At 42.8% G+C, this 63,272-nt stretch overlaps 19 protein-coding genes across 19 annotated transcripts, besides 2 other annotated features; 10 read left to right on the top strand and 9 right to left on the bottom strand.

Annotated features, from left to right (window-relative positions):
* Nucleotides 1–14,129: 14,129 nt before the first annotated feature.
* Nucleotides 14,130–15,073, top strand: CTAM01_03644 (uncharacterized protein; the record flags this gene model as incomplete). The annotated part of the gene is made up of 3 exons (XM_060519676.1): nucleotides 14,130–14,135; nucleotides 14,229–14,924; nucleotides 15,029–15,073. 3 exons carry the CDS (start codon nucleotides 14,130–14,132, stop codon nucleotides 15,071–15,073), a joined length of 747 nt encoding a protein of 248 aa, XP_060385882.1.
* A 718-nt stretch (nucleotides 15,074–15,791) lies between these two features.
* Nucleotides 15,792–17,026, bottom strand: CTAM01_03643 (uncharacterized protein; the record flags this gene model as incomplete). Its single annotated transcript, XM_060519675.1, has 2 exons — nucleotides 15,792–16,192; nucleotides 16,249–17,026. The coding sequence occupies 2 exons, from the start codon at nucleotides 17,024–17,026 to the stop codon at nucleotides 15,792–15,794; spliced, it is 1,179 nt and encodes a 392-aa protein (XP_060385881.1).
* Nucleotides 17,027–19,961: 2,935 nt separating this feature from the next.
* Nucleotides 19,962–21,452, bottom strand: CTAM01_03642 (uncharacterized protein; the record flags this gene model as incomplete). Its single annotated transcript, XM_060519674.1, has 1 exon — nucleotides 19,962–21,452. One exon carries the CDS (start codon nucleotides 21,450–21,452, stop codon nucleotides 19,962–19,964), a length of 1,491 nt encoding a protein of 496 aa, XP_060385880.1.
* Nucleotides 21,453–24,978: 3,526 nt separating this feature from the next.
* CTAM01_03641 (uncharacterized protein) lies at nucleotides 24,979–25,699 on the bottom strand (the record flags this gene model as incomplete). Its single annotated transcript, XM_060519673.1, has 3 exons — nucleotides 24,979–25,192; nucleotides 25,252–25,355; nucleotides 25,418–25,699. The coding sequence occupies 3 exons, from the start codon at nucleotides 25,697–25,699 to the stop codon at nucleotides 24,979–24,981; spliced, it is 600 nt and encodes a 199-aa protein (XP_060385879.1).
* A 3,023-nt stretch (nucleotides 25,700–28,722) lies between these two features.
* CTAM01_03640 (uncharacterized protein) lies at nucleotides 28,723–29,775 on the bottom strand (the record flags this gene model as incomplete). The annotated part of the gene is made up of 1 exon (XM_060519672.1): nucleotides 28,723–29,775. The coding sequence occupies one exon, from the start codon at nucleotides 29,773–29,775 to the stop codon at nucleotides 28,723–28,725; it is 1,053 nt and encodes a 350-aa protein (XP_060385878.1).
* A 723-nt stretch (nucleotides 29,776–30,498) lies between these two features.
* Nucleotides 30,499–30,663, top strand: CTAM01_03639 (uncharacterized protein; the record flags this gene model as incomplete). Its single annotated transcript, XM_060519671.1, has 1 exon — nucleotides 30,499–30,663. The coding sequence occupies one exon, from the start codon at nucleotides 30,499–30,501 to the stop codon at nucleotides 30,661–30,663; it is 165 nt and encodes a 54-aa protein (XP_060385877.1).
* A 101-nt stretch (nucleotides 30,664–30,764) lies between these two features.
* CTAM01_03638 (uncharacterized protein) lies at nucleotides 30,765–33,152 on the top strand (the record flags this gene model as incomplete). The annotated part of the gene is made up of 1 exon (XM_060519670.1): nucleotides 30,765–33,152. The coding sequence occupies one exon, from the start codon at nucleotides 30,765–30,767 to the stop codon at nucleotides 33,150–33,152; it is 2,388 nt and encodes a 795-aa protein (XP_060385876.1).
* Nucleotides 33,153–33,947: 795 nt separating this feature from the next.
* On the bottom strand, nucleotides 33,948–36,072 carry CTAM01_03637 (uncharacterized protein; the record flags this gene model as incomplete). Its single annotated transcript, XM_060519669.1, has 13 exons — nucleotides 33,948–33,983; nucleotides 34,056–34,226; nucleotides 34,292–34,443; nucleotides 34,507–34,631; nucleotides 34,684–34,790; nucleotides 34,855–35,115; nucleotides 35,171–35,276; nucleotides 35,331–35,391; nucleotides 35,450–35,468; nucleotides 35,523–35,621; nucleotides 35,680–35,754; nucleotides 35,809–35,857; nucleotides 35,930–36,072. 13 exons carry the CDS (start codon nucleotides 36,070–36,072, stop codon nucleotides 33,948–33,950), a joined length of 1,404 nt encoding a protein of 467 aa, XP_060385875.1.
* A 695-nt stretch (nucleotides 36,073–36,767) lies between these two features.
* On the top strand, nucleotides 36,768–37,184 carry CTAM01_03636 (uncharacterized protein; the record flags this gene model as incomplete). The annotated part of the gene is made up of 1 exon (XM_060519668.1): nucleotides 36,768–37,184. The coding sequence occupies one exon, from the start codon at nucleotides 36,768–36,770 to the stop codon at nucleotides 37,182–37,184; it is 417 nt and encodes a 138-aa protein (XP_060385874.1).
* Nucleotides 37,185–38,605: 1,421 nt separating this feature from the next.
* Nucleotides 38,606–39,081, top strand: CTAM01_03635 (uncharacterized protein; the record flags this gene model as incomplete). The annotated part of the gene is made up of 3 exons (XM_060519667.1): nucleotides 38,606–38,661; nucleotides 38,718–38,871; nucleotides 38,932–39,081. The coding sequence occupies 3 exons, from the start codon at nucleotides 38,606–38,608 to the stop codon at nucleotides 39,079–39,081; spliced, it is 360 nt and encodes a 119-aa protein (XP_060385873.1).
* A 1,949-nt stretch (nucleotides 39,082–41,030) lies between these two features.
* On the top strand, nucleotides 41,031–42,188 carry CTAM01_03634 (DnaJ domain-containing protein; the record flags this gene model as incomplete). The annotated part of the gene is made up of 2 exons (XM_060519666.1): nucleotides 41,031–41,075; nucleotides 41,145–42,188. 2 exons carry the CDS (start codon nucleotides 41,031–41,033, stop codon nucleotides 42,186–42,188), a joined length of 1,089 nt encoding a protein of 362 aa, XP_060385872.1.
* A 488-nt stretch (nucleotides 42,189–42,676) lies between these two features.
* CTAM01_03633 (uncharacterized protein) lies at nucleotides 42,677–43,609 on the top strand (the record flags this gene model as incomplete). The annotated part of the gene is made up of 1 exon (XM_060519665.1): nucleotides 42,677–43,609. One exon carries the CDS (start codon nucleotides 42,677–42,679, stop codon nucleotides 43,607–43,609), a length of 933 nt encoding a protein of 310 aa, XP_060385871.1.
* A 130-nt stretch (nucleotides 43,610–43,739) lies between these two features.
* CTAM01_03632 (major facilitator superfamily transporter) lies at nucleotides 43,740–45,725 on the bottom strand (the record flags this gene model as incomplete). Its single annotated transcript, XM_060519664.1, has 4 exons — nucleotides 43,740–45,119; nucleotides 45,190–45,202; nucleotides 45,254–45,353; nucleotides 45,431–45,725. 4 exons carry the CDS (start codon nucleotides 45,723–45,725, stop codon nucleotides 43,740–43,742), a joined length of 1,788 nt encoding a protein of 595 aa, XP_060385870.1.
* A 1,140-nt stretch (nucleotides 45,726–46,865) lies between these two features.
* CTAM01_03631 (ubiquitin-like modifier-activating enzyme atg-7) lies at nucleotides 46,866–49,138 on the bottom strand (the record flags this gene model as incomplete). The annotated part of the gene is made up of 4 exons (XM_060519663.1): nucleotides 46,866–47,324; nucleotides 47,374–48,705; nucleotides 48,765–48,873; nucleotides 48,942–49,138. The coding sequence occupies 4 exons, from the start codon at nucleotides 49,136–49,138 to the stop codon at nucleotides 46,866–46,868; spliced, it is 2,097 nt and encodes a 698-aa protein (XP_060385869.1).
* An 899-nt stretch (nucleotides 49,139–50,037) lies between these two features.
* CTAM01_03630 (cytidine and deoxycytidylate deaminase zinc-binding region) lies at nucleotides 50,038–51,523 on the top strand (the record flags this gene model as incomplete). The annotated part of the gene is made up of 3 exons (XM_060519662.1): nucleotides 50,038–50,059; nucleotides 50,133–51,412; nucleotides 51,470–51,523. The coding sequence occupies 3 exons, from the start codon at nucleotides 50,038–50,040 to the stop codon at nucleotides 51,521–51,523; spliced, it is 1,356 nt and encodes a 451-aa protein (XP_060385868.1).
* Nucleotides 51,524–52,782: 1,259 nt separating this feature from the next.
* Nucleotides 52,783–53,210, top strand: CTAM01_03629 (uncharacterized protein; the record flags this gene model as incomplete). Its single annotated transcript, XM_060519661.1, has 2 exons — nucleotides 52,783–52,869; nucleotides 52,974–53,210. 2 exons carry the CDS (start codon nucleotides 52,783–52,785, stop codon nucleotides 53,208–53,210), a joined length of 324 nt encoding a protein of 107 aa, XP_060385867.1.
* Nucleotides 53,211–53,514: 304 nt separating this feature from the next.
* On the bottom strand, nucleotides 53,515–53,808 carry CTAM01_03628 (uncharacterized protein; the record flags this gene model as incomplete). The annotated part of the gene is made up of 1 exon (XM_060519660.1): nucleotides 53,515–53,808. One exon carries the CDS (start codon nucleotides 53,806–53,808, stop codon nucleotides 53,515–53,517), a length of 294 nt encoding a protein of 97 aa, XP_060385866.1.
* A 1,309-nt stretch (nucleotides 53,809–55,117) lies between these two features.
* On the top strand, nucleotides 55,118–55,587 carry CTAM01_03627 (FAD binding domain-containing protein; the record flags this gene model as incomplete). Its single annotated transcript, XM_060519659.1, has 2 exons — nucleotides 55,118–55,349; nucleotides 55,469–55,587. 2 exons carry the CDS (start codon nucleotides 55,118–55,120, stop codon nucleotides 55,585–55,587), a joined length of 351 nt encoding a protein of 116 aa, XP_060385865.1.
* A 445-nt stretch (nucleotides 55,588–56,032) lies between these two features.
* Nucleotides 56,033–56,344, bottom strand: CTAM01_03626 (uncharacterized protein; the record flags this gene model as incomplete). The annotated part of the gene is made up of 1 exon (XM_060519658.1): nucleotides 56,033–56,344. The coding sequence occupies one exon, from the start codon at nucleotides 56,342–56,344 to the stop codon at nucleotides 56,033–56,035; it is 312 nt and encodes a 103-aa protein (XP_060385864.1).
* Nucleotides 56,345–59,917: 3,573 nt separating this feature from the next.
* Nucleotides 59,918–59,998: a sequence feature (Short protein (CTAM01_03625, KAK1506290.1) was converted to a misc_feature.).
* Nucleotides 59,999–60,022: 24 nt separating this feature from the next.
* Nucleotides 60,023–60,094: a sequence feature (Short protein (CTAM01_03624, KAK1506289.1) was converted to a misc_feature.).
* Between the last annotated feature and the right edge of the window lie 3,178 nt (nucleotides 60,095–63,272).

Raw genomic sequence — 63,272 nt, 5'->3', positions numbered from 1 at the left:
AAATTATAACCCGTATTCTTTATAACTTAATTTTAAAATACTATAGTACTTTTATTAATAATATTATAATTAAAAGCCTATAATCCTACTATAATAATAAATACTTAACTAACTATCCTAGGATTTAGTAATTTATTTATAAGTATTTTTAAAATATTAATTAAGTCTTAGTTAATATTAAGCTAGTTAGCTATATTATTTTTAGAGCGAAGTTATAATAGTACTAGCTATTCGTAGTTATTATAAACTACTTTTATAAAACGGAAAAGAGACGGCCTAATTAAGTTAAAGTCCTTAAAATCCTTAAATAAATAAAATACTTAAACGTTTTAGAAATTAAATTATTTCTTAGTATTATTACTTTTTATTATTATTAAATTGAGTAATTTTTTTTATAATAGCCCCGTTATACTCCTTACTTAGTAAGAACTAATTTTTTAAATAGGGAGTATTATAAATCGAGGCTATAAAAACGCTTAAAAAGGTAATTATTATAACCCCTATTTTAATTTTACTAAACTATAATACTAAAGCCGGACGGATTATCCTTATAATAAATATTAATATTAAAAAATAGAGTAGTATACTTAGTTAGATTGTTAATAATAAGTATATTATTACTTAATATAAGAATAAAATATAGCGTAAACTAAAGCTTAATTATAATTTTAATAAGCTTAAAATACGAGGCGTTTTAATAAACTTAAAACGTCTTTATGTAGTGGTTTTTCTTTTCTGGCTTTATAGGTATAAAAAATCGACCTTAACGGGATTACGCTTTTAAGGGAAATTATATAATATAATATACTTTTTAACTATATAATACGTATAATATATCCTAAGTACGCGCTTAACGTAATATAATAATTTTAATATAAAAACTACTATTTAATTTAGGATAGGTAAGCTACCCTTTACGTAGCGGCGCTAGCTAGAAAGGTCGATAGTAGAGGTCGGCCGTAATAGTTAGCCGTAATAGTTAGCCGTAATAGTCGGCTATAATAGTTAGAGGCGGCCCTTAATTATAAAGGTTCTAAATTTTGATAGTAACGTAGAGGTTTTTAGAGAAAGGGCTAAATAGGCTAATATTTACTACTTTTTAGAGCTCGTAAAGATTTTTTCTATTTTTATCGCTTCTAATATTACCTAAAGCTACTCTCTATTTAAACTAAATAAATTTACTAAATAAATTTACTAAATAAATTTACTAAATAAATTTACTAAATAAATCTACTAAATAAATTTATTAAATAAATCTATTAAATAAACTTATTAATATATAAACTATTACTTAGATAGCTAGTTAGATAACTAGTTAAGAGGTTGGCTAGTTAAAATACTACTTCGACGAGAACTTACTCTACTCTTAGTATATAGTTAGTAATTAGTAGGTTAGAACTTTTTAAAAATACCCGTCGATAAGTTTACCCCTTTCGGGCTAGGTGCCCTCGGCTAGCTCGACGCTATAGCTATCGTAGCTAACGTAAGTATGCTTAAAAAGTAGTAAAGTACTTTTTAGGGGTACGGAATTCGGCTAGGTAGTATTATAAGTACTATAAATAGCCGGGCCGGTACGGATATTAAGATCTAGTATATTAATACCGGCCTAGTTATAATAGTTATAATAGATAGGTTAGAAGTATATAAGGTTAGGGTAATAAGCTAGCGCTTTAAATAGCTCTTACGGGACCCCCCGGGTAATAATAATACTTATATAAAAGAATAGATTATGCTAGACCTAGCTATTTATACGGGCTAATACTAAGAGGTTTTATGCGCGTTAAAGTAAGTAAAGCTTACCCTATAAGCAGTTAGAACTTAAGAAGACTGCGGTAGAAAGTTAGGAATTAATAAAAGGGAGATAATAATTAAGTCGGTTAACTATTTTGATTAGTAATTAGGTATAGAGCGCAATATACCTAGTTTTCCTTAATATGTAATATACGGTATAGCCCCGGCGGATTGCTCTATCGGGGGGTAAAACGTCTTTATAATTATCTATTTAGGATTAACTTCTTATTAAAAACTAATACTTAAGTCCTAATTACTTAGATTAATAGTATTATAAATAACTTACTATTAATAATAATAACGCGCTAGCTCTCTTAAATTAAACTTTTTAATTTTAAAATTAAGTATATTAATAAAAAAAAAATACTATAGTAAATAGCTTTTTAAAAAAACCCCCTAGTTAATTTAACTTAATTAAAGTAAAGCTTAATAGGGATATTAAGGACTTTATTAATATACGAGTCCTATAAATACGAGTTATAAAGAACTTTTTTATTATAATATATAACTATAATAATACTACCGTTAATTAAATATAAAAAATAAATATTCTAGCTAATTTACTAATACTAAATAAATAATAATTAAATTTCTTAAAATAAATTACTTATTTCCTCCTTATTTTAAAAAGGCTAGTTAGTATACCCTTTAATTAGTTTAGATATTTTAAGTAAACGGTAATATAATTTATTATATAAAATAAACTTCTATTTTAATAGAGGACGAAAACCCGTCCCTAACTTACTTAAATAATTAATAATAAGCGCTACTAAGTAGACTTAATTAATAAAATATATAATAAATCCGAGTATAGGGAACGAAAAGCTATTTATTTTTATTTTATAAAATAATATTACTAACTAAGAATATACGCTTAGGCCTAGGAGCTAATTACGACTTATAAAGCTTATTAAAAAGCTAAATTATAATACTTTAATAACCCCTATATATTTATAGTCCCGATTTACGAACTTTTCTCTTAAATCTATTTAAATATTTAGTATATAAATAAATAAAAAGTCGTTAAGGTGCGTTATAAGTTTACGGAGTACTTAAAAATATAGATTATAACGAACGCTATATTAAAAAATATTATAAAGTTTATTTAAAAAGATATTATTTATTACTATAAGATTTATAATACTCTAATTATTAATAGGGGATGAGAAAATATAAGTATTATTACTTAGCTTAATTAATAATATAGTACTTAATAAAAGGTTATATTAACTTATAACCCTCGTACTAACGGGCTTTTTAAAAAGGGTTACTAACTTATTATATATATACTTCGTATTTAATTAAATTAAAAAAAAAAAAATACTAAGCCTATATTTACTACGGCCCTTTTTATAAATAAAATAACTATTAAAATATCATTAAGTTATATACCGTTCTATCTTATTTATAGTTATTATATAACGACCCTAATTAAAAAAAAATAGTAATTTAAAAAGTACTTAATTAAGAAAATATATATATAACGGATTAAAAAGTCTAAACTTAATTACGAGCTTTTACTTTTTTAATAAACGACTAAGAAGCTATAATTAATAAAATTATTTAATACTAAGCTTAAACTTATAACTAATTTAACTCCTTATACTCCTTTTAATTAATAAAATTATAGCTTAGTAATTTAATTTTTATTTTTAATATTTAATAAAAGATTAATATATTAATTTTTAAAAAACTCGATTATTATTAATAAGGACCTTTTTATATTTACTTAGCCGCTCTAAATAAATCATTATATTAATTAAAAACGCTTATTAATAACTTAATTACGGGGGCTATTTATATTAATAATTAACTTAAAAAGTTCTTAAAATCTCTAAAAAGCCTCTACTTATTACTTAACGAGGCTAATTTTTATAATAACTTTACCTTTAACTTAACTAACTTTCTATCCTTATAAAATAATATAATTAATACTACGATCCTATTTTTTAATTATAATAATAATATAATAAACTCTAAGGATAAGAATACTTAGCTACTTATAAAATAAACCTAATTATAAGTAAAAGCTTTTTAAGAGAGGTAAATTACCTCTTATTATTACTAATCCTTAGTATAAGTTACGAATTTTTATTTATTAAATATTTATTTTATAAGGATATTACTAAATCTTATTAATTTTCTAGTTATCCTTTTACCTAGATTTAAAATAAAAATATAAAGGGATAATAAAAAAAAAATTATTTTTTAGCTATTATAATTAAAAACTTAATAACCCTACTTACTAATTATATAATTATATTAAAAAACCTTATTCCTCCCCTTAAATATTTAAACTTAGTTCCCTATTTAATCGAGCCTATTTAAAATCTAATTTAGCCTACGTAGCCTCTTATTCTATTTATTTTATTTTTAAACACTAATAACTTTTATAAATTATAAATATATAATCTTTAATAAGGTATATTAAAAAGGTATTTTTAAAAATAGAATTATACTTATCCTCTTCGGCCTTAATAACTTCGATCTAATTAAAAATTATATAAATTAAAGTTTTAACTTTTTTAATATTAACTAGGATTAAAAATACTACCCTATTACTACTTATTATATAATAATAATAATAGCTTTATTTAGGATTAGCCCCGGACTTTTTAATATCTTATTAACCCTAGTTCTTTTTAAAATAGTATTTTTTACCCTTAGAATATATATAATTACTATATTAATTATTAAAATAATTTAGTAAAAAAACGTACTTAAAATAGGGGACTATTTTTCTAATTAGCTTTTTAATATTAAAACCGATATATTTTTAAAAAGACTGCGTATAATAATTATAAAATATAATATTCTAAATACTATAAGCCTAAATAAATAAAAAACTAATAATAAAGGTTCGTTTATTTAATTACTAAAATAAAGGGCTAAAGTAACTAGTATAATCGTAACTAATAAAAACTTAATAGCTTTATAAAAGCGATCTACTTATAATACCTAGTTTACTAACGTACTTCTTAATAACGTTCTAATTCGTAATTAATTACTAAAACTTCTAAACTATTTATTTTTTAATATATTTACTAAACTAAGGATTTATAATATAGAATTTAATATAAAACTCTCTAACTAATCTAAAAAGAGTTAACTAATTAATAATTTTAAGGATTTAAAAAAGAAGAACGTTAAATTAGGACTAGGATTAAAAAGATCAATTAGAATAGTACTTATTATAATCTATTTTTTATTAACTTTTTAAAACTTATAACCCTAAGTTTTTTAAAAATAAGCCTTTTTAAAAATAAAAAAAAAATATTACTAAGGCCGGACGTTATAATAAGTAGTTTTAGTAATCCGATATATATTATTAATAACTAAAATATTAAATATAATAAGTAAGTAAATTATATTATTAAAACAAAAAAAGACCGAATAGAAAGGGATAATTACGATTAAAAAGCTATTATTAAAAAAAGAAATAAAAAAGAATAGAGGGATCGGGAGAGGGCCTCTATATACCCCCCCTTAAATCTAAAGTATTAAAAAAGAAAGTATTATAAGCCTCTTAGCTAATTAACACTAAATTATAACTACTATATAAAAAAAGAAAAGAATAAATTATAAATCGGAGCTTTCTTATTATTTATAATTTAATACCTTCTTTTTTAATTAATAAAAGCTGCTTCGTAATTAATATAAAAAAGTAGCCTTTTACTTAGCTACTTAACTTTTCTTTTTTCCCTCTTTAATTATTATTACTATTATTAAATAGCCGTCTTTAACCTAAATATTTTTTAGCCTTTTCTTATACTTTTAAACTTAAAATACTACTTCCCTATAACTACTACTAATTAAACCTCCCCTAATTTTTATTTTTTAATTTATTATATAAATACTAACCTAATTATTTATAATAGCCTCTTTACTTCTTATTTCTCTTTTTAAACTAAATAATAAAAAAGATATAATACGAATTTAGGGTCTAATTATAATAAAGGGCCTCGAAAATAATACTAAATACTAACTAAGAAAATAAAATTTAAATAAATATATTACTTTTAATAAAACTAACCCTAGAACTATTATAAATACTAAAAACTTTTAGTTTATTAATTTTAATATAAATTATTAATATAAAGCGTATATTAATTATTACCTAAGCCTAGTACTTAATTAAATTAACTTCTTCTAAATAATCCTAACCCTTTTTAAATTTAATTATTTTAAGTAACTTAGTATAAAAAATACGTTTCTTTTTTTTAATTAGCGCCCTAAGGCTTTTAAAAGTTTAAAAAACTAAAAAACTTAAATAAGTTAGGACTATTATAAAATAATAAAGGTCCTAATTAATTATTATAACTTTTAAGAACGCTTATTATATAAAAACTAAATTTAAAAATACGAAATTAAATCTATAATAAAAGTTATAATATAAAACCTTACTTTAATACGTAATATAATTATAATTAAAAAGGGATAAAAAAGTATTTTTAAACTAAATAAGACCTCTATTTTAAACTTTTAAACCTAAGAAATTATATAAAAAATTAGGACTTTAATATACTTAGTAATTTTCCCTCTTTATACTAACGATCCGAGCTATTTTATAAAAATAATTATTAATTAGTAAAATAGTATAGTTTATTAATACGATCCAAAATAAGCTCTTAAGTATTTAAAAAGAATATTTATTAATAATATCTAAGCCCTAAAAACCTTTTATAATTAAATCAATATACTTCTTTATATTTAATAACTAATTAATATAAATATTTATATAATTTTTATAATATAATAACTAAGTAAATAAGAATATAATTTATACGTACTTAAATAGTTTCGTAACGTAGTCTAATATAGCTAACTTAACCCGATTTATAACTTATATTAAATAATCTATAAATACTTTAAATTATTTAATAATAAGCTTTATATAGTTTAGATTTAATAAATTAGTTACGAGTTTTAATATAATAATAATTACCTTTTTAATATAATAAGACTTCCCCTAAATAAGTCCTTTAAAAAAATAATATATAATTAAGACTTTTAAAATAGGCTTTATACTAATTTAAATAACTCTAACTACGTTATAACTAATACCCCTAAAGTACTAACTCCCTAAAAATCCGGTTTTTATTTACTTAGTTTTAAATTTACTAACTAGGATTTAAAAATTTATAACCCCCGTAATTATAACTATTATACTCTAATTAATTTTATATATTTTAAAAAAATAAAGAGAATAATTAAAAACTTTAAATAAAGGCTTATTACCCTCGAAAAGTTACCCTTATTATTTCGATTTTTAAAAATACTAAAAAATACTTAAGGATCTTTAATAAGTAACAACCTTATTCGGACTCCGTAAGTAATTAAACTAATAAAAGTTACTAATTAGTATTTAGATACTATTATTAATAATTAACTTATATACTTAATTAATACCCCTAAGACTTATTAAATTACGTAGTTTTTATTAAATATATTGCTACTTAAATTATTATTATACTTTAATTTAGTTCTTAATAAAACTAATCTAAGTAATTAAAAAAGTAATTTTTAAAATACTTTAATTAAGAATAAGAATAGCCTTATTATAAAAACTTTAATTAAAATACTAAGGGTTTAGTTAAAATAGGAGGTTATTAAATATATACTCTCTAAATATAACTAGGTTATATAAAAAAATAATAAATACTAACGTTAAGAGCTAGTTAAGTTTTATTAAAACCTTTTATAATATTATAATACGTATAAAAGTAAAGCTAATATTAATAAGAATACAAAAAAATAATAAATCGATTAATATAACGACCCGATTATAAAAACTATATATATAACTTTAGCTTATATTCTTTAAATACTACTATTAATAAAAAAAGCTAAAAAGAACTAGGGTAATAAAAGTTAAGATTAGGAAATTATTAAGGAGGAATAGGATAAGAACTAAGCGAAACTAATAAAAAAAGTAGAGAAAATAAAAAAGGTAGTTATAAAAAAAAAGGTAAATAAAAAGCTTAATATAATTAATTATATATAGTAATTAAGATTAATTTAAAATAATTTCTTTTTATAAAAAATTAGGGAAGAAAAAATTAGAGAATAATTAGAATAAGGTAGGGTAATTAGTCTTAATAGTTCTTTTTTAAAGCTAATTAAGTATAAATATTTATAAAAGGGCTAATTAGAGTAAAATATAAAAAGAAAAGCCCTGATTAAAAATAGGGAGCTTAATAATATAGATTTTTATTTTAATTATATATATACTTTTTTAAGATTAAATTAAAGCCTTTTTAATAATTTATTTTTAAATATAATAATATAAAATAATTAAAAAGTCTACTTTTTTAATTTAGTTAATACTATCCTCTTCTCTTAGTTATAACTCCGTTAATTAAGGCCGTATTAACCTAATTAAAAGAGGTATTTTATATTATTTTTATAAGTATTAATAGTTCTTTTAAAGTACCGTACTATAAGAGTCCTCTATACTCTATATATTTTTAATAGTTAACTATTATAATTAACTATTATAACTAACTTCTACTATTAATCTTTTTAATTAGCGCCGCTACGTAATAAAAAAAGTAGCTTACCTATTCCGAATTAAATAATAGTTTTTATATTAAAATCACTATATTACGTTAAGCGCGTACTTAGGATATATTATATATATTATATAATTCCTCCTAATAGAGCAATTTACTAGGGCCGTACTATATATTACGTATTAAGGAAAACTAGGTATATTGCGCTCTATACCTAATTACTAATTAAAATAGTTAACCGATTTAACTATTATCTCCCTTTTATTAATAGCTCCTAACTTTTTACTGCAGTCCTCTTAAGTTTTAGCTACTTATAGGGCGAGCTTTACTTATTTTAACGCGCACAGGACCTCCTAGTACTAGCCCGCGTAGGTAGCTAGGTTTAATATAATTTATTTTTTTATATAAGTATTATTATTACCCGGGGGGTCCCGTAGGAGCTATTTAAGGCGCTAGCTTATTACCCTAATTTTATATACTTTTAGCCCGTTTATTATAGTTATTATAGCTAGGCTGGCGTTAATATACTAGATTTTAGTATCCGTACTAGCCCGGCTATTTACGGCGCTTATAATATTACTTAGCCGAATTCCGTACCCCCGGAAGGTACTTTGCTATTTTTTAGGCGTGCTTACGTTAGTTACGATAGCTATAGTGTCGAGCTAGCCGAAGAGGGTGCTTAGCCCGAGAGGGGTAGACTTATTAACGGGTATTTTTAGAGAGTTTTAGCTTACTAATTACTGATTATATACTGGGAGGTTCTCGTCGAGGTAGTATTTTAACTAGCTAACTTCTTAACTAGTTATTTAATTAGCTATTTAGGTAGTGGTTTGTATATTAATAGGTTTGTTTAGTAGATTTGTTTAGTGAATTTATTTAGTAAATTTATTTAGTAGATTTATTTAGTGGATTTGTTTGGTTTAAATAAAGAGTAGCTTTGGGCGATGTTAGAAGCGATAAGGATAGAAAGAATTTTTATAAGCTTTAAAGAGTAGTAAATATTAGCCTATTTAGCCCTTTCTCTAAAAACTTCTACGTTACTATTAAAGTTTAGAACTTTTATAGTTAAGGGCCGCTTCTAACTATTACGGCTAACTATTACGGCCGACTATTATAGTTAATTATTACGGCCGACTTTTATTATTAATCTTTTTGGCCGGCGCTACTATAGGGTAGCTTACCTATCCTAAATTAAATAGTAGTTTTTGTATTAAAATTATTATATTACGTTAAGCGCGTGCTTAGGATATATTGCGCGTATTATATAGTTAAAAAGTATACTATATCGTATAATTTTTTTTAAAAGCATAATCCCGTTAAGGTCGATCTTTTGTGCTTATAAAGCCGGAAAAAAAAACTACTATATATATTATATAATTAAAAAGTATATTATATTATATAATTTCCTTTAAAAACGTAATCCCGTTAAAGTCGATTTTTTATACTTATAAAGCCGGAAAAAAAAAACCACTATATAAGGTTTATTTTATTTATAATATATATATTAAGCGAGTTATTAAGTACTTCGACTTTATAAATTTATTATATTTAGCTACCCCCTTTTTTTAAAATAAGTTTAAACTAAACGAGGGGTAGGTAATAAAAAAAAAAACAAAAAGTTACTAAGAAAAGGTCGGAAATATGCTTTATATAGCTATTATAATTAGACTAAACGTTACTTTTACTTATTTATAATTATTACGGTTCTTAATTAACCTAAATATAACTTATATTAAAATAATTAACTACTATATTCGATATTTTTATATAATAAAATATTTTATACTTTATTATAATAATATACTAAGTACGTAATTATTATTTTTAATTAGAAATATTAGTTTTATAAATAATAAAGTAATATAATAATTATTTTAAAAATATATAATATTCTTTTTTAGTAGCCTAATTTAATAAAAATTAGTATACTAAGTAATAGTTACAACGTTAATTACTAAAACTAAGCTTTTTTATTTTAAAGAAATTATAAAAGAGATTATAGTTCTAAAGCGCCTTTTTAAGGATATTACCCTTAATTTAAGAGAAGTATAGTTAGTTAACTACAATAATTAGTAAATAATTTAACTTATTATAAAAGAAGAAGAAAGAATAGCTACGTAACTTCGTTATATTAATATATAAAATATATAGTTAAAATAAGAGTATATTAAAAATAATTTTAAAGTTACTTATATATTAATAAAAAATATATTAGTAAATAGACTTATTAAAAACTTTTTACGAGCTAAGTTTAAATATCTTTATATACTTTTTAACCTCTATAATACGTAAAAAGTTATTATAAATAGCTAAAATAGTTAAAAATAATTAATTTAGGCTATATTTAAAAAAACTTAATATTTAAAAATAAATAATAAATAGAACTTAGAGTACGGCCCGGAGGTTTAAAATAAATAAAATAAAACTTTTTTTAGCTTAAAGGCCTAAACTCTTAAAATAACTTTACCCTATAGGGTATATATATATAAAAATAAGACCTAGGCTTATATTTATTATTTAAACTCCTAGTTTATAAAGTATACGATTATTAAGAATATAGCGTTATTAATAAAGAGGGTAAGTATACGTATTAAAAAACGTACTTTATATACCTCGAAGTTTATAAAACTAAAAATAATAAGAATAACGGGGGGTATAAAAAGTAAAATAATTATTAAGTTAATAACTTAAAGTACGAGAGCGGGTAGTATAATAAAAAGCTAATTATAAATAATTATAATAAATATAACTAATAATATAAGTATATTTAAAAAAGGGAGTAGGGGGTACGTAAAAAGAAAGTTCTTTATATAAAACCTAATATCATTCTTATATATTTTAATATTATTATTTATTTAATAAATAATATTACGGAGCTTATTAATATTTTATTAAAACTATAATTAGAAGTGCGTTTTTTAGTAATAAAAAAGGATAATATATTTATAAAAAAAGAAGTACTATTTATAATAACCTCGGTAAGGGCCTAGGCTATTAGTTATAAAATAACTAATATATTAATATATCCCTCGGCTAAACGGCCGTTAAAATAGTATATATATTAACTACTACTTTTTATAAAATAATAATTACTATTTTTAAAATTAGTATATTAAAGGGCTATTTAAAAATAGGGTATATATTATATTAACTACTCTTTAAGAACTACTTTTTTAAACTTTTTAAGGACTAAGTATATATTAAATAGGCTTAAAATAGTAAAAAGAATTATATTTATTACGGGGGGTATTTTAGTTTTTTAATATTCTTTTTTATTTTTTATTTTTTTTTTAAAAAAAAGCTAGCTTTATGTTTTTTAAACTTTAAAATAATATTAAATACGAATTCTTAAAATAATAATATATAATATACCCTTTTTAGAGGGCTTAATATTTAAAATATTCTTATTTTTATTTTTAAACTTTAAGAAGAAAATAAGTAAAAGCTTTTTAGAGCTCTTATTATTACTATTTATTTTATTATTACCCTTATTATAATTATTAATAAGAGCCTTAAACTTAATAAAGTTCTTAACGTTTTAATTAGTAATTTTAATATCTTCTTAGTTAAAGAAAAAGAGCTTAGTAACTAGGCCTTAATAAGTAAATAAGAAGTTATAGGGGGGGGGGGGTAATAACTTAAAGGGGTTTATTAATATTATTTCTTATTTAAACTTTTAATAAATTATATAATATATATATAAAAAGTATTATAAAAATTACGTAAAACTTATTATTATTTTTAAATATATTAAATATTTATATTTAAAATAAAATTAGTAAATAATTTAATAGTATAGGTATACATACGTAATAAATAGGGGTATTTATAATAATTATAAAAAGTTAAAAAGAGGAAAAAAAATAATAATTAAGTAATGCTATAAGAATTTAAATATATATAAGGTAGCTAAGTAGCCTCGCTTTTAATAATTTATATATTAAAAATAGTAAAATATATACTATTTTAAGTTAGGATTTTATTTATTTTAAATAAAAGGATATATTTATAATAAACGTAGTTTAAAAAATACGTATCTTTTACGCTTATTTTTTCTTTATTTATATTTAACTAAATTAGGCTTTTATAAAAGTATTTAGAGGTTCTATTTTAAGTATAATAGCTCCTTAATAATAGTAATTAGGGGGTATATTATATAATAAGGATAGTAACCGTATTTTATAAAATACTTATTATATACTAAATTACGTATCTATTTTAAATATCGTATATATAGACCTTTTTTATTTATTTATTTCTATTTTAATATATTAAGCCACTTTTATTATACTCCGTATGCCCATTACTGCGTGCTATAACTCGTAATACTTTTACTCTAGTACCACTGAGACCCGTGGGGCCAGGCCTCTAGATGCGAAGCATACATGCATGTACTCATGAATCGAGAATCAGCGACAGCACGGTCGTCATTTCATCCCAATATTCATGTTCAAAAATCAGGCAACAGGATTGTTCTGCCTTCATTTGAGGATTCGTCTTGTTGCGAGAATTCTCATGGCAAAGTTGATCAATTGAAGAGGTTTCGTTGAGAATTGAGGCAGAAGCTTTTTCACCCACCATATACTGTACGTCGTATCAGTGATTCCAGCTCAAGAAATTCATTTCTGAGATTCCTGAGTGCAATAGGCATGTTCAAATCCTGCCATGCCGGTTGTAAGAAGAGCTCTTCAAGGAAAGACAAGTGCCCCTGGGCCCCTGGGCCTATGCCTCGGCCCTCGCGTCTTTCCTGATCTAATCGCGATACTCATGTCAGAAAGGAACCATTGTTTTCTGCCGTTCGAATGTTATCGCTGCCGGAATGCATCGAGTCAAGTGAACTCATGCGTGCTTGAAGTCGAGGTTTGTGTAAGGAACAAAAGTGGAATTGCCGATCTAACTCAGAAAGGGAGAAGGCCATTGCTCACCCCTTATTGGACGTCAAAAATGAGATGTGGGAGTGGGCTCAAACCGTGGCCATCGTGTTTTTTTTTTCAATCCAGCAGGCTAAAGAGTCCTTACAGCTCATGTTATCTGCAATTGTTTGATATCGATAACATCCAACAATGCTCCAGCGAGATCCTAGTCGACGGATGCGGACCGCTGGGGTGTGGGGCGTGGCAAAGGTCTTTGCCGGCGTACTGTACATAGAACGTAGAGAGTACGGAGTACGGTGTAACGCTTGCCCTACTACAGTTCCTTGCTGTCTAAGTATGTACTGTCCCGTGCGAGTTCTAGTAACGAATCAAATCTGGAAATCAGCCTTGGGAGTCTATGATGATGAGTAGTCCGAAGTAGGTGCGAATACACGTATTCTGCGGGTGGGTCATACACTAAAGATAGCCGACTATTGGCCCGGCGGCTCCCGAATACACGTATCGCAGAGCTTTTTAGGGGCGAAACTAAGCATAAAGTCGGACAGACTAATGATATGGTCCACGGATCACCCATGAAACCCGGCGCAGCTCGAAAAACAAATCGCGGCTGAGGTCCACGTACGTCAAGCATCATGGCTTAGAGAAGCTGAGCGAGTATGCCTAGCTAGTCGTGTGGACTCTTTAAAGTTTGTTCGCCGGCAAAGTGATCAGTCGAGTGGAAAACCCTCAACGGTCGCCTTCATGTCTCTTTATTGCTGACAACCGAATTGATCTGGCACGCTGCGACTTTCGAAGCATTCGGGGGTCTACGGATTCTCAGGGATGTGCATCAAACTTAGACGGTATTCGAGCCGACAAGAGTACATCAGTATAGCCATCGACCGGGCCAACCATGTACAGACGTTCCCATAGGAAGTCCCGGAAGGGGTGTGCCGAGTGCAAACGACGCCACATGAAGGTAAGCTGGACGTATCGGTTTCCACGTATTTGTTACGCGTAACCCGCCGACGGGCGTCGTAAGGCTGAAGACATCGACTAATCGGATGAGCAGTGCGATGAGACTCGACCAAGATGCGTCAACTGTACGATGGTGGACCGCACATGTGTATTCCCATACGCTGCAGATCCAGGGTCTGTAGCAAGTTCTACACGCGGTGATGAATCCATGCAGGACTCCGTGCTGTCAGATGCCGGGACCTCGAAGCCGGATTCGCCGTACGGATCTCCGACCGGGAGGAGCCCCGCTGTCATCCCGACTCCGGACTTGGCCCATCTGATCGTGTATACCGGCGACATGGGCCAGCCCGCTCCCAGTCTATCGGACAATATGATCAACATGGCGCACATGAGATTCCTGGTGCACTTTTCTCTAGCACTCGCCGTGCCCGAACTCGACCCGAGTCTTACCGAACGAAATACCCAACTCATCCTCAAGACAGGGTCCGATGCCCCGTACCTCATGCACGAGATCCTTGCCCTGTCAGCTCGGCATATGTCGATCCTTGAGCCAGAAAACGCAATGGAATTCCTACACGACGCAGTTCAGCTACAAACAAGAGCGATTTCATTATTCAACGCTCAAAAGGCGCGGATAGACGAGCCCAGCTGCGTCCCCTTGGTCCTGTTCTCCGCCATCCTTGGCCGTCATCTGTGCATCGACGCACTTGCATTCCGCAGCACCAGTCTGGATCCGTTCATTGACTGCTACGTGAACTTTGCCAGGATCCGGAGAGGCGTCAGGGTAATTGTGAGTCGCGCCTGGGCATTGTTGAAGACATCGGAGCTTGTCCCTTTGATGTCGTGGGGCTTGGGCCTGAGTCGGCTGAAAGGTGTCGGTCCTGATTGTGATAGCATCCTGGACTTGATATCTACATCACCAAACATTTCGCCCGCTGAGAAGGAGATTTATATGTCAGCTATCGACCTAATACAGGTCGCACTAGATGATCTAGACACCAGGGTATTCATGGGTCGGAAGTACCTGATTCAGATGGTATTTTCCTGGTCACTGATGGTATCAGAGGAATATACTAGGAAGCTTGCCGAAAGAAAGCCTGAAGCGATAGCTATTCTGGCTTATTACGCTTCTATTCTGCATCTGGCACGGGACCTTTGGCAGATTGGCGACTCAGGGGCATATCTGTTGGAAGTAATCTGCCAACATCTGGGAGATGAGTGGGCCGAGTGGTTGGCCTTACCCCGGCAGATTGTTTTCACAGAAACTTCCTACATTCCATCACATTCTCTGCTCCCATCATTATAAAGAAATTGTTACCATATCATTTGGAACTGGCCCAGATAAGTGTGATGGTTGATGTAGAAAGATAGGATATGTTGTGCATAATCCAAAGGTGAGAAGTCATGATGGAGTTACACTGCAAGACACATGTCATGGCAAGGTTCGGCCTCGTTCTCAGATGGTTGTAAAGCAAAAAACCAGATTTTTATTTTCTAGAACCAAAGCAACGCTAAATACATGTCGATATGAATGCGCTAATATGCTCGCTCGCTCGCTCGCTCGTGTATCGTTATTAGTACTGTTGACAAGTAGTGTATGAATAATTTACAAGAATATTACACGCCAGCCCGCTGACAATAATATAGTTTTCGATGCTTAGACCTTGGCGTAGGCCTTGATAGTGGGCTCACGCCTGACCTTGTTGGGGTAGGCTAGCACGTTCGCCCCGGCGTCGACCAAGACAGCTTCGGTTGCCTGGATCTCGAGGGCGTCAAGCTTGCCGGCAGCAGGATCGGCGCAGATTTTCTTGTCGATGCGGTCGAGCTTGCCAGGACCCTCATTGGTGAGAGCATCTCTCAGTAGGGCGAATGCAAGTGAGTTGTAGAGCATGCCTTCGTGGGTGACTTCGCCACCAGCAGGTGTAGCGGGGCAGGCTTTCTGAACCTCAATGTTGCTGACTTCGACACCATTGCCGTCTTTGAGAATGGCCGAGGCGATGGGACCTGATTGCGGTTGAACAACTTCGTCCGTTGCGCTGAACAGGGAAGTGGTAGGAACTAAGAGGAACTTGTTAGAGATCTAGACCAGATGATTCGCGAAGATGTGAGCTTACCATAGGCACTGTCACCCCCGTTTGCACGAAGGGTCTGGACGAACTTGGAATCATACATCTGTTGGTAGACGCTGGGAGTACAGCCAATGATAGCGGCAGGAGTCTTGCAAGCTGCGAATGCCTCCTTGGTTCCGTGGAAGTCAGGGCTCATTGATACCAGGTCGGTCACCGAGTCTCTGGTGCTGGGCCAGTACTTCAGCGCCCATTGTACGTTGAGATTTCCTTGACTCCAAGCGACGACAGCTGGCTTCTTGCCAGTCATGTCCTGTACGTAATTGATAGCGTATGCAACATACTCCGAATTCTCCTGCGCATCGTCCAGCGAGGCATCGGGGATGTTGACCCAGAGGGGGTCGGCAAAGTCAGACTTGGCCAGCAGAGGGCCAAGGTTCGCGCGATATGTCGTACCAGCCATCGCAGCGGTGCCTGGGACTAGAATGACGGGCTGCTTGTTCGATGATGCTGAGAATGTCTTCGGGATGTAGATGCTGGCCTTCAAATCTCTCTCAGACCTAGAGTAGGGCGCGTCCTTCTCCGACCTCTTGGGGTAAATTTTGGTCTTCGGGTCGGGGTTGTCGTTTCTGATGGAGTTCATGTCTTCGCCGAGGAATGGATTCAATGCTTGGCGGTCAGGCTCCAATGGTCGCGATTCAATGGCAACAGGTGAAGAGTTGATGTTGGCATCGCGGACGTCGATGCTTGGGTCATTCACAGGTCTGGCGAGAATTTGGGTCAATCCCAAGATGAGAGCAAGTGCGGCGGCTGAGGTAGTCTTCATGATTGCTGTAAGTGTTGTTAGAGCGTTGTGGGTCTGATGAGTTGGAAAACGTCTGGGCATAGAGCAGGCGGGCTCGAAGGTATATATCTCTTTTCTGATGTGGTATTTTGGTATGTTCGTAGTCGTGAAAAACGGGCTATGGATGACCCCGGTAATTCTAACAATGTCGACGAAGCTTATGTCTCGATCGCTACTCACAGGACTCAGTTGTTTTGATATCGTTGTTGATGAATTGGAGGCTTCAAAACCAGCCTTGCCCGAGTGGTTCCGGGCCGGCGGGATGCTGACGTCGTTCGCTATGATGACATGCCGACATGTCTAGACCGGCTGAACGTCTGAAGATGCCGAGGGGTCCTGTTTGGGCACTATACCCGCATTATTCATCAAGGGCTCGAATACTTACTCAAAGTTCTCCAATCGGGTTGCAGGACACCTACTTTGTGCCATCATAAGGGTCCATCAGCTATGAGGGGGGTGACGGAGAGAATTGCCTTCAGATGATGGCCGTTTGACTGACAAAACTCTGTTTCCTGTCTTTTTTCTTAGTCCGTCTCCGTGACATCATGTCTAGCTACTAGTAGACGCAGTTTCTCGGTATTTTGTCCAAAATAGGCGATGATGGGTGGTGGCCTGTACACCGATCATCTGAACATTCACCATGAGTCTCATTATTCGCCCACCGGAACGCAGGAATTTCTTGAAAAGCCGGTAGATCGACCGATTAAACTTTTCCTCTTGTAAGCCTCGGACAATGTGTTCCTCCTGATTACTTCGGACATATACATCTAGAGATGCAGCATGACTTGACTTTCAAGACGAGAATTATTGATCCACCCGCGGACACGAGAAATCTCCGTCGCAAAAAGGAAATTATCAGAGGTTCAGGAGAACATCTTCAACAATCTTGTGGGCGGTGGTTCTATTGCCTTTCTTTTCTTCTTGGCAGAGCTTTCCAAGGCTCGTCTCAAAAATTCTTTATCAACAGGGATTTCTCAACGGATGGAAGAAAGTCTTTGGCTTTGTGAATAAAAGAGCGATCTAATCACCCCGCATGTTTCGTGAGCCATGTAGTATGACGAAGACCGTTAATGGTTTGGCTCATTACCCTTGCCGAGGGCTCCGCATAGGTTCCAGAAGTGTCGAAAATGCTACTGTATTTCGTCTGATGTACGTTACTGTGGGAAATGCCTCGGTTCCCTACTTCGACGAATAGGGCATAGGCACACGCGAAGGCCTCTACGCGCGCAATGCTGTCAGCCGGATGTCCGAAACTTTCATGCGATGGCACAGTTGTTTCCGACTACCGTTATCGTGTTCGTAGCGAGGGGGTTGGATTATGTGACAGGCAAACTACTGTGGTAGTAGTCTTACTCTGGTCGGTGTCTGCCCTGCTATGCTTTACAGATGGCACCTACCCTCCAATCATCATCTCCTTGACTCGAATGTGTTTGGAAAGCGATCAACGAAGTCCCACCGGTTCGTGAAAACCGGCGAAACATCCTTCATCAACCGTAAGAAGCAATAAAGACTGACGTTTGAATACGTTCCAAATTGGAGTCTGGCCAGACATGAGGCTAGGAGTTTGTGATCTTGGGGAGTTCAAGTTGAGACGAATCGACCTCACCTCAATGGGGGGCTGTCGCGGGACAAGTTACTATGCCACGCGTCGTTGACTAGCAAATTTTAACTGCATGGCTGTGGGAACTTGTAAATACAATGAAAGAATAATGTATCAAATGGCTTGCAATGAAACTGTCGCCACAATTTGCCAAGAATTGCATGTTGTTCCTGTGGAACAGTCAATTTTCCAATACTAGAGAACTCCTCGGAATAAGCATCTGCCAAATACTGCGGCGTTACATGAGGACTCTGTAGGGTATACTGAGGTAATTGCATTTTGCAATCAAGCTCTCGCTGAAGGACCTCCAGCAACGGATAGAAATGAAAGTATTCAATGACGCGGGCAACGATGACCGCATAGTCATGCCAAGAGACGTGACTAGAAAACATTGTACCCGCAGTTCGTCTCTCGCATGGTATCCCAATAGTATACACGAGTTTAATGACATCATTACTGATACCTTCTGTAAAACGAAGACTGGAAGGTAGCCAGAACTTACTATCGAGAATTGGGATAGCTTTGTTGAGATGTGCTCAAGATCAACGCACACTAATTTACCGCCCTGTTAGGCAATAGCATTCATGTTCTACACGTGCACTTCTCAAAGTCTGGATTCTGTGTCTTTTGAAGCTTGAAGCCGAGAATGAAGGCAAGCTTGCTTCGGGACTAACATCAATGGCAAACGTATCAAACAATGGGTACATGTAGACAGATGGCCAGACGATGAAAGGGGCCAATAGTTAAATGCAAGAAAACTTGAACTACATCACGTGGTTCCTTCAACCCAGTGCCATGATGTCCATCCCTGCTTCTGTGACGTTGATAGTGACGTGCACTGACAGATCTCTAGATTGAGACGCAATTCGTTGTCGCAACTCGGTCCACATAGAACCAACTCAGCGAACAAGAAATGATGGGGAGTTTCAGATTCTTGAAGACTAGAGAAGGGAGCCTGACACTTCATCATGCTCAAAATCAAGCTGTATCAAAGGTTGTGCTTAATGAAGGGCCTCAAGGCTAAGGTAGTTCCTTGTTGGAAGGAGAAATCAGATTGGAGAAGATCATTGCGAAGTGAGTACCTATACCGGTTAGAAAGGATATCCGAGAAGCATCTTAATTCGCTACAGCCCGACTGGAGCTTAGAAGTAGAGGAATCAAGGTGGGAAAAATATATTCTACACCATGTAATGGTCTGCTATTCTGATCTTCTAAATCATACATACGTTAATGGACAAGAGGAAACAAAGTTCTAGGAGTATGATGCAACATGTTAACCCATCGTAGGCTATGACAAAGCAGACACAAAGCCGCAAACTAAATGAAGCCAAACTCCTTGTCCAGCTCTTGTGCCAATGCGATGGAGCTATTTAAAATCCACTCTGCGTCCTTACCCAGGGATTTGACGTTGTGCCCAACCATGCAGCTCATCTGGGTTCGGTCCCCACCCTTCTCCCACGTTCCGTCGACCAGGGTATGAGTCGGAAGCCCGAATTCTTTTGGGTCAACCTTTTTGTTCTTCAAAAGCCCTCCATTGTACCAAATGAGATCGTCTCGCAAATCAACGTGTCCTATCACGAAGCTGCAGATTCTCTCGATTGAGTCGTTGACCTTGTCCTTGAACCAACCAACCATGGAGCCATAGTGCTTCTCGAAGGCATAAGTTGCCCCGCTGAGCTCGAGTCCAAACCACCAAGTCTCCTTGTCGCCGTACGTAATTTTGTAGCTGACTTCTTCGCGCACATCGTATGTGTTCTGCCAAGCTACGTGGAGCAGACCCATCAGCACGTCCAGACGCGACTTATCAATAACGACTACACCCGAATCGCCCTCTTCGGCGTAGTCCTCGGTCCAGACAAGTGACTTATTTAGCGTGGCGCTAGGTTCGTGAATCTGCGACTTCCACCACTCGTGACGGTCGGCGAATGAGTGCTGCCAAAGTAGTCGATCGTGGAAAAGAAGTGCCCCTGTCTGCTCATATGACGGGTCTAAGAAAAGCGTCTCCGGGACCTGGACGAAGACCGAATCCGCATCTGAGAGAATGACCTCTTCAAACGGCGCATACAGAGCCGCGAAGGCTTTGATTGCCCATCCTCCCTTTACGAGCTGCAGAGTCGTATCGTCGACGACGCTTAGAACGTCCAGGAATTCGATCCCCTTGAAGCGGGACTGCAGCTTCTCGCGGTCTGCTGATGGCAAGTCCTCGTCTCCGGCATATACAATCTGGATTGTCATGTTGCTGTACAAGACGTTCTGGAGTGAGCCGATGAGGTGAGTGGCATATCGCATGGTTCCCTTGCCTGTTGGTATGATGAATCCGCGTGTTCCGGGGACAATGGACGAACGCAAATCCGAAAATGGTGTCTTGCTGTCTGGGCGCTTTGGTGAGTGTTGAATAAAAGGGAACAACGATGCGATTGCGCCTTCCACTTTCTCTAGAGTAGGCTTGATGTTTTCCGACTTGGGTGCGTTATCGAGAAATTTGACCCATTCTCGGGCTTTCTTGGCCCGCTGACCCAATTCGGAGAATTTCGACTTGTAAGGAGGTTGGATGGGATCGCCGATCAAGTTTTCGGCTTCATCACTGATCAAAGCAGCCTCTTTCTGCCATGCCGTCGGGCTATCTTCCTTCGGTTTGTCGGAATGTTGTGGTGGATGTGACTGCGTTTGCGCCGGTGGGGGCTTGGCGGGGGACGTCGGATGATAAGAGGGAGTAAGAACATAAGAGGAGTATAAGAACAAGAACAATAGGCAAGCGAAAAAGATAGCTGTGGTCATCCGCGAGGATGGCATGACTTTGACGACCATGCTGGCCAACTAGTCGCGAATTGCGACTGACATATGAAGGGAAACGATGTTCTGGCAGTAGGCTTGTTGTGTGAGAACGATGGAAGTAAGTTCACAAACCCAGGGGGAAGGGTGAGGTGCCCAAGCACATTGCTTACCTTTCAAAATCGCGCCAAAAATCCCGGCCCCACGGTTGGTTACGTATGCCAGACTAAAGTAGGTACGCAGTAGTCGCGTGAGGGAGCTTCGTCAATGGGTAGGGGGCCACAAAAGAAAGTTTAGTTCGAGTGACCAACAGAGTGATAAAAGCTGAAAGTGCATTCCATCCCATGTCCAAGTTGCATCGGCGCTTGTCAGCATCGGCTGTCTCATGGCCCTCACTTCGAATCTTGAAGAACTAAAGCTAGACAATCACGGTTTCTTCTTGGATTTCATCGCGGAGAAGCCATCTTTCAACTTTCCAACAAGTCTTCCTTGTTGGCCTCGGTCGACACGGCATGGGTGTCCACCACATGGATCTTTGTCACAAACCAAGGTAACCAACAAAGCATCCCAACGCCACAAACATGGTTGAAGCAAGAGAGCGGCGCAGCTACACCCACATCTTTTCCTGAGCTACTTCGTTACTTCCCAATCAAGCTATGAGTGGAGACTGGAGAATCCTTTTTGACACCCGGCTAAGGATGCTTCGAAATCTGCCCAAGGAGCTAATAGCGTCGAAACTCAAGTACGAATCCCATCAGCAGTTTAATATTGTACTTCGAACCTTGTCAAGTAGCACTCTCTCTCCCTTTGGATTACTCCTTTGTTTTTGGTTCCCATTAAACCCACTACCCTGTCTGTTCAGTGCTACTTGTCCGTCTCAGAGTCTTCGTCTTTCACGCGGCGATGTTGAGGCCCACGGGGTTGGTCTTCTTCTTTGTTTGCTCATTGGTTCTGTTCACTCCGCTTTCCGAGGCGGCCAACTGTTTCAACAATAGGGGGAAGCTCTTTACCGGCCAGGTACAGTATCCAGGGGCAGATGACAGTGGCAGCTTGCTCTCTACAGCCCTTACCTCGAGAACTCCAAGCGGCGCAACAGCGGCAACAACTGCATTGGGATCTAGCTCAAGAACGGCTTCTGAAAGCCCAGATACCACCAACACCGCAAGGTCGTGTTCTGGGGGAAATGCCAAGGACACGACTTGTAGGCACGGGCAGGACGCTAGTTTCCAGAATCCAAGTCTTGGTGGGCGCCTCGCAGCTCGCGTGATTGGGGGTGCGGCAGCAACCATGAGGCAGATGCGAAATGTCGCATCAGTCAGTTCTCATCTTTTTCGCTGATCTACGGTTAAAGCATTTGACCAAAGTGGCTCTCGGATGATTTTGGAGCAAGATTTACACGGAGTTTGGGGGCAGATAGTTGCTTGCCGGATCATGATAAGTTGGTCTAGGGCAGACTCAATAGTAAGAGGTGTGGATCTTGGCGCGGAAAATAGTGCGGCATTGATCAATCGTTTGTTCCCCGCCTTGGTAGATGTGCCTCGCGCCTTTTACTAGTGCATGTAGATATCCTCCGTTGTATTTTTTGTTGATACTACCTTCAACCACCACCGGTGACCTTTCGGCTACCGGCAGTTGCCTCGACTGAGATTTCCAAAGCCTTTCGATTCAGTATCTCTCATTCCTTGGCATTGTCACTGGGCTGAGTGGCATGCAGGATCGAGCTCCCGGTCTTCCGTGCTGAGTAAGGACCACTCACAAATATCCAGGGTGCGCAGCATCCTTGCTGGTCCCGCTCTTTCCGCCCGCCCCTTCCTTCTGGCTTACAGCGCTGTAAGGTAGCCACAAGATGATGGCCTGTCGAGCTGCTGCGCATAAGAGAGTCGCTAGGCACTTAGATCCTGCAAATTCCCAGACTATTGAGGTGCAGGGGCAAATCGGCTCCGTAATGTGGTCTTATTATGGTCGCTGTGTTGATGAAATTCCTCGAAGTCAGATATGATGACAAGTTTGCTTCAACAATGATGGATGACGGAGAGAAGACTGTGATCATTTGCAGGGTACGGATCTTCCCAGTAGATTTGATGGGGGCGATTTACCTGGGTCGGAAGCGGATGGTGCACCAACGGACCTATGAGAGGCGGTGGCTGAACTAATCGCAATGCGCCCAGGCCCATGAATGATCCTGTATTGATGCAGGTACAGGGGGCATGGGGGTAAAACAGCCCAGGCGCTGCGGGCTCTGCTTTATTGCTCTCCGGCGAAAATCTTTACGTTGAAGTAATGTCTTCATTTTCCGAGACTTCGAGGTGCCTTATTCTTCTTTCGGTCACAAAGTAGGTACCGTTAGATTGCTGCTGCTGACGATGTCAGTTACTGGTGCTCTGGCTGAATCATCCATATATGTGGTTGAATTGTTGATAATTTTAACGCAAGCTAGATATAGGTAGACCTGCTGCATGGGGATACTTTACCCTTCTGCTGACCAAATCTTACGTTGTGGTATCCAAACTCGGCGATTTAACAATGCGCTCTACCGTGGGTGACCGGTATCCAACTTGCCAAATCTGCAGTATTGCCCTTCTACTACTCAAAGAAGTTTGGACAAGAACATGAAAGTCGCTAGAATCTATCTTTTTTTGGCCAAATTTTTGCCACTTTGCGTCTGCGCGTGTCGAGGTCCGTCACATGGATGAAGTTAATTTATCATCACAACAGCGGCCAGCCTGTAAGGTTCCAGCGACCGGCACAACGACCCGCGCCGCGCCGTTCCCGATTAGTGCCCCACATTATCGGACGGTTGATGCTCGCCGAAGCAGAGGTGGGATGGTAATCGAACTCTTTGAAACTTCCAAGATTAAACCATATGCAGCGGAAATGACAGAGTGGATAGCTACAAAACTGGACTATAATTCGCTTTTGTAAGTGACATCTGCTCTCAAGAATCTGATTTTATTTCTCCGAAGGAGGGGGGAGGGGCGAAGCCTAAGGGTCGCGGACGACGACGCAGGGGCGAGTTTTGTGCGCTCGAAAGACGGTTGTGAGCGGTCCCGAGGGCTGAGCTTCATCGATCAAACTCTATTGTCGAGGTAATTCGTATCCCTGGTGTGAGATAATGACGCTTCAGAGAAGATAAATAGGCTGACAATCGTCATTGGTCGAGAATGAAAGAAGCACAAGACCAAGTGTATAGGTCATCTTGGGGCATCGCACTCAACAGACGACAGTCTACCCCTTCTCTACATGCAGTCCAAGTGGCATTTAGACCGTTTCAGGTCTTGGAGAATAAAGCCCAACGCTTCTGCTTGCTGCAAGTTTCTTCGGCAAAGTCCAATGTCTTGCAACTTCTTCAGACTGTGTCGTTCGTTTTTGCGAATATGCTGCGTCAATAGGCTTCTATTTTGAAGAGTAACATAAGTCCAAAGATACAGAATTCATAGTTGCGGAAGTGAAAATGAAACCCAATGGTTTCAAAATGCGCCCTATCAGGGACCTAAAGAATTATAGCTATTGGCACACTAGGCCGTGTGGTGACACATGAAATGAGGTCTAAAACAATCAGGCTCTAAAGGCGCGCTAGCTTAGCCGTCGCAGGGTCCTGAAGTAAGCGACGCAGAATTTTGCCAGATGCGGATTTGGGAATTGCCTCAGTAAAAACAATTCCACCAGTCAGCCTCTTGTGTGCCGAAAGTCGGCTCTCCATGAATTCAAGAATCGATTCGGCGGTGACGTTGCCGTCTTTGGGGACAACGTGAGCCTGTGGATGTTCTTGCCCCTCTCTGGTCGCGTGTTCGTGTAAGTCAAATGTAAGCGGCAAATAGGAAAGGCATGAGCGCACCTTGTAACGCGAATAACCGCGCAGTCCTTGACTCCTTCATGCTCAAGGAGATGCCCCTCAAGTTCGGCTGGGGCTACTTGGAAGCCTTTCACCTTGATGAGTTCCTGTACTCCGAATAACATGGTCAGCAAATGCTTGAGAGGCCTCAGAACAATGCGGCACAAACCTTTTTGCGGTCCACAATAGTCAAGAGTCCACTCTCCTGAATGGACACGATATCTCCAGTTTTCAGCCAGCCATCTTTGGTCCATGCTTCTCCAGATGCGCTCGGGTTCTTGTAATAGCCCTTGAAGACATTTGGCCCCCGAATGAGCGCTTCTCCCTCTTCATTGCAGGCAACTTCGCGGCCATCGTCATCGACGATCTTCATCTGCATGTTGGGGAGGATATACCCAACGCCTTTGTGCAATGGGTCGAACTCGTCAGGGGCAAACAAAGTGACTGCCATCGTGGCTTCGCTCATTCCCCATCCCTGTCGACTGCGAGCTTTGCCCCCGCTGAACACCTCTTCCAATCTTTTGGATAGCTCCGGTTGGAGGGGGGCTGCTCCACAAAACATGGACCTCACGCTGGACACGTCGTAACGGGGTAGGAGATTGCTTTTCAATAGCATCACAACTACCGGCGGGGCTAGGAGGAGATGTGTGACGCGGAACCGCTGGATTGTGCTCAGCAGAAGTTCAAGACTGAACTTACGCATTGTGACTGTAGTGCAAGATCTGCGTACATTTACCACGCAGTAAGTCATGAGTCCACCTGAGCTCGTGGTCAATGCTTCGTGCCGCAGTAGCGTGTGGTTGAGGTTCTGGACTGCAACTTACTGGCATGATAAAGAGGCAGGAATGCACAGTGAACATCGTGAGTTGAAGATCCTTGGTCCTTTGCTCTCAACTCGCTCACTCGGTCAAGGTGAAGTGTCTGTTCCGCATTGGCAACAAGATTGCGGTGGGTGATCATGCATGCCTTGGGTTTTCCCGTTGTCCCACTACTGAAGTTAAGAACTGCGACCCTTGCAAATTGATCAGCATTGCGTTCATGCTTTTGTTCCCTTGCAGCAGCTCACTTTTCTGCCAGAATTAGAGGATCACTGATTGCCTCCCAAGAGTATGGCTCAGCCAACAACTTTTGCATGGTACGCCAGCGATCATGCCTAGGCCGACCCTTGTTGTCAACGAGGACGACAGATTCTTTTGGTATGCCGGCACTCCTTGCAGCTTGCAGTGCGGTTGTGAGTCGGATGGCATCCGTGAAAATGCACTTAGCACCGGAAACAGTGAGTTGGTGGGTCAGTTCTAGTCCGGGTTACCCATGTGCTCCATGCTTCGTGCCGAGGTATCTCATCATGAATTCGTAACTCACCAGCCTCCGTGTACCCCGGATTGGCACCAGTGAAGATCCCACCTGCACAGATTGCCCCAAGGATTATAACTGGGTACCATGCCTGGAATGATGAGACACAATATTAGGGGATGGCCGCCTGTCATGGCCGTGGGACTACTCACAGAATTCTCAGTGTAAGCGAGAACAACATCGTCGTTTTGTATTCCCAATGTTTGTCGGAGGCCACCCGCTAGTTTCTTGACGCAAGTCTCAAATTCAGACTTACGGAGACTTTGAGCAGGTTTCTCGGCATCAACGAAGATAGGCAAATCCCCATCCGGGGGTGACGTTCCTGCAGTCTATTTTAGCAAACACAAAAAACAAAACACGTGCCATGGCGACATCAACTGTACCGAACACGTATGATAGAACATCGACTTGAGGTATGTCTATCTTGTATCTAGAAGAGAAAATCATGATGGTATTGGTAATTTCAATGTGTGTTCACTTGCTGGATAGACCGAGATGAACCTAAAAGAAAGACGCACAACGCCAGCAGAGGTGGTGACTGGCAAACTACAACTCCAAGAGAACACGTAGTTGTGGGTTTGATCTTTATATTGTAGTACCCAGTCGGGCCGAATAAAGAACCTCAAACCTTTGATACTTACGAGCAGTCTGCAGCATTGCAGGAGGGGCACTTACACGGACGGGCTTCGGGTCTGAACTTCTGAAAGCTTAATTCACCCGAAATAATCAGCTTAGCCCCGATGCAATCCTCAAGCTAGACATTTGGAGCGAGAACTGCAACTTCGAGCAACGGCTACGCCTTCCCCATTCAGAAAAGTGCCTTGGTACTGATCTCTATATTGAAATTCAGTCATAATTTGTTTAGCATCCGGAGTCTGGTTTTCTCCGCCGTGTTGGGGTGGAACGCGCGGCAAATGTTCAATGTTTGTATTCACCGCCTCAAGAAAAGGTCCGATCGGACACTCCGTCGCTTACCGCGGCAGATGCAGAATCAAGGGTCAAGAGAGAAGGGGCATTCAGACCTGTTGGGCAGCAAAATGCTATTACTATGCTGAGAAGCCATTACTGATTCGTATGCGGCTAGAGTCGAAGGTATTTGCGGGGTGATAACAGGGTGTTTTCGGCCCTGTCAGTTCAGGCGGCGCGGCCCGGGGTTAAGTCAGAGCAGACACGGGCTAGCATCATGTGCGGCAAACAACCACGGGAAGCTGGAGTGGGATCCGGCCGGCATTACTGGGCTAGAGTAATTTTGGAATTCCCCTCAAGATAGAGTTGCGCTAGTATCATCTCTTGGCCTGCGGCCGGATGATTCGATATCTGCGTCGGTCATTTTCAGAGTTCGGTGGTTCCAGTATCGCTGTCACAAGTGCATGAGGTGGATCGCCGGGATTTTCGGGGTCCATCCCACTCGTCTCAACTTGCCTGTGTCTGAGCTATCATCTATCAAAGTTGATCCGTTGACTAAGAAGGAAACTCCGAGCGTTGAATATTGACAGTGTGGGCAGTACCAATCGAATCCTGGCTGAATAATCTTCGGGCTGGCCCCATTTCTCATGGACTCGGGTCTAACTTCATGCTTCAGCTTCTGTCAGTCCGGGCGGGATGACAAGGGCCTACCATTAAACACACGTGGCCTTCTCATTTGGCATTTCGAATAAGATTCTGACTCGTCTTTGGGCTTTCGGAAGCAGATATAGAAGACTTATCTGAGTCAGACGTAAGCTAACCACTGCCCACTTCCGATAACCTAGCAACAATCTCCGTTGGAACCTCTCTACAAGGGAACAGTTCCTACACGGTTTCGGATCAGGGATCATCAAGTACTGGTGGCACCCAGCCAAGAGGTAGTACCCAGCCTCATTTTCTCGTACGAGTTACACACTTTAGCCATGTCTATTCCCATTGCCCAAGTCTTCCGCCAACAAACTGCTGAGTTGAGTAGGGGTTATGAGCGTGTCTCCTAGTCAAAATTATGCTTGCACAACTTGAACCTCGATATCTTTGTCGACTAGTCTGCACAGTTACAGTAACAGTTCAATTCGCATGATATCTCTACTGCCTAAAGTAGATAGATGTGCCTTGGGTCTATTCCCTATTCATTCCATAGAGTTGTTCGAAGCTCTACATTGCATCTGCGTCACGGGGCACAAGTTCGAAAAGAACCGTGAGAGACGGGGGCAACATGTGATGCTGCTTGACACAAATCCAACCACCATCCTCGAACACACCCTCCCAGTCCTCCACTGTGGGCAACTTGACATCCATCAGCGCATGGCCAAACTCGAAACCCAGGGTAAAGATAGGCACGTCATCCTCTTGTACTGCATGGCGAGATTGAGGATCATTTGTGAGAATCCGCACCGTATCGCAGATGAAAAATCGTTTTACACTCGGGAAAGCTTTGCGCAGCCTCTGTAGAGAGCTAACACATTTCTCCCGCGGCCAGAAGTCGTGGCCCATCAGAAAGGATGTCAAAAGGTCCACGTTGGCAAACTCATCCCGATAGTCGAGCTTACGCGCATCGCCGACCAAGAACTTGATGCGGCCACCATAACCACGCTTCACGGCATCTGACCTAGCAACCTCAATTGCCGGACCAGCAATATCGATGCCAAGTCCAGTGCTCTCAGGATAGCGGTCGAGGACTTGCATGATCCTCTCGCCACTCCCACTGCCCAGGTCCACAACGGAGGTAAAGTTCTGGCCAGACGACTTTAGGGCGTTGAGAAAGACCGGATCAATGAATTGCGTGTTTGCGTCACGGCACGCGTAGGCGATGGCCGCAGAATCACGCGAGTAAAATTTGCCCTCGCGATTCTCGTTGCGAATGACGTATTGCATGCGCGCGAACAAACTGCCGGAACCAAGAGCAAGCCAGTGAAAGAGACTTTTGGTGCGGTATGCCTCTTCAAGCAACCTCCCGGGCAGGGCAGCTCCCCCCTGACGCTGGAGGATGTCAGAGGTAGCGAGCGCGGAGACCAGGGCGCGGGTCGAAGCGAGATCCAGGTTGCGGTTGGCCGCGAACTCGTCGATATCCACAGCCTTTTGTGTACGGACCTGGTCCAGTAGTCCGAGTTCCCAAGCAGTACCGATGGCGCCGGCGGCAACGTAGGAGTTGAAGATCTTTGCAATGTCGTGCTCAGAGGAGAGCTTCATGTTGGTGATGGATCCCATTTTGACGGTGATAGTGATTGAGATACTTTTCGGAATAAAACGAAGAACCAAATAAGTTTTTCAAATCAAGAGGAAAAGCTTGAAAAAGTTCATGCGCTTTGAAAGGCAAATCAGTAGGTTTCTATGTGCCGTTGAGATTCCGGCAAGAGACCACGAGAGAGTCAACACGCCACTTTATACCCATGCTGAAGCTAAGGGGACGATGTTGCATCAACCTCAAGATTTTCTTCTGATGATACGCGACAAGAACAATTCCCGTGAACATCCCAAACCTGCAGGGTACGATAGTGCTCTGGAAGCCCAACGCAATGCAAGCGGAAGAGTTCCGATCATACTGGCGAGAAATTGGAAGTCCCGGAGTGTTCCACGCTGCCCGAGATTTTCAGCGGCCCGGTCTGTCACTTCCATATTTCGGAATGGCGACTTCGAGCTTCCATATGCTTCCGATCGATTATGAGTTGACCTCTGACAAGAAAGACCGAATACGAGGTCTCTGTGTATCCAAGGACGAAATCCTGTCTCCGACATGTCAAAGCCAGAACTTGTTCTCAAATTGTTGAAGCTGTACTGAATCCTCCAGTATGCCAAAACCGACATGTGATAACTCTAGACCCCACAGAGCTCCTTGCTTTCATACCTCCGACTGAATTGTCTGCCCAGTGAGTGTTTTCACAGCCTACTTCCTCCGCCAAGACCATCCTTGCTCCTTTGAGTTCTCTCTAGATGTTTTTACTTTCAGGGAAGAGTTGGCCTGATGGATCATGGCCGCCCTGCAAACTCGGGATCAAAGTGTTGTCAGTTACGGGCTGCCTCTTGTGGCAAACCGGAGTATCATGCAAGTCAGTCGCGATGAAGAGAAATTTTGGCTATAAATGGTCGTGCCTTTGACAACAACATTTGGACTTCTTCTTAGCATCATTGCCACAATAAGAAAATTTTAAAACTCGATCCAATCTCAAAACATCATTCAACATTATTTTTGCCTCAAAATGTCTTCCATCTCAGCCTCTACTCAACCCGGCACTTCTGTTAGTGAGACTTCCCCTTCAATGCCACCCCACCAGGTCATCCAAGGCTGCAGTGTCTGGCACTGGAAAGATGAGCTTTCTCCGGCAGAGGGCTGGATAGTTATCGACTCACCCGTGCCTACTCACTCGGGTGGAGGATTATTCCTTCATGAGGACGCAACTCTCAACGAGGTTCGCGACATTGCCCGCTCTATGAGTGCCAAACTCGCTGTCTCTTCTCAGCCTCAGGTCGTTGGTGCCAAGGGCGGCATTAGGTTCCCTCATGAGGACTCACGTGCTCCTCTTGTCTTGGAGCGCTTCATTCGCGATAACGCAGCTGTCCTTTCCGAGTACTGGGGCACAGGGGGAGACCTCAACACAGACCACGACATCATCGACAGACACGCTAGAGCCTACTGCTCTCCGGGCACTTTGACCGCTCTCGACGCGCTTAGTCGTTCACTTGGCTACTGCGGCTCGAACCCCAAGGAGATCCACGATCTCCTCGGAGAAAAGCTTGATAACAGTGGATGGGGCCTCAGCGAGTTCTGTGTCGGCTACGTGATGGCTGCCACTCTTAAAGAGCTCATTACCCACACGAAGCCGGAGCTTATGGGGCAAGCTCGCCTGGTTCTCCAGGGTTTCGGTTGCGTCGGTTCCACCTTTGCCCAAGCAGCTGCCCAGCTGGGTATTGGCCGGGTAGTTGCCATCTCCAGCCAGTACGGTTTTCTGGTCAACGACAATGGCATAGACTGCGCCTCGATCGAAGCTTATCGGCGTGCTTCCGAGAAGAATCCTGTCTCAGGACTTGACCCTCGGAGCCTAGAGGCTGGTCTTACAAAGGCCGAGCTACAGTCAGCTTTGTATGCCAAGCGCAGAGTTGGCTCAACTGACGAAGAATACCTTGTCGACTTCCTCGCCGCTTCCCAGGGCGAGGTCTTTGTTCCCTGTGCTCAGCGGTACATCCTCACACCCAAAGCACTCTCCACTCTTAGCGACAAAACCTTCGCTGAAGTGCCCCATGGCGCCCGATTTATCCTAGCCGGCGCTAATAACATCTTCAACCCTGTTGAGAGCAGGGACGAAACACTGTCCAAACTTGACTCTGCATCAATTCGGATGCTTCCAGAGTGGATTAGCAACTCAGGAACCTCCAACCTCTTCATGCGAGCCTGCAGCGGCCTCGCGCTGAAGGGCTATGCTTTATCCAACCTCGAGGCATCCGCCAATGACACCAAGGCGTTCATCAACACCGCTTTCGGCAGCGTCGGATATCGAGCAAGCAACATAGCTCTTTGGGAAGCTTGCGAGGACCTTGCGACTACCCGGCGCAGAACAGGCGCAGTCAATCTGCTCGGCGTTAAGCGAATGGCTCACTTGACCCTTACATCGCATGTGGTTGAGAGAGCTGCCCAAACAGTCAAGGAGGTCTATAACGCCAAGTTCAACAAAGATGAGAGCCTTTATAGACTCCCAGGTCTCGGCGATCCAACCCTCAGCATTGTCAAAGCTCCAGAGAGCGCCGGACTTGGAGACATCGGGCTTTCGGTTCGTTTCTCTGTCTACAACATCGCCAAGGCTCGTCAAGTTCTCGAAGCTCAAAGGATTACTTTTAAAGATCGACGTCTCCGGGATGGTTCAACTGAGCTTGTTCTTCTGCGCGAGGAAACTGGATACCCGATGAGCTTATGCCAGGCCCCAGCTGAAGAGCCAGCCAACGAAGACTTTTCAACTTCTCCCAATGTCCTGACTTCCATAGCGGGATCGACGCGCCAGCTCGACCATTATGCTGCCATCATGCCCGACACTAAGCGTATGAAGGTTTTCCACGAGCGGATGTTGGGTTTCACTCCACTCCGCACTTTTACTGTTAACACTGGGTCCGCTGCTGATGGTAGTGATGATGGACTGATGCAAGTTATGGGCATTCCTTGTGATTCAAAGCGGGTAGTTATCCTTACGGAAGGATTGAACCCTGATTCGGTGTTCTACAAGCTGATGATGCGTCACGACGGAGCTTACCTTCACCATGTTGCATTGGAAGTTGAAGATGTTGACGCCGTTTTTGCTGAAGTAAGAGCCAAAGGTTGGACTACTACCGCGGAAGATCTTAGCTACGATGTTGCCACCGGTCTTCGTCAGTTTTTCTTGAGGGAGGAGGAGACTGGTTGCATCTTGGAGCTAATCGGGCGCAGTGCCAAGGACAGCAAGCCAGAGAACCAGGAAAAGTCCTCTTCGGACTCTGCGGATGATGGAAATGTTGTCAAAGGCTCCGAAGTAGAAGATGTTGGCACGTATGCCAATGGGCAGGTGGCATTTCGCACGGAAAATATTGTTGCCTTAGCTCGGTCTTTGGATCAATCTGACTAGCTATATATTGTAGTCTACGATCTTGATACGTTCTGTAACACAAATCATTCGTTTTCGGACTGGGATACATTTCTCTGCCTTAGTGGCTGCTTCTTTTGACTGGTGAGGACGGATTCCGAGCATACACTAAGTTATTTATCCTCAAATAGAAGTCATGATGCAAATGTAATTCTCACCTCAGTGATAACGTTTGCGGAGAAACAGTCTGCAGTTCTGGGACAACTATTACTGACTCATTGCCAGCAGCGGAATCACCATTTGTCTTTCTCTATTCTACAACATCTATCGAACTTCCGCTTTCAGTAGTACTTATGTTTATGTCTAATCTGAGGTGTCTACTCTGCTACAATCATTTCTTGACTAAGCCTTCAAACGCGTAGAGCGCTCTGCGTGGTCTTAATGTTCACCTGGCTATGATCAATCTCAACCGGATGGCGATCTCTTCTTCCCTTGGTGAAGCATGTGTTCTCACCCGTTGCATTGGCAATCGCAGAAATGTAGCACCTAGCGACTAACAATAATCTTGACACACACACCTGAAGCGATGATCGAATGACTAATTATGGCATACTTCTGGTTCCTACTCCAGTGTGTTGCAGACTACGCAACTGTACTCAGTCATACCACAGTATTGCAAACGAGATGGAACAATTCAAAAATTAAACATATCAATTTATCTCGGCCGTTTCCAGCATTTGAGTCATTTCGCAGTATTCGCAACGTACGTCTAATACTCTCGAGGAGAATCCCTGGTATCTATGATGTCTCGAGGAATTCGGACTAAAGTAATCTGCCTCAACCACTCTTCTCATTATAGATGACACCGGACATCTGTTGACTCGATTGTTAGTGTCATGACTCAGGAGTTGGGTTGAGTTAATGATATTTTGCAGGAGCACGTACCAAAAAGGGGCCAAGATACGAAAGAGGAACACCGGCATCATCGCTGTGAAACATGGGTGTGCCATAGCCTCTCTGATTGGGGCAGTTCTTGAACTCGGGCGGGTTGGTGCGATCAATGAGCGACTGATACGGGTTGTAGTCAAAGTTGAACTCGCAGACGGGGATGTTCGACTATTTGCATATTGCGGTCAGCGAAAAAGGTCAAGAGAAGGGGCATTCAACAGATGAGCACTTACGGCGCAACTCAGCGACAGATCCTTCACATCAAAGGATTCGGAGCCATTCTTGCCTTGGCATTGCTGGGAGTCGATGTAGAGCTCATGCGGCGTGGTCCAGTTCTTGGAGAATGCGACGTCCAGAATTGGTTTCATCTGGTCCATGCCAATGTCTGTAGATAATGTCAGTATGGGTAAGAGTTGCGTCGGCCACGGTCCGTGGAAATGTAACGTACCATTTGCTCTCGCAAGGCCATAGGAATCCTTGCCATCGTACCAGATAGGGCCGCAGGTGCCGTAGGTATCCAGGGTAGTACAGTCGTACGGGTCGATAGGAATCTTGCGGGGATCAACGCCAGGGCTATAGACTAGTTAGCAAATTTGGGTTATTCCGAGGAGAATCGTGAACTCACTTCTTGACGGCAAAGTAGTCTGCTTGCTGCAGCGCCTGGTTGAACGTCCACTTTAGAAGGTTGTGGTACATGAAATCGGTGTTCTCAGGCAGGTTGGTGTTCATTTTCTGTCGCAAAACGGTCAGTCTAAGCGCTCCGAGTCGATGTTGGCTGTAGAATGTGTTTTCCCACCTGGCTGAAACCGCCGTTGGAAACTAGAGAGTAGAATGTGTCGAAGTCGGTTTGGATCTTAGTCAATGCCTCGCCAACGTTCTTCTGGTACTCGTTGACGTTCTCTGAAAGAGCAGCTGAGAGACCTTCCCAGGGGACCTCCTGGACCTGCTTGGTGGGGAACAAAATGTTGAACAAACCGGCTCCACCACCGAGGGCACCGGTGAGAGAAGCAAAGACCATGCTAGCGGCGAGAGAGCTACCGAGCAAAGGACCCAGAGCCTTTTTGGTTGTCAGGACTGTCACTTTCTCGTATATGATGAGTTATGATACTTACAGCAAATTGACCAAGTGCAACGGCATAGATAGGTCCGAATAGAGGGGTTTTGGGGTTCTTAGTCTTGGGTGGCGAAACAGTCTTCACGATCTCGGCGACCGCACCACTATTGGTGAAGAGTCAGCAATCCAGCATCATATCATCACCAACGCGAACTTACATTGCGGTAGCTTGGCCGTTCAGGAGGGCTTGGTGATAATTAGTGAAGAAAAGATTGATGGCTAATGTCGCGATGATGTCAGTGAAGTTTCACAGGCCGCCAATAGCACGAGTGCTCACAATAAATGTTCCAGAAGACCTATCAAAACTTTATTAGCAAAGTTGGAGCGTTTGCAAAGCTTGTAGAACCTACGTAGAACTCCTGGTATGAAGCATAATCGGCGTTGCGGCCACTCGGGGGCGGCGTGCATCCATTGAGGGCAATGAAGTCACAGCTCCACGTTATGTAACCCTGTGCTGGTGTTAGTCGGGGCAACTGGGCACGAACATGGTGGTCTACTGTAACATACAGCTGAATCGAGATAACATTCAGCAAATCCCTTCTCTGCCGTCTTGCATCTAGCAGAGTTTTTGGACCACCAGTCCTAGTCATATTGTCAGTATGGACACCATAGACACGGTTATATATCTCAGCCTACGTTAAGATGGTTGTTCATCTGCAGAGTCTCCCAACACCCAGGCTGAATGCTATATTGGTGACAAAGACATTAGCAATTGTGGCAGTTCTATAGATAACTCTTGAAACATTATGTATCGTACCCATCTTCGGAATGGAAGGAACAACTGTCAACGGTGGGATTTGCGCGTTCATCAAGCACTTGAGCCTCAATACGCGGGATCGATGCAACCGGAGACGCGCTCACGGCGAGTGAAAAGAGAGTGACAAGGTTCAAGAGAACCATTATGATTGTATGTTGCGAGCTGCAACGCGAACGAACAAGAGAAAGACAGACAATAGTGTCGAGTACTAGCTTTCGGAAAACAGCAAGAAGCCAGGGCATAGTAAATAAAAGCCACCTTCACCCACTTCGGCGAGTTGCCGCCGTTGCTCGATGCCTCTTTGGGGACGTGCTCGCATGATTTCGGGTTCCCCGCAAACTGCGCTAAAGCCACGACCCAGCCTTCAGGAACAAGGTTTGATGAAGGATGGCTTTGCAAGTATTATCCTGACATGAATCAGGTACACATAAGATCGGCGTTCAACTTTCTTTGATTAAAGATAACGCGGCGTGTCCAGGTAGATTGGGAGCCAAATGAGTTGAAGTAGTTAAACTGCCAACGTGAATTTACGCCTCAACGTCCCTCGTGTTTCCTCGGAACCGGTCCAAACTGCGAATTACTCGACAACTTATTTCGAGGCTTACTAGTTAATTGCTGCCCAGAGACACTTTGAGTCAATCTCCTGCTATCAGCCTTCCAGGCCTCCCGTTCCCACAGCCTCTACCGTTCGTCCGACGTTCTTCCCCCGTCCAAGCGTCATTAGTCTGATAAGAGTATTACAGCACCCAACACTCACAGCCGGAACTATCCTCCGTCGTCGAACTTATCACCAAACTCTCCAAAACTTCCTTCGGCACTAGTTCTTCTATTTTCCATCATGCGTTCTACGTCTATTCTTCAAATTTTTGCGACCTCAGCATACGTTGCTATTGCAGCAGCTGACAGTTGCTGTTGGGGTGACAACTGGGCCGATACCAACTGGCTGTGGCTCAAATGGGACGAACCTGCAGGAGTCGTTAGATGCGGCTTGAGTGGAACATTCCCTGCCGGTACGAAATGCACCATCGAAAACTCCAAGGACGCAAAGGGCAACCTCCAAGCGTTGACAAACGTCACATTTGGCGGTAACTCCGCACCATTCAAGTTCCGCATTGGCATCAACCCCAACAGCTGCGACCCTTTGCCTAGCGATCAGGTCGTTACTGGATGGGAGGGCTGGGGAGCAAATCTTTTTGAAGGCCATGACCTCACGACGCAAAGACTTGACGCCTGTACCCAAGATAACTCGGCATAGACTACAGGTAAGAAGTCTGGGTTGTCCATAGATTGAGGCTTCTCTAACAACATCCAGAACCCAGGTTAAGGAGTGCGAAAGTTATTGGAGAACCAGTTAGAGCCATTGTGCTGGAGGAAAGGTCGTTGGACTGTGTAATGGAGAGCCTTGAAAACGGCTGCTCAAGTGACGGAGTTATTTTTTCCATGTGCATGAATGCTCGCAGAATATCCCAGATTCCTAATGATATGATGTCTCAGTGCTACATCTTTCTCATTCAATTACGTATGCAATGAGTCAGAACTACTGAATCACCAGCCTCGTTCTGACTTCCTAAACCTCGCGTCGACAGCTAGATGCAACTGGGACTTTCGGCCGACTTACTCTCCTGCCTGCCATCTTCTGCTTTTGATCAACTCTCAAGTCTGTTCCGTTCTGCCCGCATTGTCACGCGACTATCTTCCTCCGCATGCACGGACATCAACTCCACGTCTTCCCCTTTTTTGTTGACTTGCTTCAAGCTTGATAGGAAGGCACGGGAAAATACGAGTAAGGTTAACATGTGTCATCCAATATCGCCGCGTGACAATTGATGGAGTTGACCAACTAGTCACGCGTCGCCAGGGAATGGATCTGGGAACCTGCTTGTTTCCGCGAAGATTATTTGCGGAATATGGTTCAAGTGATAAGCGGTCTCGCTCAGGTCCCGTGATCTGTTGATCAATGCTGCTCGTACTAAGTGGCTTAGCAATTTATTTTGCCTTTCTATATCAAACACTCGGCCGTTGTCTGAGCCGCAACCAAGCTTCTGCCCAAGTGTCCGCTTAGTTTGACTCGCGCAAACGCCGTCCCATCTCTATCATTTTCAGGCTCTCAGCTGTCACATCACCCCGCGATACGAGATTTTTTCCAGAAACCGAACTAGAATACCAACGACTGGGGGCGGTCTCGTCCGTCATGACCCGCATATTGTTAATTGAGGTAGTATGACAAGGCGGCGTGCAGTAGCCGCCCGGCGTCATGGAACGGCGGGATCATCGGATGCCACGGGGGGAACATGATTCAGGTCTGATCATTCCCTATCGTGGTGGAGAACTCCCCAGAGCAATGGCCAAGCTGCTGCCATTATCCTGACATTTCCTTAGTTTATTAAGTCGAATTGATCCACGCGTCAGGGGCCATCCTTATCTGGTCTAGTTGTCGAGCTACTCAAATGGCAATTGAACTCTCCCGCATTTCCTAAATTACGCCCGCGTCCACTCCAAATAGCAGATGCAGGTACATAAGTTTAGTCTAGACCACAGTTCGGCCCAGCCCTACAGTACTTGTTAACCTCACATCATTCCCGCAACCGATCACTGTGTCTTACACTCAACTCTCACCTTCCTCAGTTGCTCTCCTCGCTCCTCTCGTGGTCAACCTTAAATACACCATCCAACAACATGTTTACGAGACTTTTATTCTTCTGTTTCTCATTGACGCTCCTCGTCTTTCCGGTGTAAGTCAGCACCGCTCGCAACCCAAGCTTAGTTAGATCATGGCTGACGAAACCAGTGCGCTTGCAAACGAACACGCCAAATGCTACTGTGTTATCAATGATGTATCTCATAAGTGTCTCACGGAAAAGGCCTGCGATGTTTACCGGACATCGCAAAAGATCTTCGAGAATGACAACCCGCAAAACGTTAACACCACAATGCTGTGGCACGTAAGTCGAATAGGACCTCCTCAAATTGATTTCAAGGCATGATTCTGACATTGTCATCAGGTTTGCGCAACTATTGCTCCTAAGGATGGCGGCCGGACACGGTACGTCTCTGGATTTGGCGGCAACGAGTTCAAGGACTCTTGCATCCAGGCTCAGAACTCCGGTGTATGTGCCGACGCCAGTGGTACTATTGGCTCAAAGTGCGATTAATTTTGGATTTTATCATGATACCAAGTAAGAAGGGGCTGAGTAAGCACGGAGTGTAGAAATGATACCATCAGCGTCGACCGAAATGTTGGAGTGATTTCAGCCAGTCAGGTTGTATAGGAGGATTGACTCGGAACGGTACATGATTGAGAAGCATGAGTCTTAGACTCGATATTCACGGCCTGAGATAAGCACGCGTTGTTGCAAAAGTCTTTGACAGACTTTTTTAATGCTGAATGTTTACATCTTACCAAATTTCTGGGCTTGCAGAAGCTAGTGATCATATAATCTGATATTTCTCATGGTATCTCGACTCTCAATCATGCTTACTCTGCAGGTGAGAATGCATTCTTGTCTGAGTGACTGATCCTATCTTCGTGCACCAAGACATGTGCTCAAGACCACATCGTTGGCGGAAAAGTTCGCACGATTCACAGATGCAACAAATTGCCAAGAGGCCACATACCTTCTCCCGACTTTCCTAAAACTAAGATCTTCTAATAAAGGCAGACAGCTCTCTCAAGAAGTTCCGCAGCAAGCTCCATCGTCTTATTCTTCGATGACACTTTGTGATATCCCGCCCATTTCAGGTTTTTACCTACCTTGGGTAACAAAACCTCGGGGTGAAGGGTGAAATTGACTATTACGAAGTGAGGATTGGAACTATCCGAAAAGGTCTCATCAACAAGAAGAGTGAGGATGGTCCGGTCGGAATGTGTCATCACGGCCAACATGTTCTCAGCAATCGTCGATATCAATGATCAAGAACTGAGTTGTCTCGATATCTTAACAGACTCAGTGCAGACTTTTAGGCTCCGACTCTGACGTTAGCCTTGAAGACTAGATTCGTCTTTCAGAAATTTTATGCCAATGACACAGACATTTCGCTGAGGCAAACTAACCTTCTGATCACGAAGCAGGATACACAGGCCAGTGCCAAGCTTTGTCTCAAGCTTTATCGCCCCGCCAGACTCCAGAAGCCAATCGTTCATAGACTTGCTTTTTTCCTTTCTTGAATTGTGAGGTACAAGATAGCGAGTTAGTCGGACAAATCTCCGCTAATTTAACTTGGAGCATAGAGAAGTTTGAAGGGTGGGCAGAAGGTTCGTCGTATTCACGTCTGAGTTATTATAGGCGGTCAAACAGATTCGGCCGATATTTCCACCGCAGATTAGGGTAGAATGAAGACCGCCAAGAGTTGAAAAAGTCCTATGACCGATCAAAGCTTTCATCTTCCCCAATGTCTCGCTGTCCACTTCTATCGTGGGGACTGCTAACATAGGCTTTGCGGAGTACTTTAGCTTCGAACTCTCCAGTCTGACATTCGAATTGGCGGTCAAGCGTTGCTCGAATAAGCATGAAGTGATTAGTGAATCAATACCTGGTAGGAGTTTGTGTGTCTACTTCAAAGGCCGCGATGATTGGCATTACGTGTAGAAGAGAAACAAATATCGCCATCGACGAATCTAGGACACAAGACGAGTGTAAGAGTTTTGGGGCCCCGGTCCCCCCTGACCAGCGCTCAAATTCCGGATTGAAAGGATAAAAAGTTGGAAACTAACGGAACGTTCCATCAAATTCAGAGTGGGAGACGAGGGAAGACGAGGGCTTTCCAAAGGATGTCAAATAGCCACGTGATGACCTCCAAGTTGCGAAATTGAATATTCATGCAGATGGTAGATGAGATGATGAGTTCAGATGACATAAGCGAAACGCTGGTCCCCCATACGGCAGGGATCAGGCCCTGGCTTAAGTCCCACAAATAATGAGGTCAGCTCTTGGCAGTTGACACTGGTCGAAAACGACAGCAAGTCAGTAAGCTCGGTCGCGAATTGACATCACATCTATCGACTGTTGATCAGGTTTCCGTCGACAACGTCGCGATCTTTCTTCCTTACTCGTCGTTCCACAAGATAGTTGGACCGCCTCAAAGGGATGCGCAGATCATCACAATGTCAAACGTTCTCTCCCTTCTAGGCTGGGCCTTCTTGCCCAACGTACGCGATACCTGCCGCACGACCTAACCCCTCCACATTGAGCATCGCAACGACTGACATCCCTCACAGCTAGTCACCGGCTGGGTCCAAGCAATCTACTACGGTCTGGCAATCCGCGCCGGTGATCCCAAGCCTCAGCCCGGAACCGCGAAGTATGCCATCCACCGCCGCCGAATCCACATACTCGTCGTCTCCTTCTACCTCCTCTACACCCTTGTTGAAGCCGACCGCACCCTCCGCCTGCAAGGGACCTTCTACACCGACCTTGACGTCGCTGCAAGTGCCCCCGTCCGCATAATCAAGTCTCGCTTCCGTCGGCTCGCGGCCGTCTACCATCCAGACAAGGCAGGCACAAATGGCGCTGACACTGGCGCCGCCGCTGCACGCTTCATGCACCTGAAGACCGCCTCAGAGACCCTCTCCGACCCAGCCCGTCGCTTCGCCTACGAGCGCTTCGGTCCCGAGGTCGGCGCCTGGCAGGGCTGCAAGACCATTCACGACTTCGTCGCTCGTGGCATTATGCAGGGAACGATCCCGTACTACGGCATCGCGGCGGCTGCTACTTACGGCTTGAGTCTGCTGGGATACCTCGACTGGGGACGATACTGGCGGTGGATTATCCTTCTCACCTTCTTCGTCGCGGAGCTCATCGTTGTTACTCGGCCCGAGATGCCGCCATTCCTAGCCATCTTCAACACAGTACTGAGCACAACCCTGCGCCGCCCACCCTATCTTCAGTTTCAGTTGGTGTCGCTCGCTCGTCAGGCCGCTGTCACGATCTACATCGCCTTCGGCCAGCTCGGTCCTCTGCTGAACTCTCAGGGCCAGGCGGCGCAAAAAGCGGCCGAGAGCTCGGCGGCCGCAGTCGATGAAGGCCTACAGCGACTCGAGATGATGACCCGCGGTCTGGACGGCGAGACGAGCAGGTTGTTGGAGATGGAGATGACGCCGTTTATCGGCGATAAGGAGGCGCTCAGCAGCGTGCGTGCCAAGGTCAAAGATTGGTTGGTTCAGAACACCATTAGGGCGGACCCGATGGTCAGAGATGCGATTGGCAAGCAGTTCCAGAAACGCAGGGTCGATGCACCAGCTGGTGCGAAGGGTAATAGATAGAGCAGACATTAGACGCGCGTGTACTCTTTTGGTAGAAAATCATCATTCGGCGGTCGACACACCACCTCACACTTTACTTGGATGATATTCTCGCTTCCCGCTTGAGATCCGACTGCTTGGCTTTTGCTGTGGCTGTTTCTTGTGCCCCTTACGAGACGGGGACGCGGTCAGACGTTGCCTCTACAACCGGTGAAATCCACAATCTCGGTGATATAGGAATATTTCTCCATAGGCTCAAGGCCGCTTGAGCAGCCAATTAATCCTGTAATTCATAAAGCTGCCCAGCATCATGAGAATTTCCCAAGTGTGGCGCATGTGGCTGAAAGGTGTGGCTTAAATGAGGTTAGAAAATATCTCAGAATGAACCATTACTCACCAAGTCATGGCAGGTTGACCAATAGTACGAGGAAGTCATGAGAACCAAGACACTGAAACTAGCAGTCGCGAACTTCAAGATTCAACGGCTAGTTAACAGCGATTAATTCACAATGGCAGTCGCATCATCATGGCACCTCTTACCACCCGACCTAATCGAACACCAAATCGGCCAAATCGACCTCCTCACAGCAATGTACCCCACAGAGGATGAGGTCTCAATCGACAAGGAATCCGAACAATCGCTACAGCTCCTCAAAACACATATCGAACAAGGCAATGAAACCACAAATCTGTTATTGAGCCGCGCACCAACAGTAACCATAATACTCACACTCATCGTCCCAGAACCGGACCAAGACTCCTCATCGCCAAAACTTTTACAACTAGACATCACTGTACCCTTCTCATACGAAGCCGACGAGCCACCAGAAGAAGCACCCCGTATAAGAGTCCGAATACTCCAACCAGCATGGCTCAACCGCGCAGCAACCGCCCACCTCAACACCCAAATCCCAGACGGCGACGACGACCTCTTCAGCATCATAGACGCAATAAACGATTCAGCAGTAGCGTACCTCGAAGAAGCAAAAACAGCAGCAGAAGCCGAGTCCGCAGTCTCCAATGCTGCTGCCACAGCTGAAGCAGGTCCCATGGTGCGGGTGTGGTTCTACTTCCCCTCCATCTCAACCCGCTCCAAGCGCGACGACTTCATCATCAATGCGCCCGCGTACCACCTCACGGGCTTCCTCTACGCCGGGAAACCTGGATTGTTGTGTCTGGAGGGCGGGTCGCAAAGCATCGACGACTACATGAAGTTCATCAAGACGGAGAGCTGGGGCGATATCCCTGCACATCATAAAAAGGTTAGCGAGAGGCATCGCGAAAAGGACATTTCGAAGAGAGTCTTTGCGGATATGTCGGAGATAACGGACTCTGTAGGTGAGAGGAGAGGACAGAGGGCGAACAGGGGCGATATGAAGGCTGTGGAAGGGTGGTTGGTGGAACGTGGGCTAGGGGATGCTTTTGCGAAGGTGTTGATGTAGATCATGTAGAACAAGAAAGACCGAGGCGCTCGGTGTTCAATCGCAGGTCTTCAAAGCTTGTTTTCAAGAAATCCTGTATATCAGGGAACTTCCACACCTCCTTTATCCTTACATTCAAACAGCCCAACAATCACAACCTCTGCCGACCCCTCGTCTCGATGGGAATCAGACACATTCCGACAAACGCCGCCAAAATCAACGCCCCAGACAGATAAATCGGCGTCGTGACCCCATCCCCGGGCATATTCGCCGCCAACAACGGCGCCAAAAGCCCCATGGCCCTGTTCAAGAAGCTCGCCACGCCGGTTCCGGCCCCGCGTACTGGCGCGGGGAAGATCTCCGGCGTGAAGGCGTACAACACGCCGTACATGATATTCTGGGAGAAAGCCTCGACGCAGGAGAAGAAGAGCTGAGAAGCGGGGGAGGTGCCGAATTTGACAAACATGAAGAGGAAGACGGCCGAGACAAAAGACGAGCAGGCGAGCGTGCCGCGGCGCCCGAGCCAAGGGGACTTCTGGTCGACTAGGTAGGCTGCCAACAGGCTGCCTGGCACCCCTACGGCGGAGGTGATTGCGTAGGTTCGATATGTGTCTGGCGTGATTGGTGTCGCTCCTGCATCTGGGGAGTCCTCGGGCGGAGGGGCAGCACCGCCATGGGAGAGGTACTGCGGGAGGAAGGCGTTGAAGAGGGGATAGCCCATGCCAATTGTCGCCCAAACGAACCAGACCACCACAGTGGCAAGGCCGAGGGTCCGAGTCTTGAAGAGTGGCCGAAGTCGGTCTGCGGAAAACGCCTTCATTCTCTCGCGGAGAGCGTTTGCGGCGACGCCGGACCCGCGGAACACTCCTGAGCGGCCAGCCCTTGAATGGTCTTCATCCTCGTCTGCCACGCCATCGACTACTGCATCCAGGACCTCCTCGGTCAACCAAGTCTTCGCACCGTTGCGAAAGGCGATGCCATGTACGACGGCAATAGCTTCCGACTGGCGCCCCTTCGAGAGCAAGAATTTTGGAGATTCGAACAAACGGAATACGAAGAACCGAACAACAAACATGATGAATGTAATCAGCCCAATAGTCAAAACGAATCTCCGCCATCCCTGTTCGGGAGGCCAGTTGGCAATGAAATACCACGCCGCCAGCGACGAAGACAGCTGCCCGACCGGCCACCACACCGACAGCAACGTCAGTAGACTGCTCGATGCGTCCGGCAAGAATTCGAGGAACAGTGCTCCATCCACTGGCAGATTTCCGCCGACGCCAAAACCGAGGGCTGCAAAGAGGAAGTTCACCCAGCCCCATGTCGGTGCGAAGGCCAACAAAATGCCAAAGACGCCCGTGATGAGAAGCGTGAGGTTGAAGGCGATGCGACGACCCAAGACATCAGAGCCGATGCCCCAGATGAAGGACCCAAAGCAGAGTCCAAGAAATATTGACGACGTCGTGTAGCGCACACGCTGTTCTGAGATGCCAAACTCCGCGGACAGAGAAGGGAGCGTGAGTGCAACACCCTGAAATTGTTGTCAGTACCTTTGGAGACTCCATGGCTGCTTATGGGAATCAGGCTGAAGCTGAACTTACGTGCATCCACAAACTAGCAAACCGGTTAGCATTATCCTCATCATAAGGTGACAGAGAGACTCACTTATCTGCGAACCAGCCAAATCCACAAAGGACAAAGAGCTGCCAGTTATACCGCCCCATGCCAATATCCTGAATCGCCTTGTTGATGAGCTTCGATTTCACTGTCCCCCACATCAGTACCCATCTCGCCGACCCATCGGGTTCTTCTTGAATGCTTCGTCGAAGATCTCAAACTCACACTCATACTCAGTCCATCGTCCTTGCCCACCTCTCCTAACCTCTTTTCTGAGACCCTCGATGGTATACTCGGCGGCGCTCATCTCCAGCATCCCCGCGCTCTCACTCTGGTCCTTGCCGTCATCCTCTCCGTCCTCGTCCTCGTCCTCACTCGGTCGTTCCTCGAATTCGCATTTGCCAGTCCGGGCCGAGTGACTATGCAGGTGGGCTTCTTCGAGCGGTACCACGACGCCGATATAGTCGTTGACGGACTCGGGCTGATCCGACGCCAGGCGCCGGATGATGGAGCGCAGCATATCCGCGGATGTGAGCGTCTTTTGCAGCGAGTGCAGAGTCACAGAGATGCTGTTCGCGCGCCCGTAGTGATCAAAACGCGAACTCAACCTCTGTCACACACGATGGCGATGAGTCTCGGACTCAGAAACGAGTTTCCCGATGAATCCGCCGCTGGTCGTCGTCCTTCTCTCCTCCAACCTCAAATCACGAGAATCGTCCCACGCTCCCCGAACACAGTCTCAAAGCATTCGAGACGTAGAATCCAGGCTCTCGACGGCTTTTCTACATCTTCCGATGGAACAAGAACAAAGATGGGTTAACAGACGCGGATGAAAAGAGTCATGAAATACAGATGATGGTATAATATCAAAAAAGAGCACAAGAGCGGCCGACGACGAGATGAATACGGACGGAACACAGTGTTACCTCTAACCTGGAATGGTCGCTTGCTCTCTGTCTTACCTCCCGGCACACCTGACTAAAAGAAATGCACACCCCGTGCTTTAGCGCACTTAGGTAATCCTCCGCCACGCTCAGGTAGCCCATAGCGCCTTCGGGAACCTGGGCGTGCCGTCAGGGGGAAGCTGCGGCTGTTGTGGAAAAACAGCCGGGGGAGGTTGCCGGTACCTGGAAGGTTCGAGGTCGTTAACAGAGTCGGAGGTATCGGCCGCATAAATGTGTTAGTCCAACACAGGACTTTGAGGATTCGGGGGTCATTGAACGGTTGCATTCTCGGTCACGGGCGGGAAGCAGAGGATCAGCTAGTGTGGGGAACCCTGTCATCTGCACACCTCTCGCATCAAGGCCCGAAGTTTGCGCAATGCTTATCCGCAGGTTCCTACCGATAGAGCAGTGAGCGCTGAGCTCTGTTGTGGACATGCGTGAATGTCGGTGGATGAGAAATCACCGTGGGATGGGTGAACTGAAATACCGTCTATCAGCTGCTCAAAAAGTATTCATCCATGAGCTGAAAATGATGTTCCGCCCATCTGGCTAAACTAGGAGTTGGAATCCTCGGGAAAGAAAGTCTCAATAGGGACTCTATCAATGCCAAACGCCACCAGTATCCTATCCCGGATTCGAACGCCTCGTCTATCCCGCCGTGAAAGCTCATTGTAAGATTCGTCCATACTTCGTATATTGCACGAGAGCCTGAATTCTCAAATCAACTCTCCATCCCCGTCATCCGCTCCATCTTCCTCCTCTTCCCAATCCATAGATGCCGCTCGCCTCTCGGCCTCCCGCTGAACCTCTGCGAGACCAGATAACTCGGCAACAAAGTCCTTCTCCAAAAGCGCCTTCTTGACGAACCCCCAGCCGTCGTTTCGGTAAGCCTCTAAAATCGGTGGGCCACACGCACTACAGCATGGGTACGACTCTCCGCGAATGACCTTGTTGTTGAAGTTATGCAGGTAGCCGCGGACGGTATGAGGCACAAGTCCCAGGGCATGGTCCACGGGGTCCTTCTCGTCTGCCGACGTCTGGGGCGCCGGCGCGTGTTGCTTGAGGGGATGCTGAAGCAGACTCGCGAACAGTTCAACGAGCAGCGCTGACGCGATCGCCGCGACACCGGGTCTGGTTACCGTACATTGTTGGTCCAGGGTCTGATCTTTTTGCGACTGCAAGTTGTCAGTGGGAGAAGAACTTGAGGAGTCACGGTATACTCACGTCGGCTGGTGTGACTACGTCGTTGCAGAAGTAGCAACCCAGTGTCTTGCGCTCCTTGTCCTCTGGCTGAACATCGGTTGGTTCAGCGCCGTGCCGCATCACGACGAAAGAGTCGAAGCCCAGCGCTGCATTGAGCACAATCTTGCCATTTGCTTTGCCCAGAACACTTGGGAGCCATCTCGACTCTCGGCTGTCCATCAGAAGGAAGATTGCGTCGTGCTCGTCTATCAGCTGCTTCAGCTTGTCGTAGTCCGCTTTACTCCTAGCCTCGTCCGTGAACGGGTGGCCCAACATGGGAACCGATAAAACGTGACCCTCGCTCTCAACACCGGGATAGATCCTCTTGAGGGCATCTGCCGCCCGCGTCGCCTTGAACTTTCCGCCTTCCAAGCAGTCCTCGAATTCGAACAAAGGCTGCCGCACGGGATTCGAATACGATACGCGTCCATAGTCCACAAATGTAATCTTCCGTACACCCCAGCCCATGAGGTTTCTGGAAACGTAGCTTCCTAACGTGCCGGCACCTAACAATAGACATTTGGTGGATTTGATAGTATCCAGGTCCAGGTTTGGTGAAATCCTCCATTTCATGAGTTTGAGGTTCAGGTCCACGGACTGATCGGCCAGTCGCGTTGGGTCCATGTACTCCCCGAGGTTGGCGATCCTAGCTCGTAGCTTGCCCTCTCCGTCTCGCTCCCAGCCTGTGACCTTGGGCATTTCAGCCACCGCAAGTGGCTCAACTGGATCCATCTCCAACGGCAGAATAATGCTTCTAGCCGCATGCCTGCTAGATCTGATATCGCGGTAACACAAGATCTGGACCTTGGTCTGCCGGAACCGCTGCCGAACAAGCCAGAGAAGGTTTCGCAGTGGCCATGAAGGGTTTTCGGGGTACGTCGAAGGGTCGACAAATGAAACATATCGGTCCTCCTTGGCAACGTCGTCGAAGAAGCCATTCTCGAACTCTCCGAGGTTTGCAACTTCCCACACATAGCCAAACGTATCGTTGAGGTCGTGGAGGTCGCTATTCGCATCCTTATCCAAATCGCTGACATCCACACCTCTCGCCTTCTTGGCGAGGAAGAATCCGTTCTGCCTCTTGTCGCGGTTGGCTTGCCATGTGCCCACTCGATCGACCAGTGCCGTGCTCTCCTTAGGGTCAAGGCGGCCGATCGGTCCTGTACGCTTCCACTGAGGGTCTGAGTGCAGCGCTGGGAACGCGAACCAGTATGTGAACTTGTATTTCTTCAAGTCGGCGTATGAGAGGATCGTAAAGGAGGAGAGGAGGGAGGGTACGGAGTAGATGGTGCCATCGTTTATGGCGTCCCATACCTGGGAAGGCAATCGTCAGAGCTCGCTCAGGTACTAATGCAACTACGATTTCGGCTTACATGTCTCGCTGCCATTTTCAGCATGGCTTGTTTGTCCGTATTCTTGAAGTCCTCGATCGTATTGACGTTTTTGATGAACCCCTCGGCACGGACATGCTCATCGTTGGGCCTGTTCTCCCCGTCAGTCCCAGCCTGATCTACGTGAAGCAGACCTGAAGATCTGCGAGAGCGCCTTACTGGTCGCTAGTGAGGGCATTCCCAAGAATGGACATCTTGCAGCTCTGGCCTGGCTCGACAGGCAGGGCAGTGTACTGGCCAAGCACGCGGCGCGCCGAGTCGTCTAGCTTGTCATGTTCGAGCTTTGAGGAGAAGAGGGCTGCGTAAAACGGCAATTCGATCTCGGAGGAGAAGGGCGCATATTGGATTGCTGCCATGGTGGACAAGCTGTGGCGGACGCGCGCTTTTTGGCGCTCGTATGGGGAAATGCAGGCAGTCTTCGCGATGGTTTGCGCCTGGACTCGGTATTCGGGCTATGCTACGATATTTACTCCAGGAGAACGTTGTAGCCCTTAGGTGTGTTCCGAGGATTTGGGTATGTAGGAGAATAAACCGAAAGCAGGTCGCGATTTAGGTCGAAATGACTCAAAAGCGTAGAGGGCTTAGGTTCAGTATGACGGAACAGGCAGGTCGCAGTTCCGTATAGTCTCCGGACAAAGCGGAGGGGTCCGGGCGGTGTCGCTGTGCCTGAGGGATGCTCGGAAATGTCAAGTTGAAAAGAGTCACGAGAACAGGCAGTCAAGCGGCGGCTTGTCGGAGTCAGGAAGTCACAAGAACAAGGCTGGTGAGAGCTTCCTTTGAGGGTGAGATGGTTGTCTAACAGGTGAGGCATGATAGGGCAAACACCTTGGGCAGGTGCCCGTTCGGGTAGCTTCTCCCCCGCCAGGCTGCCCACCTCAGCTGGACGACCAAAGGTGGGGGACGGGAGCTCGCTCGGTGCCACGGGAGATGATTGTGTCATGCTCTGCAGGTCCCGCCGGCTAAATATCGGAGTAATTCGACCCGACGTCCGCGGGGGACACCCAAATGATCTGGCCCGAGCTGCAAAAACGGCTTTACGCGTGGAGACGCGTTCATGCAAAGAATTCAGATCGCGACTTTTCCCTTGGACACTTGTTGCCGGGTTGGTTTTCAGGAGTTTACGCAACCGGCAGAGCTGCACATCGGAGGTTGACGATCGACGGATAAAGGCGGACTCGATCGAATTTTCCGATTTCCCCCTTTGAGGTGCTTACTCTTACAATAAAATCTCGTCTGGTACGGTACCTGGGCCAAGATGCTGATTGGAATCTGTGGTGGTAAGTCGACCGACTCCTAAGTCAAAACTCAATCCACTTCAGCAACTGCGAACATCATTCTGACAATCGTAAGGCATTTGTGCCGGCAAGAAGAGCGTTGCTCAATATCTGGTCGAGCATCATGGCTTCAGACTGCTCCGCCTGACGGACCCTGCCGCAACTCCACCCCGGGATGAGGCTCCGGTCTCCAAACCTGACCCGGTGCCGGAGCCCCGGCCAGAGCCGGAGCGAGCTGACCCGCAGTTCACCAACGGCACCAATGCCTCCGGTTCTCAGCAGCAATCTTCTTCAAAGAACAAGAAGAAGAAGAACAAGGGAGGGGCATCGGGCTCATGCTTCAACTGCAACGAGAAAGGCCATACCAAGGCTGAATGCCCTCATCCTCAATGGGCCCCTGAAGGGAGCATAGATACCGCCGTGGCTATCAGCAGCAACGCCGACAGAGAGCCAAAACAACAGCAGCAGAAACCTGCGTTCTCGCCCGCTCCCCTGACTATTTTGAGCGGACAACCGCGAACCAACGGCATTCACTCTCACTACCCCAACGAGCTCGTCTTCTCTTCCGCCGACGCCCTGCTGGAATACGTAACTACCCGATGGCAATCACGCTTCGTCACCACAGACGTCCACAACGAAGCCATCCTCGACATCCTCTCCAGACGCCCCTTCTTCATGCTCATCTCCGTCGATGCTCCCTTGACAGTCCGCCACGCCCGCTTCCGCGCCCTCCACAATCCCCACTGCACCCTCGAGTCCTTCGCCCTCGCCTCAGACACCCACCTCTACGACCCAAAACAGGGCCTGCAACCGCTCATCTCGCGAGCGACCGTCCGCCTCCTCAACACCTCCTCCTCCATCGCGCACCTCTACGCCACGCTCGGCAAGCTCGACCTCGCCAACCCGGTGCGCCTCCGGCCCACCTGGGACGCCTACTTCATGTCTCTGGCCGAGCTCGCCTCCCTGCGCTCGAACTGCATGAAGCGCCGCGTCGGGGCCGTCCTCGTCGGGCGCGAGAAACGCGTCATCTCCACCGGCTACAACGGCACGCCCCGCGGCCTGCAGAACTGCTCCGACGGCGGCTGCTCCCGTTGCAACTCGGGTAATTCGTCTGGCGTCGGCCTGGCTACGTGCCTGTGCATCCACGCCGAGGAGAATGCCCTGCTGGAGGCTGGCCGGGAGCGTATCCGCGAGGGCGCCGTGCTGTACTGTGATACTTGCCCTTGCTTGACGTGTAGCATCAAGATCTGCCAGGTCGGCATCGACGAGGTGGTGTATGCTCATGGATACAGCATGGATACGGAGACGGCAGCGGTGTTCCGGCAAGCGGGTGTCAAGTTGAGGCAATACATTCCGGTAAGTTTCTTTGAATGATGCTTAGCATTCGTTGATCCAATACTGACAAATTAACAGCCTGCCAATGGATTGATTCATCTTGAAAATTTAGAAAAGATGGAGTTGTACTAGAATCATCATCTTATAGGAGCTCAGAGAGAACCTTGATGGCTTAGACGGGTTTAGAGTAGCGCTATCATCTCATACACTTTTTAAGCGTTGGGCATCTTAGGATGATGAAGAGAACTGTTACGAACTCATGAACATGAATTCACGATTGAGGCGCTTTTCACACACTGCAGTGCATTGTGTCATGTAGTCTGATTGATGTATAGAACGCATTTATCACCTCAGACAAAATTGGCTGGGCTATGGTGAAAAACGTTACTTGAGTGGCTATTTCAGCAATAGTCCCCTTCGACAAAACTCAATTGCCGACAGTGATAGGCCTTTCGACGCATTTCAACCATGCCGATATGCCGACGTTCAATCGGCAACCGGCAACTGTCACCCCCAAATTCCCGCAATTGATCTGACGATTACGGATACGGCGAGGGCGAAAGTGGATCCCTGGAGAGAGGTCGTGCAACAGCGCAACCCAGGCTTGGCACTCTCACACAAACGTCGCACCACGAGAGTTCCGTCAGAAACCTGTCTTGTTTCACCACAGCTGCCCATGTGCAGTGTAGTTGGCCCCCAAGGCCCCTCCCAACATAGAATCTCTGGTCTCATCCCACCTCTTCCCACCAGTCTCTTAGGGGGGCCACGAGTGGCCCGGGGGGCTACTGAGGGGGAAGGGGAGGATTGACAGGGCCCGCGTAGCTTCAGTGACCCCCCGTCCGAACAGTGAGCGAATTCTGAAGGATGTCAGTGGGTTTGAGAGTTCTGTGAAAGGTCGCTCACCATCCATGAGACGAAGATCTGACAGGTCGAGAGCACCGCGACGCGGGCAGTCAGAGTTTTTGGCCGCGTTGCCCGTCCTTTGCAGCTGTACACTAGGACCTTGTTCCCCTCTCAGGCTGGCTCCCTCGCGGCGGGCATGCCTGGACCTTTGCCAGGGCTGCAGCGCTTTAGGCCTGTCCTTTTGGGGGATTGGTCAAAACATGTGAAACGGACTGTTGCGGTTATACTTTTGACACTGACGCTGGTTTCCCAACAGTGTCGAATTCGTCATCTGGCAAAACTTCAGATGTTCGCTTGAACGGCATGTGGGCGACCGCACGTCTCTCCAAAAACCTCCCGGGTCTATGAATGATATATAGGCAGGTCAAAGTTCGTGCGTTTCCTGTGGTGGTTGTGTGTCAAGTTTCCAATCCAGATTTGCTTCTCTTCAATCCAGTTAATATTACCATCGACTTATAATACCACTATCTACAATTCGCTTTTTCAAGATGCAGCTTCAATCATTCTTCGCTGTCGGCCTGGTCGCCGTTACTGGTGTGAACTCTCTCAGCCTCTCAGGCGTAGCCCTCACCGTGGTAAGTAGTCCCAAAATCCTTCCCGCATTCCACGCTGCACAAGACGCTCTCCCCTGCATGTATCTTTCATATCTGAGCCGTGTCACTAATACCATATCCCACAGGCTCCCGTTCTCGCCCGGGCGGCGGTAGCCGACTTGCCCGATATCGTCATCAAGAGACAGGAGCTCTCCAACGCCGACCTCGTGGCGGCCGATCTTGAAGAGGCAGGCGACCTTGAGAGGCGCGTCTCCACCGAGCCTGAGGACGAGGAGGAGCCCGTGGAGGTCGTGGCCAAGAGAGGCGAGCAGGCCGCCGAGGAGTTCTTCGCTGAGGACTTGGGAAGTGATGCGGATGAGTAAAGAGAGTTGGTTGAAGAACTCCACGAGGTCACCGATTAATGAGAAAAAAGATTTCCCATCCTTGGTGTCGAGCAACAAGTGATGTCTTCGAAAAGATCATGCGTTGCAGATCTGCATTCCCGGAACTAAGCTTGGTGAAGAGTTTCCTCTGAATCCAGTCTACGTGCAAGACTTCAAAGCCTGTTGAAAGCCCAGTATAAGCACATGGTCTGAGCCGCCATTGGAGTCTTGGCGACAAGCGGACGAGCAAATGCAACCATTATCCAGACTCAAGTCATAATGTTACTGGTTGTCTATTCAAGTGTTAAGATGTAGAGCCAGGAATGTGTACCAGATTCACGTACGTGTCGGCCGAGACTTTCTTCGGCCTGCCTTTCCGGGGTGCTACCTTGAAAGTATGATCTTTATTGTACCGCCGAACCGTCGATGCGACCGCGCCGAGCGAGCAGCCGAAAATCGCTGCGACGTTGCGATAGCTTCGGCCGCCCAGAACAAGAGCAACAATAGCTACTCGTTCCTGTTCTTTCAGTTCGAAGCCAGAACTCCGTTCTCCTCGAAGCCGGGCCGCGAAGGCGCGCAATTCGGTATCGGCGTTCATTTAATTATGGTCAAGAGCGTTTGAGGTGAACTGAGGAAGACGCGTCAGGACATGCCGATGGGCAGGCGGGGTGTTCTCAGACTTTTTGGTCGCCCCACTAGAGAAATAGGGCCTTTGCACCATTCGAGGGAACGGACTTTACTGGCCTTGCCCGAGTATCCCAAGTCATTGTGGTGTTTCGACCTCAACTTCTCGTAAGTTAGTTCAGGATAAAGATTTCGATCTAGAGTCAGGGAAGTCTCCTAGGTCAAACGTTTCGACTTACCCATCTGAATAGTAGTCGCGGAGTGATCGGGCAGAGGTGACTCAAGCGATAGAAAATCCATCGTATAAGAATAGTGTGTTTCACAATGTCCAACGAGACTTTCAGCGCTGTGAGAGATTCAGTCGCTATTTTTCTGTAATGCTGTCAGTAACTACATACTTTGCATGGGCGGGTCCAAACGCTGTACTGGCGGAGTTGTATCGTTTAGTCTAAGAAATGCTTGAACAACGTTCGAAAAGTCCACTCGTTCAGTCTCTGAACAGGGAGGGATAAAGATGGTATAGAGCTTGCCACCCAATAGTCCTAATCTCCAGCCATGGTTGCGAGGTAAGTGAGATGAGGCGGGCCAGACGCAGCCACCACCGCTTACAGAGGAAGATCGATTCCGGGTGACTGTACCTGACCTATGGAGAAGCTCGAAAGCTGGGTTGCAGCGCAGATCTCGCATGCAGAAGGTCACAAACTGTATCTTCTACAGAATATGTACCAGAATTAAGGTCCTTACTTCGACGCCATAGCCATGGGAAGCACAACACGCTGCGCATTAACCTCTTATCCAGCTCGGCTCCGTCTCCCTGCGAAGACATAGTAGCCACAGTATTTACAGCTACCTTGTGTTGATAGGTCTGCGAATGCCCGAAGATAAATTATCATGGCAACAAGCGCACTTGATCACTCTCGTACTTCGCTTTCAATCTCCCGTACAGCTGGCTCGTGGGTCGTCGCACGAGCACGACATCCACGAGAGACTGAGTCCAAAAGACCTCGTCCTCTGATCCACGCGTCACCCTTCAAGTCTTTGACGCGAGATTGAATGTTACTAGTCGTGAAAACCACTTCCTCTCATGCCACTTATATGAAAGACAGGTTGTGATCATGTTCGGTATCAGATCTGCTATCGGGCAAGCGCAAGTTGTCAAGATTCAAGCTCCGCCATAGGATGACTTAACCGTAGCGAATACGTTGTCAACTCTCACTTATACGAGACCAAGAAAACTCCCAATCTTCCATGTTTGTCCATAAATGAATCCTTGCCTTCAGCCGATGTCTCGATATCCCAGCAGTGTTGCCGTCACTTACACCGAACCCTCGATCACCCATGCGGCCCCTCCACCACTACCACCACCACCATCATCGCCACTACGCACCATATGCCTCAGAATTGTCACCTTCTCCGGAAGTGTAGCGACTCTCGCCCTAGCAAACATGATTGAAATGTTTAACAACATGGACTACACCCTTCTCGAAGCCTACCCCTCCATCGCACCTCAAATGGGTACGGTGCCAGCATCGGCCTCCTCTCAATGGCCTGCGCATCCTCAAGCAACTCGGATGCTACAGGGAAGTCCTAGAGCCGAGCTGGCGAGGGGACTGGCTCCATCTCATGAAATGCAGAGAAGTCGGCGGCCGGCGCCTACGTTCCTCAGGGCATGTCGCAATCTCCGAGCATATGCAAGAAGAGAGATGTTACCTCCTCCCGTATAGTTGCTGTCGTATCCACGCAGCGCATGTAGATACTTGCTTTCAGGGCCAACCAGTATCTATGGATGGATAGACCGAGGCGCCTCCAGATTGCATGCGAAAGCCGCAGTTACAGGAAGAAAGCGCTCCCGAATCAACGCGCAGTCAGCGTCGAGATGACCGAACATGGGGTGACGGTTCTCACCAGAGATCGCTGATAGTTCTGTTATTTTGAATTTTACGGGCATCATTCCATCTCATTACAGTCAAAGGCGACGGCGGCACAAGAGTATCAGCAGCACACCTGATCAACGCCCTAACCAAGCTCCCACTCTCCTTCAAATCCTATACTCCTCTGACTGAAGTAGCAATCAAAGAAGCTCTCGCCAACCTGTACGCTTTCGGATCTCCGCGCGTATAACAGAAAAACGCTCGTCAGGCCGTCGCACAAGCTCCTCTACCTTGATCTTCCCTCTATCAGAGTACCTCTTCCGATGATTAGATCCCCAACCGGGCGACTACCATCTTTTTGAAGGAGACAGGGGCGTAGAACGTCTCTGGACCGCGCGTGGAGGTGGCTGCTGGTCGTTGAGAGGCGCATAGTCTATGAGGAGGTGCCGTAGGGGGAGGGGACAACCCGTTGGGGGCAGAGCATATGGTCCGGGATACTCGAGTCGTGAGTGTTATCGGAGGGGCGGCGGTTTCTGCCACGAAGGAGGCTGGGGGGGCAGAGTTTCGGTATGAGATAGATAGTTTCTTGCAGTTATTTCCCTGATAGGTGGCTTGGATTATCAAGTGCTGTCCGACCATTCATTCCAAGCATGACCTACCTCACTACGGACGGAGTCAGTTAACCGCTTATCACGAACTATCTTAGCAAAGCATAGGTCCAACTCACATACTTCCCACATATATCTACCATGCAGCCTCAAATTCCATGCTCCAAAGTCGATTCCCATCAAAAATGTGAGCCCTCTGTAACTGGTGATGCAGATCCCTAACGTGGAATTACGAGAAAAATGCAAAAAGAAAGGAACAAGGGATGGGGCTGGTGATAACTTACTCGATAATTCACGCCCCTATTCGGATTCGAACAGCGCGCCCCTCAGGCCAGCACGGCTTCATTGGAGTATTTCATTTACTATCGACTCTGCGTCAGAGTCTAACCCACCCGGCCAAGTGGCCGGATGGGTGTGCTGGTGACAGAATGAGGTGAATAGGCTCCTTGTGTAAGGTAGGGTGCTTCAGCCATGGAAGGTAAGGTGAAGGAAGGTGGGAAGGTACGTCGGGTCACGTGTACAATTACCAAAGATGACCGGAGGAAGGAGAGGTCTCAGGGAAGAAGGAACGACGTTGAGCTTCCAGACCCGGGACTCCACCGAGCCCGGGCCCGCAAGATCTCCACAGCGATCCCCGACACCACCCCCACACCATCGGCGGTACGGATAGACAGCTCTAACCTAGTCCCCCCCAAACCCCGCCAAGCTCCGAGATCAACATTGGCAGCATCTTGGCAATGACCCCCCGCCCGCATCCATCCCCGTTCCCCTCCGTCTCCGTCTTCATGCCATCGCCCGTCTCGGGAATCCGCAGCAGGCAAGATCTCTTCATCGCACATGTAACCCATCCATTGCATTCCATGGTGAGATCCAGACACTGTCTGTCGCCTTCCGCTGTCAAAATCCCATCCAGCTGCGCCAAGGCGGCACTCATCCGCACACTCAAATCACACCACCGGCACCACACACCCGGACACACCAAGACCGACGACCGAAGCTGACATAAGTCCAGAAATCCCGAGCCTAGGGGAATCGCCAGATTGGGGGCGATGCGAGCTGAGGTCACACCACTACCAGACGTAGCATCCGCCCCTACCGCAGTCCTCGGCATTTGGCGACTTTGAGGGTTGCGTCTAAGCAGGACTCTAATCACCTTAGCCACCTCGAGTCCCGTCCCAATAGTCGCGTGCTTGCTGGTGTGCAACGGGATTCCGCTACCTCCGGCCGACTCCTGCACAGCTCCTCCCACTTTCCGCTGATAGAGCGCCCCGAGATCCTGCTCTTCTCTGCTCTGCTCCCAACTCACCGCGCAGGAAAATATTGCTTACTGCATTGCATGCACCTTAGGTCATAGGGCTGAAAATGTGTGTGAGCGGAAAACATCATTACTTTACTTGAGAAATTTGACGGAAAAAAGAATAAGGGCGATGATATCCTGCCAGCACCTGCCGATATCCTGCCCCCAATTGTGGCTGCGGCCGCCCCTGCCTCCGACCACGGAGCCCAGCTGCCCATACCCACCTACTTACCTACTCACTTACCTACCTACCTACCTACCTACTTACTACTACTTCGTTGACCTTGCCGTCGCTGCCGCTACCGCTATTACTAATTAAAGCTATTCTTAACGTTAATATATTATAAAAAGAGAATAATTACGAAGTTAATAATCCTTTTATTTATTAGTATATTATTAATTATAATAAATACGGTTATATAGAGTACGACTACTTATTTTATAGCTAGTACTTTTTTAGCTTACTTAAAGTTAGAGTAATACTTAACGAGGCTACTTACGAAGCTAGCTTTATAATCCGAATTATTTAATATAAACCCTTTATTAGGGCGCTAATTATTATTACTTATTATTATATAAGAATTAATATACCGGCGTTACAAATTAATATACCAGCGTCGCTCTTATACTAATATCGCTATTCTATTTTTTAATTAGTTTAAAAAAACAGTACCTCTTTATAAAAGTAGTAAGGGTAACTATACTAATATAGCTATTCCTACTATCCTCTCTAACCTAAGCTCTAGTTTAAGATTTCTAAAAATAAGAATACTACTATAACTTACGTACTCGTTTAGAACTACCGCATTACCTATTTAAAATTTATAAATCTTAAATTAATTAGTAATATAAGCTTTTATAAATCTTAAATAAGTAAGGCTTTTTCTTATTATATACTTAAAATATATAAAAAGTAAATTATAATAACGTTTACCTAACTACCTCTTTTAACGTAGTTATAATAATTTATTATTATTATAAACTATTTTTTACTAGCTCCGTTTTTTTTAAATACTAAGCTATATTAACTATTTACTTATATAATTCCTTATTATCCTCCCCTTATTAAAAACGCTAAACTAGCTCTTTATTTATTATTAAGATAAGCTCGATATTTAGTTTTAACTTAACTAATTTATTTTTTTTATAAGCCTAGTTAGCGTCGATTTATTTTTATTCTTAAGTAGGTAGCCTCGCTTTTTATTACTTATACCCTAGTTATTATATATAGTACGGGCTTAACTAGCTAACTAGCCCTTTTTAAATAAAGCTAATTATAATAGAATAAGCTATACTATATTCTTTAGCCTATTATAAAAGAATATAATAATCTTAGGGTTAAAGATCTAGTAGTATAAATTTAAAAAAAAACGTTTTTTAAAAACGCTACTAAGGGTATACCTCCTACTTATTAAAAATAACTAAATTTAATATTTTAAAATAGATCTTATAGTAATATAGGATACCTAGCTTAATTAAAATAGTATAATTTAGACTATAAAATCTAAGGGGGTTTAAGAATAGCCTCTTATTAAATAGTATTACTTTTTTTATAAACCGGCCTTATATCTTAATTAAAGTAAAATACTTTAAGAAAAGTATTATTTAAAGTTCGCTTAAGTATTTAAAACGAGTACTTATATACTCCCAGCTTATAAGTACCTCGTCCTCTATATAAGCTTAGTAAAAGCGTAGCTCTTAATTACTAATTATATCCTATATAACGTTAATAAGCCGATATAAGTAACTAAGACTATTTAAGAGATAAGTCTTAATATTATTATTACTTAACTTAGTACTAAAAATAATACGAATACTAAAGTTTTAGTATTTTTAAATAAAATAACGGGCCTACTATATTTTTAAAAATAAGTATATTACGTAGAAATACTAAAAAATTAGGTATTAGTTATTAAACTCTTTATAGAGTTTAGTCTAGGCTTTTTTAAAAGTATGTTTAGTTTTAGTAAAAATAATAAGTTTCTATATTATAAGGACCTTATAATACGTATAAGGGGGGGGCTTATTAATAAGTATATTAATATAAGCCTTATCCTTATTACTTAGTATAGTTATTACTTATATTAGTAACTAATATCCCTTATTATTAAACCTACTACTATTATTACTATAGCTATAGTCCTTAACCTACTTCTACTTAGCCCTAAATATAATATTAAAATTAATATAGTAAATATAGAGTTATTATTAAACGTCCGGGAACTGCTTATTTAGTATAGCCTTTATTTACTTATTATAATCTATAATAATAATAATAAAATAACGGACTAAGTATTAGTTTATAAGTTAGTAAATACTTATTAAGAGAAACCGGAAACCCTTTAATCTCTTATTATTAATAAAGCTAAACGCAGTATTATAAATAAATCTAAAGTAAGTTTATTTAATAATTTAAAAAAGAGGGAGCTTAAAATAATTAGTATTATAAATATTATTAAAGTTAATTACTTTAGGGAATCGTTTTTATATTTAAAAATAATAAAAAAAGGTTTAAATAAAGCTAATAAGGCGGTTTAGCTCGTTATTTACTTATTTTATTATATATAAAATATTTTACTTATTAAATAGCTTAATTAATGCTATAGTTAGTAAGTATCTAGCTAGTTTTTCTTAGTTTATATAAGCCTTAGTATTATAAATATCTTACTAAGTAAATAAGGACTTTAGGAACTACTCTTAAATAATAGTATATATATTGCGAGCCCGAATCCTAACTCGTTAGCTTATAATTTTAATAATATCCTTAATTACCTTAGTAAGCCTATAATATAAAGGGTATATAAAGGCTTTAAAGCTAGGGCTATAATTATACTATTTATACTAAGGGTTTAAATAATAACGTAATAGCTACTTATCCTCTTTTTAAGCCTCGATAATAACTTATTATTTATAACTATATTTACGAAACTTATATTATTAAATATTAATACTTTATATAGGCCTAGGCTTATTAAACTAATTATATTAAAAAGTATATTAAATAATTCGGCCTTGAGCTTTATACTTATTCCGTTTTATAATACTAAATTTATTAGCTCTTATAAAGTTATTAACTTAGTTAAAGAGGGTATTATAAGTTTATTTTAGATTACTAAGAATTAGTAAGTTTAGGATTTAGGTTATAAGAGGAGAGGAGGATCGGTTATTTAGAGTATAATAAGAGGCTATAATTTAAAAAGACGCTTTATTTTAAATAAAAAATAGCTATAGGGGTAAATAGAGTAATAAGTTAACTTAGGGACCCTATATTTATTATTATTAACGGATATATTCTTATTATTAAAGTAGTACTATTATTAATTATTAATTAGTTTTAATAATTTATTTAATAAGCTAAAAAGTATTACTTAACTACTCTATTATAGGATAGGTAGGTTACTAAGATTATTTATTAGGGGAAGAGGGGTTATGCTCTAGAAAAAGTCGTAAGAGAGTAGTTCGTTAGGTTTTTATTATTCCTTTAGGGAAATAATAAATAAAATATAATATAAGCTTTATATTAAAGTAATTATTTATAAGAAGTTACGTATTTTATAATATACTAACTAGGAGCTCGGTAATAAGGTCGTACTACTTTTTAAAATTATTAATTTTATAAAATTAGTTAATACTAGGGTAACTACTTTTTAAAAAGGGAGATAATAATAGTTAGCTAGATAATAATAAGAGGCCGTAATTAATTAATAGTCGTTCTTATAAAGGGGGAAGTCTCTTAATAAGAGTATTATTTTAAAATTAGTTTTAGAGAACGTTTTTAACTTTAATTATAAAAGCTATTATAAGTAAATACTATAAGTTAAATTTCGAGGCTTAATAATATAACCTAAGTATAAAGAGAGTAAAAGAATAAAGGCTTAGGATACTTTATAAGTATTTAATAAAATCTAATTATATTAATAAATTTTTTTTAAATTAATTAAAAAGTAAAATAGTAATACTAATATAAGAGCGACGCCGGTATATTAATTTACGATGCCGGTATATTAATTCCTTATTATATTTATAGCCCGCGTTATAATTAAAAATAATAACGCTTTATAAAGTTAACTTACTTAAATAAGCGTTATAAATCCTTAACTTTATTTATAAACTACTATTAATAAATCGCTATTAGTTTTTTAAATAATAATTAGCTTTTTTATTCTATTATTAATAACTTTTATAACTATTATAACTACTTATTTAGCTATATTAATACTTTTATACGTTACTATTACGCGTTATTATATAATAAGAAGGGCTAAATCGTTAATTAATAAAATAAGGGTATTTAACTTATTTAAATCTTTTTAAGCCTCTAGTTAAAAAGTAGTAATTATAGTAGTATCGTTACTTATAATATACTTAATATATTAGTTATTTATTACTATAATAAATTAGGTAGTAGATCCCTTATTAAGTAGTTATTTAACTAATTATATAATTTTACAAAGTACTAGTACTACTTTTAACGTAACGACGCGGGCTATATTACGAGCTTATTTATCGTACTTATTACTACGATTTCCCTATTTTAATAATATTTAGATATTTTATTAATAAATTCTATATATAAAACTAATTAATTTAATATACTACTATTTAATATCTACGGAGTTATAAATAATAGTTATGCTTTTTAAGTTACGAGCTACTTTTTATTTAGTAAAAAAGAAGCTAACTATTATTAGGCTATTAACTAGTTATTAGTATTATTTTAAGCCTATAATATTCCCTTTTTATAAGTTATGTATATAAATTATAAGATTACTTTACTTAATACCCTTAATAATAATACTTAATTTAAAGTAGTATTATACGTACTTTGTTATTAATACGTTAACCTTAACGTACTAGCTAAGACTTAGTGCTACTTCGGCCTAGTTACAAAGGACGAGATTAGTATAGTTATATATAACCCTCGCTTTTAATAATTCTTTATAGATTAGGGTAATCTCCTCTATAATAAATTAATAACTATATATTATAACTAATTATTTAAATTTAAGATTACTAAGTACCTTATAGTAGTAGTTAATTATATTATTAATACTTAGCTTAAGCCGTAGTATAAAAAAATTGTATTTATTTAGGTTAACTAAATTAAGTACTTTAATTACTTAATTACGTTAATTATCGAATCTTTATATATAAGTATTAAAATATAAATCTACTACTATATAGGCGACTTTAAAGCCGTATTTAATAAATTAGTTATTTTTTAAGTAAGTTAAGTAGCTATAATTAGCGCTTATTAAACTTATTACTAAGCTAAAGTATTAAGTATTATTACGGGATTATTCTAAAAAAAGGTATATATATATATATATATTATAATATTTTTAAGTACTTTTTATAAGAACTCCGTATACTAAGTAAATAATTAAATTTAAGTTTATATAAGAAGCTGTTAAGAGAGTACGTACCCTATTTAATTTAAATTATTTATAAGCTATTTTATTATTACGTCCTCTAGTAATATATTAAAAACGGTACTTTAATATTATTAAAAAAGATTTACTTATATTAGTTTTAGTAACGCTTAGAGCTTATTATTAATAATAATACTTTTACCCCCCTACTCAATCCCTTATAAGTCTGAGGTAAGGGTTACTTATAGGGCTTTATAATAAGTATTATAGTAGTTATAGTAAGTATTATA

The sequence above is a fragment of the Colletotrichum tamarilloi genome (assembly GCF_030869305.1).
Source record: "Colletotrichum tamarilloi strain Tom-12 chromosome Unknown Scaffold_8.1, whole genome shotgun sequence".
NCBI classification, from domain to species: domain Eukaryota; kingdom Fungi; phylum Ascomycota; class Sordariomycetes; order Glomerellales; family Glomerellaceae; genus Colletotrichum; species Colletotrichum tamarilloi.
This window is presented reverse-complemented; position numbering and strand designations above follow the sequence as displayed.